General features: G+C 43.5%; 2 protein-coding genes across 5 annotated transcripts; both read left to right on the top strand.

Annotated features, from left to right (window-relative positions):
• The first annotated feature begins 602 nt into the window (after positions 1-602).
• LOC147109349 (glia maturation factor beta-like) lies at positions 603-15,295 on the top strand. 3 transcript variants are annotated; one of them, XM_086003212.1, is made up of 7 exons: positions 603-824; positions 1,178-1,274; positions 4,644-4,693; positions 5,093-5,144; positions 7,275-7,355; positions 9,749-9,822; positions 14,259-15,295. In XM_086003212.1, exons 1-7 carry the CDS (start codon positions 822-824, stop codon positions 14,328-14,330), a joined length of 429 nt encoding a protein of 142 aa, XP_085859338.1. In that variant the 5' UTR covers positions 603-821; the 3' UTR covers positions 14,331-15,295. The 3 variants fall into 3 exon arrangements, with proteins under 3 accessions (XP_085859338.1, XP_085859339.1, XP_085859340.1); XM_086003213.1 differs by lacking the exon at positions 603-824 and adding an exon at positions 893-1,066; XM_086003214.1 differs by lacking the exon at positions 603-824 and adding an exon at positions 1,701-1,719 and having other exon boundaries at positions 1,213-1,274.
• A 21,332-nt stretch (positions 15,296-36,627) lies between these two features.
• On the top strand, positions 36,628-58,805 carry cnih1 (cornichon family member 1). Of its 2 annotated transcripts, XM_086003209.1 has the most exons (6): positions 36,628-36,779; positions 37,400-37,468; positions 37,688-37,735; positions 47,689-47,801; positions 51,153-51,296; positions 57,526-58,805. In XM_086003209.1, exons 1-6 carry the CDS (start codon positions 36,699-36,701, stop codon positions 57,551-57,553), a joined length of 483 nt encoding a protein of 160 aa, XP_085859335.1. In that variant the 5' UTR covers positions 36,628-36,698; the 3' UTR covers positions 57,554-58,805. The 2 variants fall into 2 exon arrangements, with proteins under 2 accessions (XP_085859335.1, XP_085859336.1); XM_086003210.1 differs by lacking the exon at positions 37,688-37,735.
• Positions 58,806-71,764: the final 12,959 nt, after the last annotated feature.

Raw genomic sequence — 71,764 nt, 5'->3', positions numbered from 1 at the left:
TCCTGGGTTGCTTGCAGCTATATCCATCTTTAAATCCTGGAGACTCCAGGACAATCTTGGAGGGTTGGCAAACCTATCCCAGTGTTCTGATGACTCCCTCATAATGATTATGAGCATTCACAAACCTCTTTCCCCAGTCTCGTTCAGCACTATCATTTTAAATTCCACTCCATCTTAAGAATCACTGAATTTTAAAGTGCAGCAGGAGACCTGGCTGAGCTATCCATTTAGTCCCATCACAATACTGTTTGCATAATAACAACAGAAAATGCTGGAAACACTCAGCAGGTCAAGCAGGCAGGCAGCATCCGTGGAGAGAGGATCGGAGAGAAGATCAGAACTTCTTCAAGGTGGGCATTCCGGGAAGAGAAGCGGCAGTGAACCAAACACTAATACAACAGCAAAATACTGCAGATGCTGGAAATCTGAAATAACAACAGACAATGAAATAACAACAGACAATGCGAGAAACACTCAGCAGATCAGGCAGGGAAAGAGCATGCCTCTTCGGGAAAAAAATAGCCACTGAAAAGCTGTAATGGATTTTGCTTCCATTGCTGTTCCCGACAGGTACTGCGTGTTTTCCTCACAAGCCGCTGCTTGTTTTAAGGCAGGTAGTGAGTGAGCCCTGAACCCACTCCGTTTCCTGGACTGATCGCTCCCTGCCGCATCCCAGATCCCCCAGGCTCTTCCCGATGATGTCATTTGACTGAGGACGGACGGGTCCAGGTGCTGATTGGTGCTTGCCTGAATCACGAGACTGGAAAGAGCTGAAGGGAAAACAGGAGCCGGAGCTGAGAAGGTGGGGGAGAAATAACAAAATGGTAAGGACTGGCCTTGCAGTGTGTAATATCTCCGACGACCGTCAGAGCTGCCGTCTCGCTGGTGGCGGGGATACCGGGGGGGCTCCGGGGAAACCGTCCTTTGAGCTGTCGCCATATGCCCAAGGAATGGGGAGCGGTCGCCGGCACCGCCTAAAATTCCACAATTAGTATTATTTTTTGTTTTGTTTGCTCGTTTTCGGATTAGGCCGTGCTAGACGACGAAACCAGCCAATAAATCACCTGTAACTTGATTAAAATACAAATATTAGTCAACGGCGCTTTTAATTATTTTCTGTGCTTTCCGTTTTTTTAATGGATGTTTTTTCTTCTTCTCCCCATGCCGTTCATTTCAGAGCTGCCCAGTGAGTTTGTGCTGTGTCGACGAACAGCTGATGGAAAAGCTGAAAAAATTTCGCTTTCGCAAAGAAACCACGAATGCTGCTTTGATAAGTGAGTGAAACATCTCAACACGGTCAACTCATTGGTTCAGTGACACTCCCCGTCCGTTTAAAACGCCCACAGAAATAGGGAGGATAACATAATGGCCTGGATTTTGCGGTCGAGTACGCCGCCATACCGCCTTTGAAATCCACCGCAACTTTGAGATTTCTGCACGAAATCTGGAAACTTGCGGCCCGTCAACAGGTCATCCGCGCGGGCTACGAAAAAGCAATCGCTGGCGCAGAGCCGACTGGTCAGCAATTACACATGGAAATGTTACAGTTGATGTTACGTAAGGGGATACCTCCGGCATTAATTAAACATTTTCATATTGTAAATTGTATATGTACACTGTATCAAATGAGTTTCTGCAAATATTGGCCTGGATTACAGTTTTAATGATGTCTAAAATAATTATCTCAATTACATTTTTAGTGAGATTGGTGGAATGAAGGTAATTACGAATAAAATTCCAATTCTGTAAATTGTAATTAGATCAGATTTTGGGATTCAAGTAAAGTCAAATGCAGATGGCAAATGTTTAAAATTTGAAAAAATTGTAATTTTATAGAAAACTATTGAGGTTTTGTTTTCGAATAAAGCAAAATGTCTGATTAGCATCAACATTTTCTCTGCCTTTAATTCCACTTGCAATGTACATTTGGAGTTACGTGCCAGCATGATAGTTTTAATGAAAAATTAGCTTTTAATAATGCTTGTGAAATTTTCTCTAATCTTCTGTGATTAAACTGTTGCTAAAAGCAGTTTAAAAATGTTGATATTAGCCATTTTTCAGGCTCTGCAAGATTCTAATTTAAATCTGCACCAAAAGATAAGTATAATATTCTCCTCATAAAATAATTGGGGGATAATTTGAACCGAACCTGCCCAGTAGGAAACTGACGCTATCAACTTGACTGCCCGATTGTACTTTCCCATGAAGTCAATGGAAAGTAAAGTTGGGTGGCGTGTAAAAAGGGCGGCCTATCCGATCGCCTCAAGCGGTGTAAAAATTTACCCGCATATAATTTACACAATTCAGCCTATTGTGCCTGTGCAGATGCTAATTCTTCAATTGGAGCTAATTTGTCCTAATCCTGTTACCCTGTCCATTCCTTTTCAAATGTTTACCATGTTCTCTTAAAAATCATAGGATCTGCGTCAATAGCCACATGTGGTGCTTCATACAATGTACTAATAACCTGTGTGGTGGGAAATAAATCTTCTAACTTCCCCTTTTATTTTTCTGGTGATTATCCTAAGTATATGCCACTTGTTACTGATGTTTCTATTGGTTGGCAAAAATCTTTGACCAGCTTCTCAACCATTTCATAGTTTTGGAAATAGCTTAGATTCACCACCCTTAAGCTTTCTGTCTCTGTGAAATAAGCCTTTTCTACAGCTCTTAATATCCTTCCAATAAAGAGGTCACCAGAGGTGTATGCAGTATGGCTTTGGCCTAATCAACATCTTGTACAAATTCAACTTCACCTCTACTTTTGTATTCAATATTCCTTTTATATAAAACCAGAATTCTACGTCTTTTTTATAGCTTTTTCTGTCTGCAGTTTTACCCACCTTTTTAAGACCCATGTATCTGCCCATGTAGATCTCTCTGTTGCTCTACTCTTAAGAATCTTGTTGTTTAGGATGTACTTACTTTCACTATTTTTCCCAAAATGTATTAATTCACATTTCTTTGCATTGAATTACACCCTACCTTGAGGGGCAAACAAATAAAAAAATAAAAATAAAAAAAGGCACTTGTCTGCCTGCTCTTGTAACTTGTCTTCTGACCTGCAATCTCTTGCACTCTTTTTCAGTTTGACATGTCCCTAATTTGGTAGTGGCAAACTTTGGTATCATCCCTTTTGTGCCTATGTCCAAATCATTTTCAACAGATGGAAAACAGAGGTCCCAGTATAGATACACTGGGCACACCACTACCAGGTCCTGCCAATTTGAAAAACATTAATTTACTCCTACTCTCTGCATTCTATCTGTAGCTATTTCTCTGTCCATAAAGCTACATTCCCTTCACCACATGCCTCAATCTTCACAACAATGAATAATCAAGTACAACCTGTCCTTTACAAATCCATGCTGACTGTCTTTGATGTGTGTGTGTGCGTAAAAGTCATTTTCCATTTTGTCCCTTTCCGAAACAATGGTTATACCGTTTGGTACTCAATCCTTTGGCAAGCTACCCGCTTCTTAAGATTCTCAGAAATTGTAGCAAATGCCTTTGCTGTGTCCTCGCCAACATCCGAGTATTCTGCAAAGCATACCATTTGGGCCAGGGAATTTTTCTCCTTTCAGTACTATGAACCCAAGCAAAAATTCTGAAGATGTACTTTTAACCAGTTTTAGCATAAAACTATGAAATGGTATATTACCAAAAAATACTAAATTACCTTTTAAGGTCGCTCATTAGTTTACTGTGGCTAGTGCAGTGTCCTACATATGAAAGGCTATAATCCAGTCCATTCCCATAGCAATTAAAATTGGGGAAGTGAAACAATGGGTTGTAAGGCACCTGTATACAAAAATATAAAGGATCTTGAGTAATGAATTCAGTGGTCGTCTGTTGTTCAGAGGCAGCCCCAGGGTTGTTCTTTAAATGAAGAGGGGGTTCTGTGGAAATGCAAACTAGGTAGTGGATGTGCTGTCTAAAAGGATCTCTCTCAGTAATATTGGTGGGCTGTGCTCGAGGATTTCTTGAGTGAAGGCTTAGATATTCTGAATTGTGTGTGTGTGTTTTCCATTGGACATGCTTCAGGAGGGGTGAACTCAGGAGGGGTATAATTAATAAATGTAAATTGTTGAGCAATATCAACATAACTTCTATTTTGCTCTTCAGTTACCAAGTTATGTTCCTGTCATATCTTGTTTTTTAATTATACTTTGAGGGGCCACATTTTCTATTTCTGTGCTGCAGCAGACCTTCGTTAAGGGAATAAAGCTAATAAATCAACATAAATGGAACTGCATAAAAAGTGATTTTAAACTTGAGGCAAATGAAATTTGTAATACTCAAATAAGAACCCAAAGACTGATTATTTTAAGCTTGGAAAAATTCACTGGCATATTTATTCTGTACACTAAAGTAGGAGATGTATTTTGGCCACTGCTGTGAATTAAACAAACACTGATCTTTGTATCCAAAGGAACACTTTTCTATGATTCCATCACCTATGAGAGACTGCAAACTAATTTGGAGTATCCTTGATGGAAGAATAATAAAAAATAAACTGGTAGCTTATAGTATAGTATTTTGTTTTATAATTTCCAATATCTTTTTAGCTTGCCTCAGTTTTAACAGGTGCATGAATCTGTACTTTCAGAGAAAACACTTAATTTTTTTACTTTTTGTCACAGTGAAGATTGATCAGGAGCAACATATGGTGATTCTGGAAGAAGAGCATGAGGTTAGTCACATCTTTTTAACTTAAACATTTTTAGCCAGGTGGTGTTTTTTTTAATTCTTACAACATGTTTAATATTTTAACTTTGGGAAAAACTGACTCTAATGTTATTGGCTCCACAGCAAGTGTGGTTCTATGATTATTTTCATTAAGCAGGATTGCAGTTCTCTTATAGCTTCTGTGAGTTAGTCAGATTCATATGAAGATGAGTGCTCTGACCAAGGCTCCATCTGAGCCTGGACAGCTCTATCTTAAGATAGGAGAAGACAAGGGCTCTGTTTATAGATGAGAGGAAGGAAAATTGTAAAATGTGTGTACACAAGCTGTCAAAATTGTCTGCATATTACAGTAGACTAACCTATTGCTGGTGAAGTGTATATAATTGTGGTACTGTTAATTTAGGATATTTCCCCAGAAGAACTCAAGAATGAACTACCTGAACAGCAGCCCAGATATCCTTTTCTTGCTTTTAAGTTTTGAGAAATCTTATTTATCCGTATGATTTTTCCAGATCACTTGTCACAAAATAACATAAAATCATTTAAAATATAGATTTTCAATTATGAAATTTATGTAATGGAAAAAAGTAGGTGTTAAATTTGAAGCAGACTTTCTGTGTAGGGAGGGAAATGTTTGGTAATCATTTGCTACCATATGCCAATCTAAGTTGATTATAATTATTGGGTGGTCCAGTATTATTTTAGTAGGCCTGTTTAGTATGCAATAGTGGCACAAAATATTTTAACTAAATGCACATCAAACTATAGGAATGACTTCCAATGGCCAACCTTTGTGAATCACGGCATGCATCACAATTGGAATAAGGTATTTTTCATTTGACCAGAATTGTATATCTAAATGGATGTGTGGGTTTTTTAAAATAACCTTCCTACTTCTTCCTTAAATCAGTGGCTCATGCTGGGTTTGTTTTTTTGGGGGGGTCACTAGGAGCCCACCAGCATCTAGCCAGTGTGTTTATTCTTCATGAATGACCAAGGACGGTAAGAGTCAGTAGGCTATTCTACCAAGGAGTTTGGAAGTGACTACAGCTCACTCTGATAACTTGCTTGCCTGATGACCACGTGTTCTCTTTCCGGCAAAAGTCACTAAATATCAGCTAGGAATGACCAGCTGGCATTGACGTTCATGGTTTGTTTTCCCTCTCCACTCTCAAATGTATTGTCTGAGATCAGTCAATTCAACATTGACCAGGGGTTGAATTTGGGGTCCACACCAACAAGTAATCGAGAGCTTACTTATAGCATTTTATGCTAATGAGCCTTTTAAGTGTCCAATTAAATGTAGACCTTGTAGCTCAGGAAGCTTATATAAACATAGTTGTTTAACCAAAGAATGCAAAAGGTCACAGTAATTAAAAAGAGAGTCTGTGTAATTAAAGGAATTGTTGCATCACTTTTTTAAAAATTATAATTATACAGAGATGTACAAAATGCGAGGTTTCCCAGTTCCATCTATCTTCTGTGTTGCGTTAGCTAGACTCAGCTGGGCACTGCAATTGATTTCCAGTGTCTCCAGGCCAGAGGGCTCACTTCTAATTACTATCCTTGGGCCTCTGCTGGACCTTTGTGGGTGAAACATCAGGAAAGATTTATTTTGTAATTCTCTTGCCAGCAGAAATCACTAAATATGAGATGGGCTAGAAATAAAATTGACAGCTAGATCCACTTTGGAAAAAATAAATAGAACAGCATACTTGGCTGAAATTGCAACTTTTCAATGGTTGCTTTCTTGCGGGTTCTTTGACTTGTATTTCATTGAATTAGTATGCTTAAGTTGCTTATTTGAACCAATGAGAAATGTGTGAAACTTGTTTTTACTCCTTCTTTCGATAGTGTTATCCACACATATTTAATGTGTAATGCACTATACGCAAGACTGGCTTCCCACATTCCACCCTACGTAAACTTGAGGTCATCCAAAACTCGGCTGCCTGTGTCCTAACTGGCACCAAGTCCTGTTCGCCCATCTCCCCTGTGCTTGCTGACCTACATTGGCTCCCGGTTAAGCAATGCCTCGTTTTCAAAATTCTTATCCTTGTTTTCAAATCTCTCTATGGTCTCGCCCCTTCCTATCTCTGTAATCTTCTTCAGCCCCACAACCCTCCGAGATATCTGCGCTCCTCTAATTCTGCCCTCTTGAGCATCCCTGATTATAATCACTCAACCATTGGCTGTACTCTGTTACCTAGGCCCTAAGCTCTGGAATTCCCTGCCTAAACCTCTCCGCCTCGCTACCCCTCTTTCCTCCTTTAAGACGCTCCTTAAACCTACCTCTTTGACCGAGCTTTAGGTCACCTGCCCTAATTTATCCTTATGTGGCTTGGTGTCAAATTTTTTCGTCTTAAAATACTACTGTGCAGCACCTTGGGACGTTTTACTACATTAAAGGCGCTATAGAAATACAAGTTATAATTCCAGGATAATTATGGATAAGGAAGGCCATTTGACCCATCTTAAAATAGAAAGGACAGGTTCATTATCTCAAATTTTATAATGGTTTTTCCCTCAAACTGAAGTGTGGGTAATCAATTTAAAACTGCTGTCATTTTCTTAACTAACCACATTTGTAGTATACAGCTACAAATATACACATACTGATGGAAGGATCTCCTATCCGCTATGCTTTATATTCTTTAGTCCTTGTGGTAAGTGGTCAATTTCTCAAGTTCTTTTTCAATTTGTCTTCATGTCAACACATCACTTGTGTATGATTTTTGTCTCAAAAGAATAATGTGTGTGGTTCCTGCATGTTCTCTCTTCATACTTTAGCTTACCAAAGACGCTTCCTTTTTAAAAATTTGTTACCTTTTTCTTGTTTTGTGAATTTTCAGCAGATTATGAATTATTAAGCGATATTTCAAAATATTGCTTCTGAAGAGTTCTGTTTCCTATAATAGTGCTTGATGTAAGCATGATATGGACTGAGATAGGATCAGAATGTACCTTGATCTAATCACACCTTGTAAAGGGTCATAAATCTCCAATTTAAAACCAAAACTGCTTTTTTTTATTCCTTGTTTCTATGTCAGTTTATTGCTAAAGATATTCAGAATTATTCAAAGCAGTTTAGTTATTACATGCTGAAATGCTTTTATATTGAAAATCGATAATGAAGTTAGTATTCTATGTTGGTGGAGGATGAAAAGACTGCCTGGATGAATGCAGCTGTAACAACACTCAAGAAGCTCGACACCATCCAGGACAAAGCGGCCAGTTTGATTGGCACCCCATCCACCACCTTAAACATTCACTCTCTCCACCACCGGCATACCGTGGCTGCAGTGTGTACCATCTACAAGATGTACTGCAGCACCTCCCAAACCCGTGACCTCTTCCACCTAGAAGGACAAGGGCAGCAGGCGCATGGGAACACCACCACCTCCAAGTTTCCCTCCAAGTCACACACCATCCTGACTTAGAAGTATATTGTCGATCCTTCATCGTCGCTGGGTCAAAATCCTGGAACTCCCTCCCTAACAGCACTGTGGGAGTACCTTCACTACACGGACTGCAGTGGTTCAAGAAGGTGGCTCACCATCACCTTCTCGAGGGCAACTAGGGATGGGTAATAAATGCTGGCCTTGCCAGCAACGCCCACATCCCATAAGTGAATTTAAAAAAAACTGCAGACTAATGTGTACATAAGTAAAATCACGTACTCTTGGCATTAAAGTCATGGCAATACCATAGTGTAAGCAACTCTTGTGTTGCACTATCTATTGCTGCTCAAATTGCTTGCTTGAAATCGTGCCATATAATTCAACAAAAAATGAATGCACTGTTAGCATTACCAAATACATGAGAGTTTTTTTTTCTCCTTCATTGTATGGAAGATGTCTAGACTCGGATCGGGAATTCTGCAGCATGGGGAATCGGTCCTGTGTCCTAGCACACTGTGGGATAGCCTGTTAACATTGTAATGCATTGTGCCAGTTACCAAACCCTTTCTAAATACTTAGAAATTAATGTATATCAGCAATTCTGATGGTTATTTCTTACAAATGGAATAATCCACTGCTTTTCCTCTTCCACAAACAGAATATATTTGTTTCTTTTTAATGAGGCTTGATTTCTCATTCCTGCTGTGACTGGTTGCCATAGTAAAACTCCTTCCATTTGAGTTGAAATGTTAGTGTAATTACTTAGTATTTTGTTGAATATAAAAACACAGTAGCTAATCATAAATACTTTTGACTGCTGCAGCAAGATACAGCTTTTACCAGTTACGATTGAACAATTAATTAATAACCTGAAGTTTTTCTAGTATTTACTATGTGTTCCAGAAGAAATATTGGTTTTTTTTGTTGGAAATTTTACCTCTTTAGGTTTATTCAGGTTAAATAAGGCAAGTCTGTACCACTGCAAAACATACATAATCTACTGAAAGAAAATTGATATACTGTTGTAGGGATCTCAGTAAAATGCCTCAGTATAGCAAGTGCAGAATATCTGGATGTCGTGGTATTCAGTGTGATAAGCTATGTACAATAGCTTATCCCACATTACACCACTGGGATTCAATTCTGAATCAGTAGTTTAATGGTTCTGCTTTTAGCTGTTGAAGTGTCAGTGCAGTAGCTGACACAGCCACATGTTAAAACCATTACAGACAATAAAATCTCTTCAGGTTTGAATTATGAAGTGCAATATCTGCTTGGTCTCCATACCCGACAATATTTTTCTTTTTCAAGCAAGTATCTAATTCCATTTCAGAACACTTCCTGGAATCTGTTTCAAATATATAGTTTCTGGCAAAAAAATAACCCCTTTTAATTCCTTTTTTGATCATCTTAAAACTGTGCCCTTATGTAACATCATGCTGACATAATGAAAACAGTATCGCTCCTTATAAACCTTCACAATCGTAAAGACATCGGTATCGAGAGAATTTCGTACGACATGTAGACAAGTTCCTTATCCTGGATGGAAGTAGGATTGGCTGTGAAGGAATGCACAGGATGGTGCAAAACTACAATCTCTTCTGAATTTAAAAATCAGTTTCTAGTTTGTAATGGCTTTCTGTGGCTTTTGATTTTAGGTTGCAAGCCTGAACAGCAAATGATGTATGCTGGTAGCAAAATTGGATTGGTGGATATGGCAGAGTTTACCAAGGTGAGAGTTTATAATTTAATTATCAGCATGTTTTTTTACAGAACTTGTGTATACAGCTCTCATTTTTACAAGCTGATAACTATAATCTGCCTGTTTTATAATGGTTTCCACGTTAAAGTGAATATTTTGGGGGGGGGGGCAATTGGGTGAAAGTTAAAACAATTCCTCTATGCTAGAGGAATGACTCTAACAATTTCAGTCTACTGGTGCCATACTGTGCTGTTGCAAGCAGAATGCAAACCTTCATTGGGGTATTATAAGAAAGGGGAGAATGACTGACTGCAAGCTGTTTACATCACCTTTTCCCCTGGGCTATATGTTGTAGAATTGCTACCTGCAGTTGTTCTGTGTGGTTTATCTCCCAATGCTTTGAAATCATTGCAGCATGGAATTTAGTGCTTTTCGGAAATGAAGAAAGACTTGCATTTATATAGCGGCTTTCACGACCACCGGACGTCTCGAAGCGCTTTACAGCCAATGAAGTACTTTTGAAGTGGAGTCACTGTTGTAATGTGGGAAACAACTGCATAGTTATAGTGACTAACTTTCTGACCGCAGGCCGCCTTCAATGTTGAAAGTCCATACAAGAAAACCACACATAGCAGATTAAAAGTTTAACCTGCCTGAGGCCAGAAAAACTGCAGCATGTAGAGTATGTGATGGCACCTGGTAGCTACCAAAGGCATTATCATCACTGTGTTTAGTTTACAGTGCTGTCAAGTGGAGTTGCTGTTAATATAAATGATATTAGTTATTCCTGCATGGGCATGTGGCATCAAATTGTATGCTTTTAAATGCTTTTTATTCCTTCACTATGAGCTTGGAAACTGTGTTGCGTAAGTTCCTCTTTCTGTATTGAATAAATAACTAACTTTTTAGGATTGTGTGGATGGTACTTCAAATGCAAATGACCAAGAATGGTTACAAAGGCTTTGTTTTTTCCCCTCTATGGAAACACATTCTTGCTGGCTGTGATTCTTTGGGTGCCAGCAATCCTCCAGTACCCGGCACCAGTAGATAATGTGTGGGCTTAAGACATGTGCAAGCAATCTCGGCTGAAATAACCTTTTCAGACCCCTTGTCCGTGCATGAGCATTTTCCAGGAAGGATCAATGAGTAACAATCAGAAGTGGGAATTTCTTGCTGTTTGCTTTCCACTTTGTAGCGCATTGACCCTGAGACAAATTGTGGCTGTCCAACTGCTTCTCTGCCTACAATCAATTAATTTGGTACAGACTGGGATTTTTTAACTGAGCATCTTCTGGTCGGTGTGGCACATTGGGTGGTGACTTTACCTACTAGGGCATTGGGGAAACTTTTAAGGTACCAAATTACACTCCGTTTATGTTGCGTGCACTTGAACGGACTTCCTAGAGTGATGCTAGGAGCTGATAATTCATTAATGGTTTTATGATTTTTGCCACCTCAGTATGTCAGATGTCAAAATTTAGCATGGTGTTCGACCTCGAGCTCTACGTCGTGCACTCCATGATCAAGCCTGCTTTCTTCCATCTCCTGCAACATTGCCTAACACCGCACCAATCTTTTTTCTCCCATTCCAGCACTTAAACCTTAGTCCATGTCTTCCATCACCTTGAGGCTTGATATCTCCATGGCCTTGCCCGACTTTGTCTGTAATTCCCTTCAGTTTTGTTTCCCCACACGCACCCTTCTCTCTCAAACCAGGCTAATACATGTTTCCAGCACCTTCACGTTTCATTGCCACTCATTATGTTGATGCTCTCTGCTGTGTAACTCCTGCCTAGTTCCTTGCAATCTTTAGAAGCCTCTTCAAAGCCTGTCTTTAACCATGCCTTTGCCACCCTCCTTCTCGACATCCACTGTTTTCTCCTCCGTATAAATAACTTTGAAATGTCTCCCTGCATATGAGGAACTCTATGGAAATGCAAACTGTTTTTTCTCTACAATCTGAGTCTTATTTGCAATTGTATACTGGCCACCAGGCAGATTTGAACATCAGTTTAAGATATCAAAATACTGTGAATGCTGGAAATCTGAAATGGAAATCTGAAATAGAAACAGAACATGTTGGAAATACTCAGCAGGTCAGGCAGCATCTGTGGAGAGGGAAACAGAGTTAACGTTTCAGGTCGATGACCTTTCATCAGCATTGGAAAAAGTTAGAGCTGCAACAGATTTTAAGCAGGTGCAGAGGCAGGGAGAGGGGGGAGGAGAGGAAAGAACAAAAGGGAAGGTCTGTGATGGGGTGGAAGACAGGAGAGATTAAATGACACAAGGTATGATAGTAGAAAGCAAAAGGAGATGGTAATGGGACAAGTAAAGAAACAAAAGATGAGTCAAGAGGAGGTGTAAATGGGAATGGCAGAAACATCAACAGCTACCATGTGGAAAAAATAGGGGCAGAGGTTATGGTTGAACTCTATGTTGAATCCAGAAGGCTGTAAAGTGCCTAATCAAATGATGAGGTGCTGTTTCTCGAGCTTTTGTTGAGCTTCATTGGAACAGTGTAAGAAGCCGAGGTCAGAGTGGAAGTGGAGCGGAGAATTAAAGTGACAAGCAACCAGAAGCTCAAGGTCACACTTACGGACTGAACGGAGGTGTTCCGTAAAGCGGACACCCAGTCTGCATTTCAGATCCCAAATCACTGTACTATCCTTTCTTCCTTTGGAAACAAAACTGCTTTTGTATTCCTATATCTTGTATAATGTTCAGTTTGATTTACAGTTGGATCTTTGAATAGTGAAACTCTCTATTTAATAAGTCCCTTGGCAACCTGAATACTCTGTTGACTCATTCTGCAATTTAATCTCCTGAGCAACGGGAAATCACTCTCATAGTCTTCATCTTCTACTCTTGCATACAATTCTCCATGGGTTAGAAGAGGAAGAGATGAGGGTACCATTGTCTGAGACAGACGAATGGAGCTTCAGCTTGAAGGATGAATTATGGCAGGGGAGTTGCAGCTGGTCATGGTGGCGTAGAGGCTACTGTGTCAAAATGGAAGCAGAACCACTGCAAAGTAGAAGGAAGGTACAGTACAGTTGCCTCAAGGCATGGGTGTGTGCTGAAAAAGCAAAGCTGAATGTAGTATTGTGGTTCACACAACAAAAAAGGGATATATCCACTAGTAGTGCTATCCTAGAGAAAGCATTGGTTTCAAATGGATGTCCAGAATTCACAGCCAATTCAGGATGGCTGGATAGATGGAAAAGCTGTCATCTGACTTCAGCGCGTGAGTTCTGTAAAGGAAAAACCTAAAGAAAATTAAGAAAATCTATTCCCAGAACAAGTTTAATGCTGTGTATTATGGGTAGCATATGGTAGAATAGATCCAACAAGCTGCTTGTTGTGTATGCAGATGTGGCTGCAAGCATAGCAAGGACCATCTCAGTCCTTATATGTAGCAGCACATATAAATTACTGTTAGTGGTCTTCAGGAAACATGTCAAGCCTCACGTTTTCAAGAGGCTTAACTTCAACTCTGTCCTAGTCAGCCCAGTCTAATTCTTTGATAATTGTCAAGTTGTTCAGAATGGACATGGAGTACCTTTCTCCATCACCCCCAGCCCCATGCTAGTGTTGATGCAATCTATGGAGCAGGAGGCAAATTGAGGATCTGAGCTACAATTGCAAGCTGTTGTTATCTGTCTTCACTGGTGGAAAAAGAAGCAAACTGATGGTAGAAACTGAAAACCATCAAAGTGAGGCATCAGCATGGGACAGAATGCCTATGGCCACTCTCTGCACTTGTTGAGCCAATATCCACAATGGCATCACTGCTGATGAATTAAAGGTTGCAAGCACTTCCTGGCACAAAGAGGTAAATGAATGCTGAAGAGCACGTTCACCTCGAAACAGCTATTGAAACTGCTGCTAGGATGTAATTGGAAGATGATATTGGTCCAAATTATAATCTAGGACACGATCTGCTTTTGTACAAAATTATCATAGCTGCTGTCCAGGTTTTTTCAATTGTTTAATAACTATCTTTAAACATGTGAAACTATATTTTAAATAAACAGCATTGTCCAGTATCTTGCACTCTTCTGAGCCTGATCAGTTAGCATCAACATGTGTTCCAGTGGAGGTCATTTGATAGTCATTAGGGCACTGATTGTTCTGCCTTCTCTTTCTCTCCTTCCCCTGCTCCCTACAAGCCTGGGGACACTATTCATTGTTGAAGCTTAAAGTACAGTACAATGAGCGCTCCCCTTCTTGAAGAATAAGATTAAAATCTATCTTGATTAGTTTTTCTGAATTGCAGAAATTAATTTAGTCCGCAGCTAAACAGACAAAAATGTTAGCTTTGCTCATTAACTGATAGTGTGCTATGCTATTGGGTTGTCTCTCAAAATAAGCATTTATCAAGAATTCAGACTACAGTAATTTGTTGCAGTTCAGAGATAAAGGAGTCACTTGAATTAGTGTTTTAAGTATATATTTTTTTCTTTCAGGTGTTTGAAATTAGAAATACAGAAGACTTTACTGAAGAGTGGCTCTGCAAAAAACTGGGATTTTTCCGTTAGAATGTGACTTGACTTGCATTTTGCTTTGTATGAACTAATAAAACAAGCTTGAATATTGAATATTTACTTCACATAAACTGGAAAATTAAATGATTTTTGTACTGTGTTCCAAGCTGTAATGGATTTACACACTGAAAATGTTGAATGCAGTTTTCCAAGAAAATTAACTCTTCAAGCACTTCACCCTTTTTGTTCTTTTGTTCTTTGGTATGAGCCAGAAAAATAAGAAAAGACCAGGGTCTGCTGGCACACTTGGATAGAGCAGTCTTTTGACCTCTGATTCAAGTACAATACAAGCAGAGGACATCAAAATTCATTCTTCCTACTTGGTTGAAGGTCATAAATTAATGTTTTTAGCTTTAATCCCCAGTTCATTATCTAAAATTGGCCATAGTTTGATACTTAACATTAAAATGTTTTGCTCTTGAGTAGGAAAACTAAATTAAATCGTGGATGATAATTCCGTATGAAGTGGGTCTTTTGCATTGGTCTTGTCTGATACTGCAAATAATCCAGACTTTTCTGCTATTGCTTATAAAACTGAAAATGCTGTGTCCTAGCCTTGTTTCCCTGGCATGACTTTGTACATATCCTATTATTTTTATCTTGGAAATTTGTCTTGATTCTTAATTGTTTTTTAAATAAGCAATTTTGCATGCAAATTCCATAATAGCTGGTTTTCAATGTCTGGCTCCTTTAACTAAGCTTCAGTCAACATTTGAGAAGCCCAGTTTATCTGTATACTAACAATGACTTAAAATGACCAATTGGTTGATCAAATCTTGTTTATAGTTGTCTTTATTTTAAAAGGGTATTGTTAAGGATTTTTGTTTGAAAGTAAAATGTCCCTTTACAACAAGGATCTAATTCTAGATAACATATTTGAAAATGTAAGTTTGTTCAAATGATCCTGGACTAAAATGCATGCTGTCAGGAACAAGATTAAACAAATTTTCTCTCCTTGACAGTTTGGTCTACTTTTTGCTTGCACCTATGCAGATTATTTATATCTCAAGCCTATAATCACCTGCTCTCTGTTAATCCATTTTTAAAATGGTTTTTATTGCATTTTCATCCTTTTTATAATTTGTGACATTCTGCTTAATACTTGTGTAAGGAGCAAACTACTTCATAAACCCAAATCATAGTTTCCCAAAGAAAGAAGCAAACTACTTCATAAACCCAAATCATAGTTTCCCAAAGAAAGATCATGATTTTTGAAAATCCATTTAGTCACATGAACTACAGGTGTATAGGCTAATTCCAGATTTGACTTGCTTCAAATTCTTCTCCTCCCTGTATCCAAGGGAGCAGATGGCCTACTACTGTACTACTTCCAGTAGCAGTGCAGGAAGCATGGGAGAGTGCTCTTGTGCTTCCTCTTTCCTTCTGCCCCCCTGCCTCTGCTTGACTCCCCTTGTATAGTAGTAAGTATAAGTCAGAGTAGGGAACAAACCTGTTTCTTACTATATTCCTTTTCTTGCTATGGTCTTCAAATTAATCCACCTTTTATACCACTTGGAAGAAGGTGGTCTATATTGCGATTCTTCTTAAGAATTAATCTCTTGAATTTGAATTGGAAGCTAATAATCCAAATTGCATCTTAATTTGAATAGGATGGAATCAACCAAATGGACATTTGTTATGTACAAAAGAATGTAAATGCCATTTATTACATATAGTGGAAGTTAATGCATTCCGTGCTTGAAGAGTTAATTAGGCATGCAGTAGGTATTTGAAGTATTGCAATAAGTGATTGTTACAATGCCTATAGCATCCTTCCTATGGAAGCTGCGACTACGATTTCATTGGAGACTATTAGGAAACAATGTTCAAACTGTAATTTACTTGCATCTAAATATGTGCAAAGAATAGCTTTTGCACAATGGTCTCTTATTAACATACTACTTTTCTAATGAACATTCCAAAATGACTGCAATTGAAAAAATTGTTGTATGCTAGCTTGTGCTAAATTGATAGAGGTAGTTTAACACCAGCATTTGCCCAGTATGCTTTCTGCACAAATAACACAATTCTAACACACTTCAAATTTGAGTTTTTGTACACCAGTTGTATTTTGTCTGTTGCAAGCTAAATCCTCACCATTTGAAAACAGAATTCATATGACATTTTACAAGATGTACCTGTTTTCTAGGGCTGTTATATTAGAACTATTGCACAAAAGGTATTAATAAACATGTCTGCAATATTACTGTGATGGCCTTTTATAGTGCATCAGAATTACAGTTTAAGGTGAGCATTTTTGTGTTTTTAAGCTTTTAGCTTTAATGGTTTTAATAAACCCTCATCCATGCCTTCATGACCTCTCGACTTGACTATTCCAACGCTCTCCTGGCCAGCCTCCCATCTTCCACCCTCCATGAACTTGAGCTCACCCAAAACTCTGCTGCCCGGATCCTAACTTCCACCAAGTCTTGTCATCCATCACCCCTGTGCTCGCTAAGCTACATTGGCTCCCGGTCCAGTAACACCTTCATTTTAAAATTCTTATCCTTGTTTCCAAATCCTTCCATGGCCTCTCCCCACCCTATCGCTAACCTCCTCCAGCCTTGCAACCCTCCAAGATCTCTGCATCCCCTATTATAATCGCTCCGCCATTGCCGGCCATGCTTTCAGCTACCTAGGCCCTAAGCTCTGGAATTACCTCCCTAAAACTCCTTTTAAGACACCCTGTAAAACCTACCTCTTTGACCAAGCTTTTGGTCATCTGTCCCAATATCTCCTTATGTGGCTCGGTGTCAAAATTTGTTAACGCTGCTGTGAAGCGCCTTAGGCCGTTTTACTATGTTAAAGGCGCTATATAAATGCAAGTTGTTTTAAACACAAAAGCCGAGTTTTTGGGACTACAACTGCACAAAACAAGCTATGACAAATCCTTTACTTTTAAAGACATTTTCTGTTTAGTTTAACATTTGATGTTTTGTACTAAAAAGCTACATAATACTTGTGTGTTGAAATGCATGATGTTTGCAGTAAGTGTCAAGGTGAATTGTAACTGAACTAGATTGTATCTGTTCTGAATATTTTCAATTTTTTCCCTTTCTCGGATTTAGAATAAAGATTATAGGTGGGGAAAAAATGTAGTGGTTCTTTCTATGCTCACACACACACTTAACCGGTAAAACAAAGAGTTTGAGAAATGTTAACATGGGTATTTTAATGAATGACCCATGACTATATTACAGTATCTTCAAGAAGAAGAAAAATGTGCAATTGAGTTCCTCTCAGTTGACCCATCTAGCCCCTTCTCACATGGGATAGTTTTGAAGTGTGGTAATGACCAATGTGAGTAATACCATGAGAGAGGTGTTAGTTTTATATAGAAAATTCTGAAGTATACTACTGCATCATACTTTGGTAAATTGGCTGTACGTAGCCCCAAAAGTAGCTTGCGGTTGTTGAGGGCTTAATGTGTATCCGGGAGCAGAAGAGGCAATCCGGAGGTGGAGCAACAGATAGCTGTTTTAATGTGGAGCTAGGAAGAGCACTGCAATAAGCTAATTTTTTTTTTTTTAAACCCTTTTTAGTGGTGGCCTCCAGCAGTCTCTTTACACATGTTGACATGGTAATCCTGAACAGACTGGATGCCTGCTACGTTCAGGTCAAATCAATTTCTGGTTTGGGTCCCAAGACTGATGTTACCATATTCAAGGGGCCTAACATCTGTTTTGGGTGGCCTCCAGGCCCTCTGTACAGTGCTCGAACCAATATGGTGATGGACGTTTCTAGTGCTGCTCTTGCGTGGGATCTTAACCCTCTAAATTGTATCTCCGCACCAGTTTTCTACCCACAAAACTGGTGTAATGTGGACCAATTCTACCCCCAGTTTCACTATCCAATCCATTTACCCTTTTAAGCCCCAGTATCACTCTGGTGAATCTGTGCTGTACCCCCTGCAAAGCCAATATAACTTTGCTGAGGTGCTGTGCCTAAAACTGAATGCAGTACTCCAGATAGGGGTCTGACCAAGGTGCTCTACAACTGAAGTATAACCTCTTCACTTTTGTATTCCAGCCCCCTTCAGATAAGACCAACATTCCATTAGCCTTTTGATAACTTTTTTGTACCTGTGCACTAGCTTTTAGTGATTTGTGAACATAGACACACAAATCCCGTTGCTCCTACGCAGCTCCTAGTCTCCCCAATAACATTTTTTGATTTGTCTTTCTTTGATCCAAAGTGAGTGATCTCACTTCCCCACATTGAACTCCATCTGCCACCATTTTGCCCATTCATTTGGTCTATAAGAACATAACAATTAGGAACAGGAGTACGCCACACCGCCCCGCGAGCATGTTCCGCCATTCAATAAGATCATGGCTGGATCTTTGACCTCGACTCCACTTTCCTGCCTGATCTCCATATCCCTCGATTTCCCCTAGAGTCCAAAAATCAATCTATATCTCAGCCTTGAATATACTTGACGATTCAGCATCCACGGCCCTTTTGGGTAAAGAATTCCAGAGATTTACAACACTCTGAATGAAGAAATTCTTTCTCATCTCTGTCTTAAATGGCTGACCCCTTATCCTGAGCCTATGCCCCCTAGTTCCAGACTCTCCAGCCAGGGGAGACAACCTCTCAGCATCTATCCTGTCAATCCCCCTCAGAATCTTATATATTTCAATGAGATCACCTCTCATTCTTCTAAACTTGAGAGTGTAGGCTCAATCTCTCCTCATAGGACATCCCCCTCATCCCAGGAATAAATCTAGTGAACCTATGTTCCTTTGTAACTACCTGCTCCCATCTATGCAACTTACTGTTGCTGCAAACTTGGATATGCAAGTCTTACCTGCATTTGCTGTTAATGGGCCCACATTCCCCTTCACCACACTCTATTAATATATATTTAAATATAAAAACTTGATGTTAGCTTTAATATCCCTTACGAGTTTTTTCCCACTTCTTTCTTTATCACTTTGTTGTTTTTTCTAACTCTCCCAGACTGCTGGATTTCCACTGTTCCATGCATTGATGTAGGCCTTTTCTTTGTTTGATACTGCCTCGTATTTGTTTGTTGGCTATGGTTGCTTAACTGTACAAGTGGAGCCTTTGTCTTTTGGGAGCACGCATTGGTTTTGTATTGTACCAAATACTTCTTTGAATACTTCCCACTGTTTGTCTGTTTACCCAGTAACAGTTCAGCCCAATTTACTGTAGTCAAATTTATTTCTCATCCCTTCAAAGTTTGCCTCACTTAAATTTAAGGTCTTGATTTGAGACTCTTTTCTCCTCAAACCAAATTCAATCATATTATGGTTACTATTTGCAAGTTGTTAACTAATTCTGGTTTGTTATGCAAACACAAAGTCCTGTATGAACTGTACCCTTGTCTGTTCTAAAATGTATTGTTCTAGAAAACTGTCCTGACTACATTCCAAAAATTAATTGCCTTTACTACTCAAACTGTTCTGCTTCTCAGTCTTTAAAAAAAAAAATATTTTATTCATTCATGGGATGTGGGTGTCGCTGACAAGGCCAGCATTTATAGCCCATCCCTAATTGCCCTTGAGAAGGTGGCGGTGAGCCGCCGATTCAGTCGGTGTGGTGAAGGTATTCCCATAGTATTGTTAGGGAGGGAGTTCCAGGATTTTGACCCAGCGACGATGAAGGAATGGCGATATATTTCCAAGTCAGGATGGTGTGTGACATGGAGAGGAACTTGGAGGTAATGATGTTCCCATGCACCAGCTGCCCTTGTCCTTCTAGACAATGGCGGTAGAGGTCAAGGGTTTGGGAGGTGCTGTTGAAGATGCCTTGGTGAGTTGCTGCAGTGCATCTTGTAGATGGTACATACTGCAGCCACGGTACACCAATGGAGGAGGGAGTGAATATTTAAGGTGGTGGATGGGGTGCCAATCAAGCGGGTTGCTTTGTCCTGGATGGTGTTTCTATCCTTGAGTGTTGTTGGGAGTGCACTCATCCAGGTAAGTGCAGAGTATTCCATCACACTCCTAACTTGTGCCTTGTAGATGGTGGAAAGGCTTTGGGGAGTTAGCAGGTGAGTCACTTGCTGCAAAATACCCAGCCTCTGACCTGTTCTTGTAGCCACAGTACTTAGGTGGCTGGTCCAGTTAAGTTTCTGGTCAATGATGATTCCCTCAGGATGTTGATAGTGGGGGATTCGGCGATGGTAATGCTGTTGAATGTCAGGGGGCGTTGGTTAGACTCTCTCTTGTTGGAGATAGTCATTGCCTGGCACTTGTGTGGCACAAATGTTACTTGCCACTTATCAGCCCAAGCTTGAATGTCATCCAGGTCTTACTGCATGTGGACATGGACTGCTTCATTATCTGAGGAGTTGTGAATGGAACTGAACATTGTGCAATCATCAGCAAACATCCCCACTTCTGACCTTATGATGGAAGGTAAGTCATTGATGAAGCAGCTGAAGATGGTTGGGCCTAGGACACTGCCCTGAGGAACTCCTGCAGTGACGTCCTGAGGCTGAGATGATTGGCCTCCAACTACCACAATCATTTTCCTTAGTGCTAGGTATGACGCCAGCCAGTGGAGAGTTTTCTCTCTGATTCCCATTGACTTCAATTTTGCTGGGGCTCCTTGATGCCACACTCGGTCAAATGCTGCCTTGATGTCAAGGGCAGTCACTCTCACCTCACCTCTGGAATTCAACTCTTCTGTCCATGTTTGGACCAAGGCCGTAATGAGGTCTGGAGCTGAGTGGTCCTGGCGGAACCCAAACTGAGCACCAGTGAGCAGGTTATTGGTGAGTAAGTGCTGCTTGATAGCACTGTCGATGATATCTTCCATCACTTTGCTGATGATTGAGAGTAAACTGATGGGGCAGTAACTGGCTGGATTGGATTTGTCCTGCTTTTTGTGGACAGGACATACCTGAGCAATTTTCCACATTGTCGGTAGATGCCAGTGTTTTGGTGTACTGCAACAGCTTGGCCAGAGGCACTGCTAGTTTTGGAGCACAAGTCTTCAGCCGGAATGTTGTAGGTGCCCATAGCCTCTGCTGTATCCAGTGCACTCGGCCGTTTCCTGATCTCACATGAAAATTAAAATCTCCCATTATAACCACATTGTTTTTGCTACATGCTTCCCTGCTCTCCGTCTTCATACATTCTGCCCCTCCCAATCTATCACTATCATCAGAAGGTCTGTAGACAATGCCTACCAGGGCATCCTTTGCTGTTCCTTAGCTCTACACATAGTGTTTCCACTGCGTGATCACCCTTACTGAAAACCCTTCTTTCTACTTGATGCGCTATCAATTACTCATAAAAGACTGAGAGTTAGAAGAGTAACTAAAGGCTTTTATTAACAACAGAATGGAGGTCTGCCTCGAGTGGTCGACCGGTCCAGGATACAAAGGGCTGGGGAGCAGTCACCTTTATACTAGGACCTGTGGGAGGAGTCAGCCGAGGCATGTCCAGGCATGTACACAGTGGAATACAAACAGGACAAACAGGAATACAAACAGTGGTTTACCACATTCACCCCTTGTTTAAAATTGAGTCTGGCGGGGTGAAGTGTATTAAAAGTTAGTGTATTGGAGTCTCTCCGGAGGTCTTGTCTGCCGCTGTGATCGGCGTGGCGACGGCAGGGGTAGTGAAGCTTCCGGCGTCGAGTCCAGCGTAGGCTGTGGCACAGGCGTGTCGTCCTCGTAGATGTCGAGCGGGTCGCAGGGCCCAGGCCTGCCGTCTGCTGGGGCTGGATATCGGATCGTGGGGGGGGGTGGTAGTGGGTAGTGGGTTACTGCGGCCCCCGAGGGTGCAAGGTCTCTTATGGAGACTGTGTCCTCCCGCCCGTCCGGGTATGCGATGTAAGCATACTGGGGGTTGGCGTGGAGGAGGTCGACCCTCTCGACCAGGGGGTCCACCCTCTCGACCAGGGGGTCCGTTTTATGGGTCCTCACGTGTCTTCTCAGTAGGACCGGCCCTGGGGACGTCAGCCATGGCGGTAGCGATGTCCCCGATGTGGACTTCCTTGGGAAGACAAACATTTTCTCATGAGGGGTGGCGTTAGTGGCAGTGCAGAGCAGTGACCGAATAGAGTGGAGCGCATCGGGGAGCACATCCTGCCAGCGGGAGGTTGGAAGGCCCCTAGACTTTAAGGCTAGCAGGACGGCCTTCCAAACTGTCGCATTTTCTCTTTCCACCTGTCCGTTCCCCCGGGGGTTGTAACTGGTGGTCCTGCTTGTGGCAATACCCCTAGTTAGCAGGTACTGACGGAGTTCGTCGCTCATAAACGATGAGCCCCGGTCGCTATGGATATAGCTGGGGAAGCCGAACAGGGTGAAGAGGTTGTTCAGACATTTAATGACCGTGGCACTGGTCATGTCCGGGCAGGGGAAGGCGAACGGGAAACGGGAGTACTCATCAATAATATTGAGGAAGTACACATTGCGGTCGGAGGAGGGGAGAGGCCCTTTAAAATCAACGCTCAGGCGCTCGAAGGGGCGAGTGGCTTTTATCAGGTTGGCCCTGTCTGGTCTATAAAAGTGCGGTTTGCACTCAGCGCAGACTTGGCAGTTCCTGGTCATGGACCTGACCTCCTCAATAGAGTAAGGCAGGTTGCGGGCCTTGATGAGGTGGAAGAACCTGGTGACCCCCGGGTGGCAGAGGTCATTGTGGAGGGCCCGTAGTCTATCGATCTGCGCGCTGGCGCAGGTGCCACGCGATAGCGCATCCGGGGGTTCATTGAGCTTCCCGGGCCGGTACAAGATCTCGTAGTTGTAGGTGGAAAGTTCAATTCTCCACCTCAAGATCTTGTCATTTTTGATTTTGCCCCTCTGCTTGTTGTTAAACATAAAAGCAACTGAACGCTGGTCAGTGAGCAGGGTAAATCGTTTTCCGGCCAGGTAGTGCCTCCAATGACGCACAGCCTCCACAATCGCCTGGGCCTCCTTCTCAACAGCGGAGTGTCTGGTCTCCGGGCCTTGGAGGGTTCATGAAAAGAAGGCCACGGGTCTCCCCGCCTGATTGAGGGTAGCGGCCAGGGCAAAGTCGGACGCGTCGCTTTCCACCTGGAAGGGGATGGATTCGTCCACTGCGTGCATGGTGGCTTTGGCAATGTCCTCCTTGATACGGTGGAAGGCTAAGCGGGCCTCTGCCGTCAAGGGAAAAGAGGTGGACTTGATCAGCGGACGGGCCTTGTCCGCATAGTAGGGGACCCACTGGGCGTAATAGGAGAAAAACCCTAGGCACCTCTTCAGGGCCTTGAGGCAGTGGGGCAGTGGAAGTTCCATAAGGGGACGCATCCGGTCGGGGTCGGGGCCGATGACTCCGTGTTCCACAACACAGCCAAGGATGGCGAGGCGGTTTGTGCGGAATATGCACTTCTCCTTGTTATATGTCAGGTTTAGGAGTTGGGCGGTGCGGAGGAATTTTTCGAGGTTTGCGTCATGGTCCTGCAAGTCACGGCCGCAGATGGTCACATTGTCCAGATATGGGAAAGTGGCCTGCAACGCATTTTGATCTACCATCCGGTCCATCTCCCTTTGGAAGACGGAGACCCCGTTGGTGACGCCAAAGGGAACCCTAAGGAAGTGATAGAGGCGGCCGTTTGCCTCAAAGGCAGTGTACTGGCGGTCCTCAGGGCGGATGGGGAGCTGGTGGTATGCTGATTTCAGGTCAATGGTCGAGAAGACGCGGTACTGCGCGATCTGGTTGACCATATCAGCTATACGGGGGAGTGGGTAGGCGTCCAGCAGGGTGTAGCGATTTATTGTCTGGCTGTAGTCGATGACCAGGCTCTGCTTCTCACCGGTCTTAACGACCACAACCTGGGCTCGCCAGGGGCTGGTGCTGCCCTCAATAATCCTTTCTTTCAGGAGCCGCTCCACTTCAGTTTTAATGAAAACCCTGTCCCCGGCACTGTATTGCCTGCTCTTTGTGGCGATGGGCTTACAGTCGGGGGTGAGGTTAGCAAACAGTGGTGGGGGGGTGACTCTGAGTGTGGAGAGGTTGCACCTGGTGCGCGGCGGGCAATTTGGAAGCTGCTGGCTGCGGACTGTGAGTGGGGGTAGGGATCCACCGTACGCCATCGTAACACTTTTAAGGTGGCACTGAAAATCTAACCCCAGCAGGACGGCAGCGCAGAGGTCAGGCAGGACCAGAAGTTTAAAATGATCGTACACGGTCCCGTCTACTACGAGTGTCACCACGCAGTAGCCGCCGATGTCCGCCGACTGGGACTCGGAGGCCATAGAAATCCGCTGTTGCGCAGGCAGGACTGGGAGAGAGCAACGCCGCACCGTGTCGGGGTGGATGAAGCTCTCCGTGCTCCCAGAGTCAAAAAGGCAGATTGTATCGTGACCATTTACCTTAATGTCCATTGTGGAACTGGCCAGTTGGTGCGGTCTCGCTTGGTCCAGTGTAACGGATGCCAGCGTAGGGGTCAGTGTGTCGCTGCGGGTATCGGATGAGGCGGTGTCGGGGGCCTGCTGCGTCCCGGCTGTCGTCCAAGATGGCGGCGTCCATGATCCCCATGTGGCTGGAGGCGTCCAAAATGGCTGCTGTACCGGTGATTCACACATGGCCGGGGAGGTCCAAGATGGCGGCCCGCATGGCCCACACGCGGCGCTGCTGGGGTTCGGGGTGGCTTTGGCCCTGCAGACGCTAACGTAGTGTCCCTTCTTCCCGCAGCCCGAGCAGATCGCGTTTTTCGCCGGGCAGCGCGCTCTGGGGTGTTTTGCCTGGCCACAGAAGTAGCATTTCTGGCCTTGGGGCACTGCTGTCTGGCCTTGGGACACTGCTGCGGTAGTTGGGCCGTTGTTGGGGTGTGGCTGGGGTGGCACGGCGCTATGAGGCGGTCCTACCGTGTCCCAGGCTGTCATTCCCCGCGGCGTCCACGGTGCAGAGGAGTAGGCATCCATGCCCTGGTAGGCTGCATCCAACGATAGTGCGAGTTCAGAGGCCTTGTTGAGGTCGAGGTTACTCTGCTCCAACAGTCGCTATCGGGTGTAATTGGATCTGTGGCCCGCTACAAAAGCGTCCCGGATAAGTTCCTCTGTGTACACGGCGGCCTTTACATCCTTACAACCACAGGCCCGGCCAAGCACAGACAGTGCCTGAAGGTATTCCACGGTCGATTCCCCAGGTTGTTGTTTACGAATCCCCAGAAGGTGCCTGGCGTACACTTCGTTCACTGGGCGCGTGTACTGGTCCTTGAGGAGCTTGATAGCGTCCGCGTATGAGGTCGCATCTTGGATGACCGAGTACACTCGGTGGTTCACTTTGGAGGTCAGGACATCCAGTTTGTCCTCGTCCGATTTGATTGCTTCGGAGGCGGTCAGGAATTTTTCGAAACACTTAAGCCAGTGAGTAAACTTGGTGGATGAGTCCGCCTCCCAATGATCTAAGTCCAGGCATGCTGGTGTGAGGATCTTCTCCATTATAAAAATGTTGTTAATAAAATTGATGCGCTATCAATTACTCATAAAAGACTGAGAGTTAGAAGAGTAACTAAAGGCTTTTATTAACAACAGAATGGAGGTCTGCCTCGAGTGGTCGACCGGTCCAGGATACAAAGGGCTGGGGAGCAGTCACCTTTATACTAGGACCTGTGGGAGGAGTCAGCCGAGGCATGTCCAGGCATGTACACAGTGGAATACAAACAGGACAAACAGGAATACAAACAGTGGTTTACCACACTACTGCTGTAATGGTGTCTTTTTATCAATATTGCAACTTCCCTTCCTTTCCCAATTTCTCTGTCCTTTCTAAAGATCCTATAGCCTGGAAATTTTAGCTCCCAATCAAACCAAGCATGTAGCTAGTTCTTTGTAATGACTATTACATCCTACCCTTTAAGCTGAATTTATGAGTGAAGAAATTTCTTCTCATCTCAGTCCTAAATGGCTGACCCCTTATCCTGAGAGTATAACCCCTAGTTCTAGGCTCTCCAGCCAGGGGAAACAGCCTCACAGCATCTACTCTGTCAAGCCCTCTAAGAATTTTATACCTCTCATTTTTCTAAACTCCAGAGAATTTAGGCCCATTTTACGCAATGTCTCTTCATAGAACAGCCCTCTCATCTCAGGAATCAATCTAGTGAACATTCGTTGCACCGCCTCTAAGGAAAGTTTTTTAAAATTTGTTCATGGGATGTGGGCGTCGCTGGCAAGGCCAGCATTTATTGCCCATCCCTAATATCCTTCCCTAGGTAAGGAGACCAAAACTGTACACAATACTCCAGGTGTGATGTCACCAAAGCCCCATATAATTGCGGCATGACTTTCTTACTCTTATTCTCCAATCCCCTTGCAATAAAGGCCAACATACCATTTGCCTTCCTAATTGCTTGCTGTACCTGCAGGTTAACTTTCTGTGATTTGTGTACAAGGATTCCCAAATCCCTCTGAATACCGACATTTACTAGTCTCTCACCTTTTAAAAAATATTCTGTTTTTTGCCCAATCACGTAACTGGTCTATATCCCTTTGCAGCCTCTTTGTGTCCTCCTCGCAGCTTACTTTCCCATCTAGCTTTGTATTGCCAGCAAACTTGGATATATTGCACTTGGCCCCCTCATCTAAGTCATTGATATAGATTGTAAATAGCTGAAGCCCAAGCACTGATTCTTGCGGCACTCCACTAGTTACACCCTGCCATCCCTAAAATGACCCATTTATTCCTACTCTCTGTTTTCTTTCGGTTAACCAATCCTCCTTCCATGCCAATCCCATGAGCCCTAACCTTGTGTAACAACCTCTTGCGTGGCACCTTATCGAATGCCTTCTGAAAATCCAAATATACTACACCACTGGTTCTACCTTATCTACCTTGCTAGTTACACCCTCAAAAAACTCTTAATAGATTTGTTAAACACGATTTCCCTTTTATAAAACCGTGTTGACTCTGCCTAATCACATTGTGATTTTCCAAGTGCCCTGTTACCATATCCTTAATAATAGATTCTAGCAATTTACCTACTACTGATGTCAGGCTAACTGACGTATAGTTCTCTGTTTTCTCTCTCCCTCCTTTCTTGAACAGTGGGGTTACATCTGCTACCATCCAATCCTCAGGGTCTGTTCTAGAATCTTGGGAATTCTGGAAGATCAAGACCAATGCATCCACTGCAGCCACCTCTTTAAAACCATAGGGTGTAGCCCATTATGTCCGGTGGAGTTTTTATTCCTCAAGGGCATGTGTATTCATTGAGAATTATGAATTATTTCTTTAAATGTTTGCCATTGCTTATCTACCATTATATCTTTTAATCTAATTTCCCAACCTACCTAAGTCAACTCGCCCCTCATACCTCTGTAATTGGCTTTGTTTAAATTTAAGATCCTAGTTGCGGACTTAATCACATCACTCTCAAACTTAATATGAAATTGTATCATATTTTGATCACTATTCCCCAGAGGATCCTTTACTATAAGATTACTAATTAACCCTGTCTCATTGCACAATACTAGATCTAATAGTTGGTTCGTTGACATATTGTTCCAGAAAACTGTCTCGAATGCATTACATGAACTCGTCTTACAAGCTACTTTTGCCAATTTGGTTTGCCCAGTCTATATGAAGATTAAAATCCCCCAGGATTATTGCATTACCCTTGTTACATGCTACTCTAATTTCCTGATTTATACTCTGTCCAACATTATGCTTACTGTTATGGGGCCTATAAACTACTCCCACCAGTGTTTTCTGCCCTTTGTTATTTCTTAACTCCACCCATACTGGTTCTATGTCCCGATTTTCTGGGCTAAGATCATTTCTCCCTACTGCCTTTATCTCATTCTTTATTATCAGGGCTACCCAACCTCCTTTTCCATTTTGCCTACTGTAAGATCTTAATGATCTCTGAGTTCTTGGACAAGACACCAATAGGCAGCAGCCAGTATGTTTGAGCAATATATCAAGATTTATTAAGCTTACAGCGTAATATACTTAACATTAGGCGATAGTTTTAATGAGTAGCTCGCAGCCCTTGGTCTCTGGAACCTCTCGGACACAGATAACGTTGTCTTAAGTCTGTTCCTTTGTTCTCGCAGTAAGTCTGTGTAAAGTTGTTCTTTGAGTATCAAGGTTTTAATCCTTTTCTTATCAAATATTAGTTTGGCCAGTGTCCATATATGGTCTTTAAAAAATCACCTTTTTTAATTGGTTCTAATGTTCAAAATACCATTGTCACTCACACTAAGGTAGCACCCCGCCTTTCCAGTACTTTTCTAAAAGTCACACCCCCTCGATTATTTAGTTCCCAACCTTGGTCACCCTGCAACCATGTCTCTGTAATGGCTACTAGATCAATTTCATTTATCTCTATTTGTGCCATTAATTCATCTATCATGTTACAAATCCTTCGTGCATCCAGATAGCGCCTTTAATTTTAACTTTTTACTATTTTTCCCTGATGTGGCCTTAGTCGCTAATGCCCTATTACCGTTGTTAAACTCTCTGTTCCTTCCTGACAATCTGTTTTTTTTACCCAAAATCGCTACCCTGCTCTACAGCCTTGACTTTTCTCTTCAGACTTATAAATTCACCCTTATCGGAACCCTCCCTTCCCCTTATTAGTTTAAAGCCATATCTACTGCCCTAGTTATTCGATTCACCAGGACACTGATCCCAGCCTAGTTTAAGTGGAGTCCGTCCCAATGGAACAGCTCCCTCTTTCCGCAGAAGTAAACTTCTATGGATCTCATAGAAGATAGGAGCAGGAGTAAGCCATTCGGCCCCTCGGCCTTCTCCCCATATCCCTTGATCCCTTTAGCCTTAAGAAATATATCTAACTCCTTCTTGAATATATTTAATGAATTGGTCTCCACTGCCTTCTTTGGCAGTGTGAGGCGGAGCTTATAACCGGCAGCGAGGAGCGAGGCACACCAACTCAGCAGCAGGGGAGAGAGGTAAAAAGTAATCAAAGTGTGACGTCAGCAGGAAGCAGGCAAGTGATTGGTTGGTGAGTATTTCTCTCTTTTTTAAACTTTAACTCTGGTTTATAGTTTCTAAGGTCTCTCTGGTGTAGCGGGCACTGTTGGTAAACTATTTAACTGTAGTGTAATTAGTGGGATTGATTGATTTAATTTAAATTCAATTAATTAAAGGGTAAATCATGGCAGGACAGCCCGGCCCTGTGATCTGCTCCTCCTGCGATATGTGGGAACTCAGGGACACTTCCTGTGTCCCTGACAACTACGTGTGCAGGAAGTGCACCCAGCTGCAGCTTACTGACAGACCGCATTGCGGCGCTGGAGCTGCGATTGGATGCAGACTGGAGCGTTCATGATGCTCGGGACATCGTGAATAGCACGTTTAGGGAGTTGGACACACCACAGGTAGAGGTTGGACAGGAAGAAAGGGAACGGGTGACCAACAGGCAGAGTACTAGGTGCAGGCAGGTAGTGCAGTGGTCCCCTGTGGCCATCCCCCTCTCCAACAGATACACCACTTTGAGTACTGTTGGGGGGGATGGCTTATCAGAGGAAGGCAGCAGCAGCCAACTTCCTGGCACCAGGGGTGGCTCTGCTGCACAGAATGGGAGGAAAAAGAGTGGTAGAGCTATAGTAATAGGGGATTCAATTGTAAGGGGAATAGATAGGCGTTTCTGCGGCTGCAAACGAGACTCCAGGATGGTGTGTTGCCTCCCTGGTGCAAGGGTCAAGGATGTCTCCGAGCGGCTGCAGAACATTTTGGAAGGGGAGGGTGAACAGCCAGTTGTCGTGGTGCATATAGGCACCAACGATGTAGGTAAAAAGTGGGATGAGGTCCTAAAAGCGGAATATAGGGAGTTAGGAGGTAAATTAAAAAACAGGACCTCAAAGGTAGTAATCTCAGGATTGCTACCAGTGCCACGTGCTAGTCAGAGTAGAAATACAAGGATACTTCAGATGAATACGTGGCTAGAGGAATGGTGCCAGGGGGAGGGATTCAAGTTCCTGGGACATTGGAACCGGTTCTGGGGGAGGTGGGACCAGTTCAAACCGGACGGTCTGCACCTGGGCAGGGCTGGAATCGATGTCCTAGGGGGTTTGTTTGCTAGTGCTGTGGGGGAGGGTTTAAACTAAAATGGAAGGGGGTTGGGAACCTGAGCAGGGAGACAGAGGAAAGGGAAACAAGGATAAAAGCAAAAGATAAGAAGGAGAAAAACAAAAGTGGCAGTCAGAGAAATCAAGGGTTTAAATCAAACGTGGCCACAGTAAATAATAATTCTAAAAGGGCTAAGAGCGTTAAAAAAACAAGCCTGAAGGCTTTGTGTCTTAATGCGAGGAGCATTTGTAATAAGGTGGATGAATTGGCTGCACAAATAGAGGTAAACGAATATGATTGTCCTCCTTTGCTGAATCCTAAACTGCTCCCAATCCTCAGGTTTACTGCTTTTTCTGGCCAATTTATATGTCCTTTCCTTGGATCTTATGCTATCCCTAATTTCCCTTGTTAGTCACGGTTGAGTCACCTTTTATATTTTATTTTTATGCCAAACAGGGATGAACAAATTCTGTAGTTCATCCATGCGATCTTTGAATGTTTGCCATTGCCTATCCACCGTCAACCCTTTGAGTAACATTCCCCAATCAATCCTACCCAACTCATGCCTCATACCATCGTAGTTTCCTTTATTTAAATTCAGGACCCTAGTCTCTGAGTCAACTACTTCATTCTCCATCTTAATGAAGAATTCTATCATATTATGATCGCTCCGACCCAAGGGGCCTTGCACAAAAAGATTGCTAATTAATCCTTTCTCATTATATAATACCCAGTCTAAGATGGCCTGATCTCTAGTTGGTTCCTTGACATATTGGTACAGGAAACCATCCCGTATACACTCCAGGAATTCCTCCTCCACAGTATTGTTACTAATTTGGTTAGCTCAATCTATATGTAGATTAAAGTCACCCATGATAACTACAGTGCCCTTATTGCACGCGTCTCTAATTTCCCGTTTAATGCCATCCCCAACCTCCGCATTACTGTTTGGAGGTCTGTATACCACTCCCATTAACGTTTTCTGCCCCTTGGTATTTCTCAATTCTACCCATACAGATTCCACATCATCAGAGCTAATATCCTTCCTTTCAATCTATATTGAAAGCTTCAACTACATTGCTTTAAGGTGTTAGATGGATCTCTGGAAAACGACATGATCATGGTATATGGTAGGTAACAGTTAATAATTTTGGGACATGAAGATTGGTCACTTTTGAATTACTGAATTATTTTTGGCACTTTGGAATTGTACTGAAGCAGCAGGTGGCACCTTCAGGAAGGAAGAGAAAAAAAACAATGTTTCGTGAGGCAACCTAATGAATCGCTGTTATTATTCCACGATCCAACTGTGAAAAAGTTTTTAAAAATTAAACTTTGTTGTGTCTCCTTGTGTTCTTATTACTATGTAATACAGACACTTTTAACTCATTTAGTTTACGACTTTCACTCAGTTGTATTCTTGCTTTTATGTTGCTGCCACATGGTGCGGAGTGATACAAGATGTCCGACCTTGCACTGCCTTTCACAGTGTGCCACATAGCAATATAAATACACTAACCAAAGTAGTTCCATATAACGATGTAACAAGTAGTTCCATTTAACGATGTAATAATATAACGATGTAACTTCCCTCTTTCTCAAAAAACGAAAACATGAAATTTAATTAAATTAAAAAAAATATATCTAAACTATTATTATCAAATACAAAGAATCGTGAGTTTTCTTTTCTTATTCGCGATATCGCTCAGGTGGTTGGATATTGTCCCTCCATCTTGTGGATTTGGTGTGACCACTCCTCTCTGTGGTGTTTTGGTGTGTTCTACTCTTGTTGTTGTTGTTGCTGTCGCACTTGGAGTTGGAGTGTGCATGCTCATGGTTGTTTGATTTGTGGCGCTTGTTTCTGGCATTGTACTGCTTGTGGTAACTGGTGTTGTCAATGTTGCTGATGTTGTCTGCTGCTTAACCAGTTCAGGTGAAGGTCTGATGTGGAGTGTGTTCCAACTGTATTGGTTACCAGGTTCAGTCTCTATGAAGTAGGATCTTGGAGTATCAGCTTTTCCAATGACCTTGGCTGGATTCCAGGTTTTCAACACCAGGTCTTGCACATGCACTGATTGCCCATTCAGCAATTCTGGTAGCATCTTTGCATGTTTGTCGTAATGTTTGCTCCCTACGACTTGTGCTTCTGCCAGCTTCTGTCTGAAGTCCTCCTGGTCCTGGGGAGGATATATTTTTGCTGGTTGGGTAGTCTTAAACTTCCTCCCATTCAGCAATTCCGCAGGTGATTTCATGTCTGCTTTCAGTGGTGTTGATCTAAGTGATAGGAGGGCAAGGTCTTGGTCTTCCCCCATCTCACTACTTTTGATGAGTTCTCTTGACAGTCTGGATCTGTCTTTCAATGAACCCGTGTCCCCTTGGGAAATGTGGGGATGAGGTTACTATTTTGAACCCATACTTTTCTGCCAGAGCTCTGAATTCACTCGATGTGGACTGGGTTCCATTGTCACAGATGACCTTTTCCGGGATTCCTTGTTCAGCAAACAAGCTCTTTGCAATTCTGGTGGTAGTTGTGGCTCTCAGATCTTTCATCCTTCTCACAAAAGGAAACTTGGAATAGTAATCTGTCACTATGAGATACCATTCTTGATTGCACATGAAGAGATCTGCCCCAACAGTGTGCCATGGTCTTGACGGTATTTCACTAGGTATCATCTCCTCTTTCTGTTGTGCATTTCTGTATTTCTGGCATATACCACATGCAGAAACCATCTGTTCGATATTTTTGTACATGCCTATCCACTATACAGCTGATCTGGCTCTCAGCTTGCATTTCTCCATTCCCATGTGGCCTTCATGTATGAGATGGAGAAGTTCTGTCTGCATCATCTTTGGCACGATGATCCTCGATCCAGCAAGGAGAATAATGTCTTCTATTGCGATGTCGTCTCTAATCGTCCAGTATTGACTAATTGTCGCCTGTACCTGCTGGATTCTCTCCGGCCACCCCTGTATCACTTGTTGTGTGAGTAGTTGCAATTCCTCATCTTTGCTAGTCTCATCTCTGATTTGACTGAGCTTTGTAGGGGTAACACTCACCAGGTGGTGGATTTTTACTGTTAGACCCTCCACCTCGTGTTTCTCATATGGTGACAATTGAGACAACGCATCTGCTAGCACCATTTCCTTTCCTGGCTTATATTTAAGCGTGAAGTCGTAGCTTTGGAGCCTTAGAAGTAGTCTTTGCAGTCTTGTAGGTGCTTTGCACAGATTCTTCTTGTAGATCTGTTCTAGTGGACGATGGTCACTCTCTATTGTAAATCGCCTGCCATATAGGTATGTATGGAATTTCTCGCATCCATACACTACTGCTAATAGTTCTCTTTCTATGTTGGCGTATCTCGTCTCGGCTGATGTCAAGGCCTTTGATGCGAAAGCTATTGGCTTTCCTTCCTGCACAAGAGCTGCCCCTAGTCCTCTGGTAGAAGCGTCTACTTGTAGAGTGACTGGTTTTCTTCTGTCATAATATGACAGACTTGTTTCTTTGCACAACAATTCTTTAAATTGTTTGAAATTCCTTTCATGTGATTCAGACCACTGGTATTCGGTGTCTTCTTTCATTAGCTCTCTGAGATTTGTTGTATGTTCCGACATGTTTGAGATGAAAGAACTCATGTATTGGACCAAGCCGAGGTAACTCCTCAGCTCTTTCTTATCTTTGGGTGGTTTCATTTCAGCAATCACCGCAATCTTCTCTGGACTTGGCTTGACTCCCTCTGGTGTGTAAATCATACCGAAAAATTGGCATTCCTTAACTTTAACTATGCACTTATCAGCATTTAACTTGATGCCAGCCTTCCTGGTATGCTCCATGGCCTCATGTAGGTGCATGTCATGGTCTCTTTCATCTGCTCAATAGATCTGAATATCATCAGCTATTCCTATAGCTCCTCCACAGCCTCTGTATGTCTCGTCTACTTTCTGTTGAAAGATATCTTGACTGACCTTTAACCTGAATGGTAGCCACAGGAATTTGTAACGCCCAAATGGTGTGTTGAATGTTGTCAGTGTTGTTGATTCCTCATCCAACTTCACGTTCCAATATCCATTTCCGGCATCCAATTTTGAGAAAACCTTGGCTCCTGCCAGTGATGGCGTAATCTCCTCTAGCGTTGGGGTGGGATAGTGGTCCCTCTTTATCACCTGGTTTAGATCTTTGGGGTCCAAACATATTCTGAGACGCCCGTTTAGCTTTTCTCGTATCACAATTGAGTTTACCCAGTCTGTGGGTTCAGTGACCTTTACGATCACTCCCTTTTCTTCCATCTCCTTTAGCTCTCTTTCAAGCTTTGTCTTCAGCTCAATGGGTACTTTTCATGGAGCATGGATAACGGGCTTTACCTCTGGATTGATGGTGATGTGGTATTGGAAATTTCGAAACATCCCACTGTATCATCGAAACATTCCGGATACATGTCTATCAAGTCTTTTTTACTCTTGATTTGTGGGCGATTCTCCAGCGGGGTGTTGCTGTCTATCCTCAGTGACATTTCCGTCAGCTCGTGATTCACTGAGATCAATCTCAACTTCTCGCAGCTGTTTAATCCCAGGATCGCTGGCCCCTCAGTGTCGGTGACATAGAACATGCAGTTGATGTTCTTTCTTTTATGTGTCCCTTTGACAAAGGATATTCCGAGTTGTTTAATCTCACTCCCCCCGTATGCTGTCAGCGTGACATTACTTGCCTTTAAACAACCCTTTTTCGGGTAGCCATTTTCTCTCAAGTTTTCGGGAAAGATCTGCTGGTACAGTCTCAATGGGAGAATGTTGCTCTGAGCCCCTGTGTCTAGTTTCAACTTGAAGTTGATGGTTGTGGGCTGACCTTTGACCCTCTTTTCGATTTGGATGATGGTGTGCAATTCTCTCTTCGGAGTATTTTCCGCTCTGGACATCTCGTGAAGCTGTACCTTTATGGTTTCGATGTTTAGTGTATTGTCATGACCATAATCATCATCATCCTGTTCATCCATGGCATGGATATTGTGTTTCTTTCTCTGGTTCTGCTGTCCGCCTTTGTTTTTGATGTATGTTCCTTCTTTCTTCGTTCTACACCTCTTTTCCCAGTGGTTTAGTTTGCCACATGCATTGCAGCTTGTTCCATATACGTTTCCTCCTGTCTGTATAATCGTGCGGTCTTCCACAGTTTCTGCACGTTTCTCCCGTTGTCATGTGAATGTCTTTTGTGTGTTGTACTTTTCTCTCACTGTATCCACTCTGTTGTCCGTCTCAGAAGCAGTCAGCCGTTTGAGAAATCAGCGTTCTCATTTGCTGCTTCATGAGCTCTCGCAGTATCTATAGCCTCTGTTATTTCGAGCTTTTCTTTCCCTATCAGGGCTTTTTGTACCTCTGCATGCGCTGACCCCCATATCAGCTGGTCCACAAGCCTTGCCTCCATTTCCTTAAATTTACACTTGCTGGCTTCATTTCTCAGCCTTGTCAGGAAATTGTCAGCTGTTTCACCAGATTCCTGTCTTAGACTCTGAAATTTGTATCTGTGTATACGGTGATTGGATTTAGGCTCTAGATGGTTGCTGAATTTCTCAAAGATTGTCGCAGGGTTTTCCTTTTCCTCTTCAGTCAATTGCGCAGTCAGTGCAGCGGCAGCCGCCATCTTAGTTGCCCGTACGATTCATGCTCAATCACCACAGACACCGGCACTCACGATCAGCTCATATATTCACTTTTCGTCTTATTCGTAGTTCGTATGGCACAAGTTGTACTCACTTATACCGCTGCCACCATGTTGTGTCTCCTTGTGTTCTTATTACTATGTAATACAGACACTTTTAACTCATTTAGTTTACGACTTTCACTCAGTTGTATTCTTGCTTTTATGATGTTGCTGCCACATGGTGCGGAGTGATACAAGATGTCCGACCTTGCACTGCGCACTGCCTTTCACAGTGTGCCACATAGCAATATAAATACACTAACCAAAGTAGTTCTATATAACGATGTAACAAGTAGTTCCATTTAACGATGTAATAATATAACGATGTAACAAACTTCTATAAGGTTTTTACATATTTTTCTCAATTTCTCTTTTTTTTTTGTGGACCTTTCCCTGACCTCTGCCAGTTGCTATGGGTAACATTAACTTGAAACCTACCTGCGTTAAATAAATAAAATGACCACTAGTGGCATTTTTATTTACTGCAATTGTTTTTTTTGTTGTCTCATTATAAGGGCAAATACGCAGTGACAGTGCAACCATACCACTTTGCTGGTTACTGGGAGCCTGTCAAGACGGCGAGCCACGTGACTAGGCGACGCGCTGACGTCAGTAGCCCGGTGAGTAAGCGACGTGCCGACGTCAGTGGCCCGGTGAGTGAGCCCGGTCGGCGGCGCCGCCTATTCGCCCTGATCCAAGATGGCGTTTACATTCGCGGCCTTTTGTTACATGTTGGCTTTGCTCCTCACTGCCGCCCTCATATTTTTTGCCATTTGGCATGTGAGTATCAGATTATTCCCCTTTTACATCTGCGCCGTTTTTATGGACCTTTTGTTTTTGCAAACGTGATTTCTCCTGAGCAAATGTGGAGGGGAGAGAAGATTCTCTTGGTAGATCTGCCGGTTGGTCCTGTCGGTTTGCGGCTGTCGTCAGGCCCGAGGGGAGGGACGTCCCACAGATTCCCAAACTAAAGCACTGATTTTCCACTTTCTCAGTAAATTTCGGAAATATATTCTCATTCAGACCATTTTGTTTAAAACGGTCTTAGTTTCTGGCGGGATCACTCTCCTTGAATGGAGCTGAGTGCACACACAGAATTGAATGAATCGATCAGGTATTGTTGTTGCCACAGTCTATGCAAATTGGCTTCAACATCCCGATTAATTCAGTACCGTATTGTCAGCTTTGCTAAATGTAAGGCTAGTTACATGCATGCATGCAAAGGAGATGCGATTTATATTTTTGTATTTAAAAGCCTTATTAAGAAGAGCTGTGTACAGTATACATTTAAATTGAATTCCCCTTTATTTGGTTGAATAGTCTAGATGAACCAACGGTTTGTGAAATTGCAAATATGAGGGAAGACGTAATTATGTTGTACCGTTGATGCTCTTTTCCAGATTATAGCATTTGATGAATTGAAGACTGACTACAAGAATCCTATAGACCAATGTAATACACTCAATCCCGTAAGTTAATGTGGGGTGATTTTGAATATTTATGACCAGTTTATTTTGCTTTTGATCTAAACGTTCCGTTTACTCTGCCTGGAGAACTGTTTTTCTTTGAGTCTATTGATTCACGCTTGCTTCACCTTCGTATTCTGACTGTTGTTAATCTACAGTGATCTTGTCAGCTGTCGTACTAACATTCTTTCAATCTGCTTTTGTTATTTTTTCGGCACAAAGACAGTTGTAAAGGTCAAAAAGATTAAAAGAGTCAAAATGGCATTAAAGGTTTGTACTAATTTCTAGTTAAAATGCCTTTCATTTTAAAACCTTTTTCTTGGGGTCATATGTGAACGTCTTTCAGGTCATAATTCACAATCTGCAGGAGTAAAATCAAACAATTTGTTCACTTTATTTGCAATAAAAATGTATTACTGTAATGAAGTGAATGCCTGCAGTACAGGGGGTATTACAATTAAAAATTTAACTTGTATGCTGTGCCTACTTGGGCTGATTGTACATGAGTGAATAATTTGGAACTATAACCTGCATACATTTTGAAATTGATAAATGCAGTATGTTAAACTTATCAAATGAACTTTTAAGTTACAAGTACAATTGTAAGTTTTAACAGTAAAACAAATTCAATAGATTACTAAAGAGGCATAAATTAAAATACTGAGGAGACCACTTAACTGAAAGACTATTGTAAATGACCCAGCTGGCATCATCAAACATAACCCATTTTTGTGCATACAGTGGAACATTTAATTATTGGTAATAAATATGCATCTTAATGAGATTCTGGTGGAGAGTCTTTCAAGAAATGAACAGATATTTTCAGAAGGCACATTAGTTATTTATGGAACTGCCATACATGTATTTGTTTTAACCATATGGACTAGCAAAATGTCAATCTTTTAATTTGTGGTTTATTGGCTGAAACTCTTGTTTACAAGATCAGAAGGTAATTATGGATGACCGCGACCAATTGGCAAATCTTCATTCATCAAGCCTGAAAGATCATCAAGTTCCCAACCCCAACTCCAACGGCAGCATCCAATTGTTTCTTAAATGATTCATGTGTTTTCATCTTCCCTGCTCTATCTGGAGGTTCATTCCATCTATTCCACGTCCTAAATTTGCCTTTTACTAGTTTGAGCCCATGTCCCTTCACCCTACTCTTGCAGTTTAGTTTTGAATAATTTTCCAGATAAACTTTCTCCGTACCAATATCTTGCATACCTCTAGGAGATTACCGTTGCACCACCTTTCAAAGTGGAAAAATGCAAGTTTCTCCAGTCTTTCTTCATAATTCAGACCTCTAGTACTAAGAATCGGCATCATGGCTCTTCTCTGCACTGCCTCTAGTGCTTGAATGTCTACCTTGTGTCTCGGTGTCCAGAACTGGAAACTGTACTCTGGGTGTGGTGTAATCAGTGCACTACAGAGTTTAAGCATGACTTCCTCTGGCTTGTGCTTTATCATTCTAACAATATAATTCAGCATTCTATTAGCTTTGTTGATTGCTGCATTGGTTGGACATATTGACCGTTGAGTCTACTAAGTCACCTCTATCAACCTTATCCTTTCCTATTTTACCATCATCCATGGAGTATGTGTGTCACCCATTTTTCCTTCCTATGTGCAGTAAAATAAATAAGACTTGCATTTATACACTTGTCTGCATTAAATTTCATTTGTCATTGTTCTACCTAGTTATATATTTTGTCCAACACATTTTGTAATTTCTGAGCTCCCTCATCCAAATCCACTGCCCTCTTAGTTTAATATATGCAAATTTGACCAATTTGTAATGAGTTTCTGAATCTAAATCATTGATGTAGATTAGAAATGGAATTTTTCAATAGCATACTTTTTAAAATTTAATTTTAAATTTGTCGCAGTACCTGTCATGAGATTTTACGGTGACATGAGCAACCGTATGTTAGATTAAGGGGAAAAAAATTGGAATTTTAGAGACTGGCTTATATATCACCGAATGGTGAACACATAACTGTCTAATTGTCTCAAACTATTTCACTGGATCATTTGCTAATGGAATGAATGGCTACACTGCTGCACATGGTTGCACGTCTTCGAGCAGAATCTTATTGCTGTAAATATGTTTCAAACATTTTTTAAAACACTTTAATTGAGGTATGTATCCAGTGCAGCTATTTAACATTTCAGGATTGCACATTTGAGTAATTCTTTTTGGAGTACCTTCTAGCTTTTTAAAAAAAAGTTAGATTTTCCATCACCATTTTTGTTGTGTATGTACCTTTAAGAGAATAACTGGTCTCAGACTGCAGTACCGGCAGTGACCACCCCTGTATAAAAGGCGCTAGTGAGCCTCTGTTGTTTTCAGTTTCACTATTGACTTCCAGCAGTAAAGACTTGTTTTGTTCAACTCCTGCTGTCCGTGTCTCAATCATTCACGGACGTAATACTGGCGACGAGCAGATACGAACCTACCTACAGTCTGCACCACCTCCTGGGATCCATTCCTACAGCGAAGTGAGCAGAGGTCGAGGCCAGAAAGAAAAAGAAAAAAAAGTAAGAAGCAGTAGAAACGGGCGTCGACCGTGGGCATCCGCCCCTGTGTTAGCGGAGTTGAAGATTGCTGGAGAAGCTGTCGGAAGCGGGGCCTGGTTCCTGTCGACGGTGCTTCAGCTAATCGGGCTGGTGGCAGGTAGTGCACTGATCCTTCCTGGGCTGCGGCGGTCGCGAACTCGAGCGGGTGGTTTGCAACGGGGCCGAGCAGCGTTGTCGGGAAGAAGAGAGAGAGAGGGTGGAGCACACAGGGCGCGGCCGGTGCTACGAAGCCGGGCTGCGTATAGACCCGAGAAGAGGGAGGCAAGAGTCCCACAGGGTTGTTCCACGACAGGAAAATAATAAAAAAAGAAAAAACGCGCAAGAAACCGTGAGGAGCTGCAGGTTGCAACGGGAACCGCGGAAAGCAGCGCTAGCAACAGCGGGGAAGAAGGCAAAGCGCGGGAGGCGCCATTTTGTTAAATCGGGGAAGAAGGCAAAGCGCGGGAGGCACCATTTTAGATTTGCAAGATGCCGAAGACTGGCTGTATCACTGCTTTTGATAATACAATAGAGGACTGGACCACGTATGTGGAAAGAGTCGTATATTTCGAGGCAAACTAAATAGCTGAGGAGAAAAAGGCATCGATATTGCTAAATTTAATGGGCGCTAGAACGTACGGCCTATTGCGGGACCTGATTACTCCAGCCAAACCGAAGGCGAAGAGTTTTAACGAAATTGTTGCTGTCCTACAGGAACACCTAAACCCTGCACCGCTGTTGATAGCAGAAAGATTTAAATTCCACAGGAGAACTCAGCATAAAGATGAAAGCAATGCTGAGTACCTTACGGAACTACGCAAGCTATCAAAGCACTGCCAGTTTGGAGAAGGACTGGCAGATACCCTACGGGACAAATTTGTTTGTGGACTCCTGAGTGAAGGAACACAGAAGAAGTTACTATCAGAGAAAGAGCTGATGCTAGATAAGGCTTTTAGCGTGGCAGTATCGTATGAAGCAGCAGCCAGGGGAGCTGCAGAAATTCAACAAAAGCCACAGGAATACGGCACCCACGAAATGACACGGGGATTTGCTAAATGTTATCGCTGCGGCAGAACTAACCATGACCAGGAGGACTGCTGGTCCAAAGACAAAATATGCAGGCAATGCGGGAAGATGGGACACATTGCACGAGTTTGCAGGTCTGGGAAGAAGACCAGCGACAACAAAAAGGCTACTAAGGAACCGTACAAGAAAGTACAAAAGATGACGGACAGTAGTTCCAAAGACCAGATGAGCGATAGTGAATCCGGGAACAGGAGACTAAGCTGTCTCAAACTTCACAATGTAATCGCAAAAGAGGATCACCGAACCATTTGGGTCACCCTCACGATAGCAGGGTCCCAAGTTAAAATGGAATTGGATACAGGATCAGCGCTAACCGTCATGAATCGACGAGACTACGAGCGGCTATTTTCACACATACCCTTGAGAGAGACATCCATCGTCTTGACGACGTATACGGGGCAAAAAGTATACCCCAGAGGAAAAATAAGGGTGCCTGTCGAATACAACGGCAAGAAAATACGGAAATTGTATCTCTACATACTGCCAAATGGTGGACCACCGTTATTGGGACGGGAATGGATCAGGAAGATAAACTTAGATTGGCACTCCATGCAATGACGGTGGACGGTAAAAAAGATGAAGACGTCACTCCTGGACGATTGTCAACAATCTTAGCTAACGCCAAAGAGGTATTTCAACAAGAACTGGGCACGCTTAAAGGCGTAACCGCCTCGATAAAAATAGAAGAGAATGCAGTTCCCAAGTTTTTCAAAGTAAGACCGGTACCATATGCAATTCGCCCAGCCGTCGAGGCAGAGCTGGAGAATCTGGAGAAGGCAGGCGTGTTGTCTAAGGTCGACTGGAGCGAGTGGGCGACACCCATCGTTCCTGTCATGAAGAAAACGTTAAGCAATAAGTCCGGGGAGCCAAGGAAGATTTGCATCTGTGGGGATTTCAAGGTGACGGTGAACCCAGTCCTTCACACAGTACAATATCCTCTTCCAAGGATAGAAGACATCTTCGCCTCACTGTCTGGAGGGAAGCGTTTTACAAAAATTGACCTAGCACAAGCATATTTGTAGATGGAGGTTGAAGAGTCCTCTAGGAAGTATCTCACGATAAACACTCACAAAGGTCTTTACCAGTATCATCGATTGGTATTCGGAGTAGCATCGGCTCCGGTGATATGGCAAAGAGCGATGGAACAAGTCCTGCAAGGGATTCCGGGGACTCCGTGTTACTTGGACGACATCCTTGTGACAGGTGAAGATGACAGTGAACACCTTAACAACCTAGAACAGGTGCTCACTAGACTACGGGAACATGGGCTGCGAGCCAACTGCCCCAAGTGCGAATTTTTTAAGAAACAGATATCGTATTGTGGCCACGTGATTGATGAAGAGGGGTTACATAAGTCCCATGACAAAATTGAAGCGGTTGTTAAGGCCCCAGCGCCTGAAAATGTGTCGCAACTGAGGTCATTCCTCGGATTGGTGAATTACTACCATAAGTTTTTGCCGAATTTGTCGACAATTCTGCACCCACTGAACGCCCTGCTATGAACGGGGGTAGCATGGAAATGGAGCGATGATTGTAAGCGGGCCTTTCAGAAGAGTAAGGACTTAATCACTTCAAGGGAAGCATTGGCTCACTACAACCCAGCACTGCCGATCAGACTGGCGTGTGATGCGTCTCCCTACGGCATTGGGGCGGTACTGTCACATAAATTCCTTGATGGCTTAGAGAGGCCGATAGCTTTTGCGTCACGCTCGTTAACTTCTGCCGAGCGTAACTACGCCCAGATTGACAGAGGGGCCCTCAGCCTAGTGTGGGGGGTGAAGAAGTTCAATCACTTCCTGCACGGTCAAAAATTTACTCTACTAACCGATCATCAACCTCTTGTCTCCATTTTCAACCCTCAGAAGGGCATACCGATAATGACAGCACAACGGCTGCAGAGGTGGTCCCTTTTCCTAGGGGCACACCAATATGACATCGAGTACAAAGGAACTAAACAGCATGGAAATGCTGATGGATTGTCACGCCTACCGTTGCCGACGGTGGAAGAAGACCTTGCAGTGGATCCAATGGAGTTATTCCACTTGACCATAGTCGAATGTCTCCCTGTGACGAATGCAAACATAGAAAAGGAAACACGGAATGACCCGACACTATCACGGGTCTATGATTTAATGGTGAAAGGATGGCCAGCACATGGCGAACTACTGCTGCCAGCATTCTTGCCGAGAAGAGAACAGCTGTCAGTGTGCAGAGGAACCTTGATGTGTGGATCCACAGTAGTAATTCCACCTAAGTTGACGGATAGAGTGCTCAATGAGCTTCATGAGGGTCATCTGGGTGGGGTAAAAATGAAGAACTTAGCCAGAGCGTTTGTGTGGTGGCCGGGAATCGATAGAGAAATTGAAGAGATGACCAAGAGCTGTGCAGGATGCCAGAAGGTCCAAAACGCCCCACCACAAGCTCCTCTACATCCATGGGAGTGGCCCTCATCTCCATGGCAAAGGGTGCACATTGATTTTGCTGGTCCCTTCATGGACTCGATGTTTTTAATTGCGGTGGATGCACATTCAAAGTGGCCAGAGGTAATAAAAATGTCCTCAACCACCACGGAAAAAACTATCTCAGTTTTACGAACCATATTCGCCAGGAATGGGCTGCCTGAACAGATTTGCTCTGACAATGGACCACAGTTTGTGTCTGAAGAGTTCCGGAGGTTCTTAAAGAACAATGGTGTTAAGCATTACACATCTGCCCCATATCATCCAGCCACTAATGGATTGGCCGAGAGGTTTGTCCAAACATTCAAGAAGGCTATCAAGGCAATGTGTAATGAAGATATACCCCTACAACACAAGGTGGACAACTTCTTGTTTGCCTACCGGAATGTGACACATGCGGTTACCAACCAAACTCCAGCCATGATGTTCTTCAATCGAAGACTACAATGCCGCTTGGATTTGGTTAAGCCAAATGTCCGAAGAGATGTGGAGAACAGGCAGTTTCAGAATATGAATGAAAGGCCGACCAGGAGTTTTAAGATAGGTCAACCAGTTTTGGCCCGGGACTACCGCACTGAGAAATGGCAGCCAGGAACGATTTGTATACGGCAAGGACCTCTCATGTATACCGTGGACGTTGGGGAGAGCATTGTAAGACGCCACGCTGACCAGATTCTAGAGTCACTGGAAAACGTCAACTCCACACCACGATCTGATACACCTGGTAATGAAATCGACGTTCCAATTGCAGCTACCGCAGAACCGGTAATATTGGAAGCAGATGAACCAAACAACGACATTGATCCCGACTCCACATTGCCAGAAGAACCTGATACCCCAAAGAGGCGTTATCCAGACAGAATCAGGAAGCCTCCTCAAAGACTGAACTTATAATTGCTTAAACTTAACCAATGTATCTAGCAACCGTAATTGTGATTGTAATTAGTTATCATTTAGTTGTTAAATGAATGTTATGTACTGTTTATCTAAAAGGGGAGGAATTGTGTATGTACCTTTAAGAGAATAACTGGTCTCAGACTGCAGTACCGGCAGTGACCGCCCCTGTATAAAAGGCGCTAGTGAGCCTCTGTTGTTTTCAGTTTCACTATTGACTTCCAGCAGTAAAGACTTGTTTTCAACTCCTGCTGTCCGTGTCTCAATCATTCACGGAAGTAATAATTTTCCTTTAATCAAAGTTAAACCTCAACTTGCATTTATGTTGCTCATCGAGCCAAGAAGGGTATTCAGTTCAACCTGTGGACATCACTATGGATACACAATGCTTGAATAATTGGGAAAGGGATCTTTTGATGGTGAGCTTTCTCCCAGAAGTAGCTTGGCTGCGAGGATCACCTATGATCAGTTCAAGCTGGGATTTTGAATTAGAGTCCAGTAGTGTTTATAATTGCTGCGCTATTTGTGAGTTCAAATCTCACCATTACACTTTGAGAACTTGTATTCAGGTTGAAAAACATTTGTGAATAAAAAGCTGGTATCACCTAAAAGTGACCATGAAGCTGCCAGAATGTCATAAACATCCAACTGGTTCACTGCTGTCTTTACCCAGTCTGGCCTATATGTGGCTCCAGTCCCACACCAATATGGTTGTCTCTCAACTGCCCTCTGAAGTGCCTAAGCAAGCCACTCGTATCAAACTGCTAGCTCAAGGCAACTAGGGATGGGCAATAAATACTGCACTTGCCAGCGACATCCACATCCTGAAAATGAATTTTTAAAAATGCTGTCTCCATCACCTTGGAGAAATGTACAGGACTGATATCTTGTCCAGATGGTGGTATTCTATTTTTTCCTCCAGTTTTTTTTCTTTACTATTTCCCTTTCTGAAGAAAGTGACTGAGTTTCCGTTTCATGGTTGGAGGTAGTTCATTTCAGTACCTCGTCCAAGCAGTTATTCATGAGTGCTTACAATCAGCATTTGGGTTTGACAGTTGAGGTCGTCACAGCTGAGCCTGATCCAGCCTTCATATGGTGTTTTTCCTGAACTTCCAGGATGGTTTGTGTTTACTGTTTTATTGGGGAGGGGGTGGGGGGGGGAGGGGGAGAAGTAAACATACATATTTACGAAAAAGGACTGGAAAAAAACAACTGGTCCATCTAGATTGTCTCATCCAGACGTGGTGCAGACCACATGCACCATCGATCCAGTCCTCAGTCATGTCCCCCACATCCCCAAAATAAATGAAGACTTTACTAATTTATGTTCTGTGTCCTGAAACTAAACTTTCACTGTTTGAAATATTAAAGAAAGTTATTTGTCCTTGCGCTCTGCTTTCCATGCAATGGAACCAATATTATCTGCCAATTTCCATTATTCTGGTTTGGGGGCGTCCCTTCCATTATGGCATGTAATCAAAGTTCCACTATGCCATGCTCTCCCTCAAACCAAATTTAGAAAAATGGGATGGAGTGTTTGGAAGTAACCATTTCATTCTGGCAAATTGTAACCTTGTGTAAAATGACTTGTAGTACAGACTATCATGAAAACTAAAGACTGCTCTGTGATTGCACTGCAAGATTACAGAGCATTCTCATGTGTTCTGTATTGTGATGCTGAGGCAGTTCCTAGTGGATGTGATCCCATCACAAAAAAACTTCCTTAAATTGGCAATTTCACTCTAGTACTCCAATAAAGGTGACTGATGTGAAAAGTGGAATGATTATCACAGGTGCATTAAGGGTGCCATTCTGGGTAGAGGCTAAAGTATACTGTTGGGTAGAGTAAAGGGAACTTTCTCTTTAGCTGGTCCAATGTATCTGACTTAGGAATGCTTGATACTGAAATTGGTGACAAAATTGCAGAAATATTCCACTGAGATCCTTCATGTTGATGTGTACAAAATTCACCTCCAAATATTTGAAAGAAAAAGTATTCTTTAAATTTTAAAAAAATTCTAAAAACTTCTCTTTTCCTGTGTTCTCTTTTCCATCCCCTCTTTTTATATTAGCTTTTACTTTAGAACTTTTTCTGTTTTTAAAACAAAACTTGAAATGCTTGAACATTATTCCCAAGCCCTCAAATCCTGCCAATTGAGGCTCGGAAGTTTGAAGATTGACATGATTGCAGGCCAGTCAGCTCTTGACGTGGTTTTTTTCTAGTGTCAAATTTAAAGTGGGATCACTCAATGATTATTTTGTTTGCATCACAGTTGTGCCTGGGTGAAATCTTCTTGGCAATCTAAGGATTAAAGTCCATTAAGAACAAGCTACAATATTCAAGACAACATACGTCTTAACTATTTTAGAAAATAGCAACAGAATTACCAGTTTCCATAACCTTGCATGTTGTATGGATGCTCCATGTCTTGCTTTACTCCAAACTGCTGTTCCTGTTTGTGCTTTGTAACAACTCCATAATTTGAATGAGATTTTGTTAGAATTATTCTGCGCCATGTGCTGCTCCCATTGTTGTGACATGCCTGCCTCTCATCAGATGTACAATTTGGACAGGACATGTAAATGTTTCTTCAGAATATTTGAGTTAATTTTTACATTTTTAGTTGAAAGAGCCGCTTTTGTTTATTTTCCTTAGACAAAAAAACTGCATGGAATCTATCAGATGTGATCTAATCTGTTTTCCCAAATTGTAAGCAGCGCTGGGAAATGATACATTTTACATGGAACTTTTAGATTGGGATAGGTGCAGAGTAAAGTACCTCCACTTCCCAACACAGCTATTACTGTGATTTTTTTCAAACTGCCAATTTGGTGCTGATTAGTGCTGGATGATGGTTAGTATTATGGACTTGCATCCATTCGGAACTGAACTGAGACTGTTGAAATGTTTATTTGGAACTCTTGGGGCCAGCAGACAAAGGAAACGAGTTCTCTTAGACTGGCTGGATTTGAACCCCCGGTCTCCAGAGGTAAAAGAGCAGTGTTTTAATATGCTGTGTTAGAGTACCAGATGTGGAACTTTTGAGAATTTATCCTTTTGTACTCAAAATAAACCCTGTTGAAAATGCCTATTGCTTTGGTGAGACTGAAACATTGGGATACCTATTGATTTTTTTTAAAACAACATAAAAATTTTTTTGCCCTGGTTTAAAAGTGAAAGCATGTATAGTAAAAAATGCTAATTTAAAATGTCTTTTTCCCCAGCTGGTCCTTCCCGAGTACCTTATCCATGCCTTCTTCTGTGTCATGTTCCTCTGTGCTGCAGAATGGCTTACACTGGGTCTCAATATGCCATTGCTGGGCTACCATATCTGGAGGTAAGTTGCCATTGTCTGCCATTTTCTATCTATCTTTTCAGTTTTATCTTGAATAGATAATTGAATTTATCATCATGCTAAATATACACGAGCTGTCTTGTAGTTTATTTGCATCTTTCATTGTACCTTATGTTCTGCCTCTAGATTCTGTGTTTTCCTCAAGCCTAGCACAATATCTCTTCTATTTATAAGCACATTCGAATACTGAAATTCTGAAAACTTGGATGTGAGAGAGAGACACCAGTGTGAATAAAGTTTGCTTTATGAAGATTTAATAATTGAGCTTATTCTGCTTTTAATACCAAATGATTTTGAATTTGAATCCAATCTTGCTTTCATTCTTGGCAAATCTATCACTAAAATTGCTGTGAATATGCAAAACCTGTTGGGAAAGTACATCATTAACACCATCACCAGTTAAGATTGTTTCAAATTGAACATTCCTAATTAGCGCACCTGGCATATTTAACATCACTGAAATGTTCAATTGGGCTGCAAAGTCACAGACTTGTTATGTCAGTGATACCCAGAACAGAAATGGAAACATAATCTGAATAATATATTTATTTGAAGCAACAATATAATGCACTAAACATAATGAAGAGGACAGCTAATTCCACAACTTAAGTAACTGTTTGTACTTTCTGGCTTCAGCACAGCAGGTCCAGTATGCAATGTTATTTGTCTATAGAAAATTACAGTTCAAACCTGATCAGATTTGGTTCTTGGTTTATTAAAATGCACCTTCGTAATTGAGTCTTCTACTTATTTGTGAGGCCTGAAGCAATTAGCTGAAGGCTCTGGTCTTATTATTCTAATGAATAATAGATATTGCAGCCTACGAAATCTAGAATTATCAGTAACTTTTTCAAAATCTGTCTTTTCTAAGTGGAATCATCAGAAATACATAGCAGAAACTGATGTTGCACAAGTCCTGGAACAAATGCTCACTAAGGCAGTAAATGCAGACCCATATTTTCATATCAGAAATTTATAGCTGCTTTTAAATTTACACATTCATTGCCACAAATTTTCATAATTTTAAAGGTGTTCTAGCAAGGAAACTTAAATTTTATAGCACACTATTTCATCTCAAGTATCCCAAAACACTTCAGAAAAAGCAAATGTGTAGTTACTGTTGTTATGCAGGGAAACATTGCAGCCAATTTGTGTACACAGTCCCATAAACAGCAACGAGATGAATGAAGAGTTGATTTATTTTTGGTGATGTTGGTTGAGAAATGATTGGCTAGGATAGCAGGAAAACTCACGGCTCTTCAGAGTGCAATGGAATCTGTACCGTCCATGTGAACTGACACAGATGTTTACAGTCTCATCTGAACGACTCCTTTAGCACTACAGTAAAGTGCTGGCCTAGATTATGTGCTCATTTGGGGGTAGAATTACTGATACCAATCCTGTGCCTAATTGTGCACTTCTAACTTTCAATATACAGTATCTGTTGCACTCCAGATGTTGTACTTTATTCAGTTGTGATTTATTAGTGTTTTATGACATTTTCAAAAAATACAGGAAAAAAAGAAAAAAAACCTGATCATCTCTTGCTGTTTTAGCTAGTCTTGAGATAATCTAGAGAGGTTTTTTTGTGATAACAAGGGGAGCCAAGTAGATACCAATCTAGAGATACTTCTAACAATAATAAGCCTCTAAATTTACTGCAGGACCAATTTAGACCACTTCCCAAGCAGGGATACCTGACCCATGGCTTTTAAGAAGATTGGCCAGTTTGGCATCTAAAATTATAACTATGCTTCAGACCCCAGACTACCCATGAGCAATACCATAAGAGTTCAGTTAGCATAACTGCCTCCCCTTGCCTCCCTTTGCCTTGCCTTCTGTGGAGTTTAAAGAAACTTGCTTGGTTCTCTTTAAATCTGTGGTAGGCATACGTGGAGGAATTAAGCAACATAAATGACACAAAGTGGGAATTTAGTGCTTAAAAAATTGAATTAATTAGAGAATTTGAACTACAAGGAGTAGATTCTTTTTGTTCTATTTTTCTACTTGTCTCTAAATCCTTCCCTGCCCACTACTCTACAGCATGGTGGGAGGAATGAGAGAGATTAATTATTTGGAAGAGACTGGCTCAAAATTCTGATTGCTGCGAGTCAAATAACCTGTTCTTGGTTTCCTTACATGTGCTTCTCCGCATCTTGGATATCGGAACCATGACACACACAATCCAATGTAAACGAGCTCGGCCTTGTGAATTTCTCCTCCTAGTTTATATAAAACCAAAGTCCAGGAGTCCTCTTTGGTCTCCCCTGAACCCTCTCATCATTTGATGCATCACGATTCATCAATGTCAGCAACAACTTGCACTTTTAATGTAAGAAAGGCCCCAAAGCACTTTGCAAATGGGTGCCTTTGAAAATGGACCACAGGAAGATGATTGGGTCATTCAGCCCCCTGAGCCTATTCTGCCATTCAATTAGATAACGGCTGATCTATCCCTTCACTCCATTTACCCGCCTTTGATCCATATCCTGTGATTCCTTGCCTAATAAAAATCTGTCAATCTCAGTCTCTCAAATTTCAATTAACTAACATCCACAGCCTTTTGGTGGGGGGGGGGTGGAATTCCACATTTCCACTGCCCTTTGTGTGAAAAAAGTGCTTCCTGCTTTTTCAATTCTGAATGGTCTAGCTCTAATTTCAACATGTGCCCCCTTGATTCTCCCACCAGAGGAGATCGATTCTCTGTATCTACTCTATTGATTTATACAATGTATATGGCTACGTCAGCGAATACTCAGAAGTGGACATCTTTCCATTAAGTGATGAAGATGAGCAAGTGTTCTGGTCCCTTTGTTTATTCCAGACTATGAAGAAGGCCAAATACAGTAAAACTCGAACAGCCTGACTGGTTTTTGAAAACGTGTGATCTGAGGCACTGTCTAGAAAAGGCGCTATTATGTGTGTGTTTAATAGTTTTCTAAAAAAAAGTGAAAATAATTATTTTAATTCCATTATTGTCTGAATAGTTGTACATCAGTTTTGCATTGAGAGTCACAAAACTAATTTACATAAATATTTGTTTTCAATTTTGTTGAATTTACCCATCAAGTGGCTTTAAATTATTAAATTAACTAGTGTAACGAAATGACAAATTTGATATGTGGTCCACAAAGTTAATTTTATGGCTAGTGATGTTCCTTTATTTTATACTGAGCCTGTGTTTTATAAATGATGATCTGTAAACCGTCTGTGCTCCATTTTTAGCTTATTCATATGTTGTTCACTTTTGCATTTAATAGTAGAAATTGTGACTACTTTTCATGTTATTTGACAACGCATCCCTCTTTAATCGAAAACCTTTTTTATTCGCAGGTACATGACTAGACCAGTAATGAGCGTCCCAGGTCTCTATGATCCAACCACTATTATGAATGCTGATATACTAGCATACTGTCAGAAGGAAGGGTGGTGCAAACTAGCATTTTACCTGTTGTCTTTTTTTTACTACCTATATGGGTAAGTTGATACAAAGGTGAATTATATTTTTATGAATATTTTCTCAATTTTACCACTGAGATTTGTATACCACTAAATTTAGAATGACTTGGATGTTTGAAATATTGAACTAAAGATGTCAGGTTTCTTGTTCTCAAACAAGACAATATTTTTCCATTGAGAAACTTGGGTGAAGAACTAAAACTGTCGCTGCAGATTAAAAAGAGTAGGAGGTGATGAGGTAAAATGAGAAATAGTGGTTGGGTAATGTAAGCTTGGGTTTTAAAACCCTGTGGAAGGAGGAAGAGAAAGCAGAGGAAGTTAATAGAGGTCCTTAGTTTTGAGGTCCCAGGAAACGATGAGCTGAAGTAGAAGACTATGCAATTAATCAATTTTAAGACTCTGAATCTACAGAGGAGATGGAAAGTGTACAGGACAACATATTTGGAATTAAGGAACAAGAGGAGAAAGTTAGAGGGGTAATGACCATAGTAATATTAATAAAATAGTGACAAAAAGATTGTATTGAAGAGAGAATGGTTAGAAACAGCAAGAGAGAGAAAGATCACCAATCAGATTTCTTGTATCGCATCCAGAAGCATTGAAAAAATAGAAGAGCCTTTTTAAAATATTGGGATGTGGGTGACACTAGCAAGGCTGCATTTAGTGCTCCTTAAACCACTGTAGTCCTTGTGATGATGCTCCCACAAGGGTGTTGGGTCAGGATTCTGACCCAACGATGAAGTTGGGGTGGTGTGTGACTGAGGAGAATTTGATGATGATGGTGTCCATCAACATTGCTGCTCTCGTTTCTTGCGGTAGACGTCACTGGGGAACGTGCTGTCGAAGTAACCTTGGTGAGTTGCTGTGGTGCCTCTTGTAGATTGTACATAATGCAGCCACAGTGCGTTAGTGGTAGATATTGAGTCCAGTGCTTTGTTGTGGCTATACCCATCCAGGCGAGTTTTTTTTATTCGTTCATGGGATGTGGGCGTCACTGGCAAGGCCAGCATTTATTGCCCATCCCTAATTGCCCTTGAGAAGGTGGTGGTGAGCCACCGCATTGAAACGCTGCAGTCTGTGTGGCGAAGGTACTCCCACAATGCTGTTAGGGATGGAGTTCCAGGATTTTGACCCAGCGACGATATATTTCCAAGTCAGGATGGTGTGTGACTTGGAGGTGGTGGTGTTCCCAGGCGCCTGTTGCCCTTGTCCTTCTAGGTGGAAGAGGTCGAGGGTTTGGGAGGTGCTGCCAAAGAAGCCTTGGCGAGTTGCTGCAGTGCATCTTGTAGATGGTACATACTGCAGCCACGGTACGCCGGTGGTGGAGGGAGTGAATGTTTTAAGGTGGTGGATGTGGTGCCAATCAAGCAGGCTGCTTTGTCCTGGATGGTGTTGAGCTTCTTGTGTTGTTGGAGCTGCACTTGTCCAGGCAAGTGGAGAATATTCCATCACACTCCCGACTTGTGCCTTGTAGATGGTGGAAAGGTTTTGGGGAGTCAGGAGGTGAGACACTCGCCGCAGAATATCTAGCCTCTGACCTGCTCTTGTTACCACAGTATTTATGTGGCTGGTCCAGTTAAGTTTCTGGTCAATGGTGACCCCTAGGACGTTGATGGTGGGGGATTCGGTGATGATAATGCCATTGAATGTCGAGGGGCAGTGGTTAGACTCTCACTTGTTGGAGATAGTCATTGCCCGCCACTTGTGTGGTGCAAATGTTGCCTGCCACAAGTTACCTGGCAAGTATTCCATCACATTCCTGACTTGAGCCTTGTAGATGATGGAGAGACTTTTGAGGGGAGTCATACCTGATGCAAAATATGATGTTTGTGGTTTGATATGAACCACTCATTGCAGAGTACCCAGCCTCTGTCCTGCTCTTGTAGTCACTATACTGATGTGGCTCGTCCAGTTCAGTGTCTGAAAAATGGTGACTCCCAGGATGCTTATGGTGGAGGAACTCGGCACTGGTGGTACCATTGAAGGTCATGAGGAGGCTTTCTCTTGTTCAAGATGGGCATAACCTGGCACTTAAATGGTGGGGAATGCTACCTGCCACTTGTCAGCCTAAGTTTGGATGTTAACCAAGTTCTATTGTAGGCGCTGTGTGCTGCTTCATTATCAGAGGAGTTGTGAATGACGAGCACTGTAATTGTCAGCGAACAGCCACACTCCTGGCCTTATGATAGAGGAAAGGTCATTGCTGAAACAGTTGAAGATGGTTGGGCTGAGGACACTTCCCTGAGGAACTCCTGCAGTGATATCCTGGGTCTGTGATGACTGGCCTCTTGACAACCACAACCACCATCTTTTGCATCAGGTATGGCTCCAGCCATTGGAGGGTGTTCCCCATGACCCCCATTGACTTCAGCTTTGCTTGGGCTCTTCGGTGCTATATTCAGTCAAATGCTGCCTTAATGTTGCAGGGAGCTACTCTTTTTTTGTTCTCTGCTCTGGTATTCAGTTCTTGTGTTTTTGCCTGGATCAAGGCTGTCATGTAGTCTGACGCTGAGTGGTTCTGGTGGGACAGTGAGCAGGTTATTAAGTAGGTATTGCATGATGGCATTATTGATGACTCCTACTTTACTGATGATTAGGAGGAAGCTGATATAGGTTGGTAAATGGCTGGTTTAGATTTGTCCTGTTTTTTGTGGTCGGACATATCTGGGTAATTTTGCACATTCAGGAAGATGCCAGTGACATAACTCTACTGGAACAGCTTGGCCAGGGAGACTGTTCACTCTGGTGTACAGGTTTTCAGTACTACACTGTTCTTCTTAGGCAGTCCCTCGGAACCAAAGATGACTTGCTTCCACATTAAAAATGAGTTCGCAGGTGACTGATGAGTCCAATGCAGGACCTACAGTCTCTGTCACAGGTGGGGCAGACGGTGGTTGAAGGGGTGGGTGGGTGGGGTGCTTGGGTTGACGTGCGCTCCTTCCGCTGTTTGCGCTTGGCTTCCGCTTGCTCCCGGCGAAGAGACTCGAGGTATTCGCCGCCTTCCCGGATGCTTCTCCTCCACTTTGTACGGTCTTGGGCCAGGGATTCCCAGGTGTCGGTGGGGATGTTGCACTTTTTCAAGGAGCCTTTGAGGGTGTCCTGGAAACGTTTCCTCTGCCCACCTGGGGCTCTCTTGCCGTGTCGGAGCTCCGAGTAGAGCGCTTGTTTTGGGAGTCTCGTATCGGGCATGCGGACGATGTGACCCGTCCATCGGAGCTGATTGAGCATGGTCAAAGCTTCGATTCTGGGGATGTTGGCCTGAGCGAGAACACTGACGTTGGTGCGCCTATCCTGCCAATGGATTTGCAGGATCTTGCGGAGGCAGCGTTGGTGGTACCTCTCCAGTGCTTTGAGGTGCCTGCTGTACATGGTCCATGTCTCTGAGGCACACAGGAGGGCGGGTATTACTGCTGCTCTGTAGACCATGAGCTTGGTGCCGGGTTTGAGGTCCTGGTCTTCAAACACTCTCTTCCTAAGGCGACCGAAGGCTGCACTGGCACACTGAAGGCGGTGTTGGACTTCGTCATCGACGTCTGCCCTTGTTGACAGTAGGCTCCCGATGTATAGAAAGTGGTCCACGTTGTCCAAGGCCTTGTCGTGGATTTTGATAATCGGGGGGCAGTACTGTGTGGCGGGGGCAGGTTGGTAGAGGACCTTTGTCTTACAGATGTTTAGTGTAAGGCCCATGCTCTCGTATGCTTCGGTGAAGGTGTTAACGATGGTTTGGAGTTCGACCTCCGAGTGTGTGTAGACGCAAGCGTCGTCTGCATACTGTAATTCGACGACAGGGACGACCTTGGATCTGGACTGGAGGCGACGGAGGTTGAACAGTTTCCCATTTGTTCTGTAAATTAGCTCCACTCCAGCGGGGAGCTTACTGAGCTGGAATGCTGTTGGGGCCTATAGCCTTTGCTGTCTCCCTTGCACTCAGCTGCTTCTTACTGTCCGGTGGTGTGAACAGAATTGGATGGAGACTAGTATTTATGATGGGGACCTCTGCAGAAGGATGAGTCGGATCATCCAGTCAACACTTCTTGCTGAAGGCGCTTGCAAAAACTTCAATCTCATCACTTGCACTCATGGTTGAGACCACATATGGGGCAGCATTCAAGTTTTGGACAAGTTAGGGTTTTATCAACAATGAGGAGTTGTTGAGGGAAAAAATGTTTGGCATGAATCATAGAATGGTTACAGCACAGAAGTAGGCCATTTGGCCCTTTGAGCCTGTGCCAGCTCTCTGCAAGAGCACTTCAGCTAGTCCCACTCTTCCCTCCCACCCACCCCCCTTTCCCTGTAGCCCTACAATTTTTTTTCCTTCAGGTACTTGTCCAATTCGCTTTTAAAAGCCATGATTGAATCTGCCTCCCCCATCCTTTCAGGCAGTGCATTCCGGATCTCAACCACTCTATCTACTCTCTCTAGATCCATCATGATTTTGAACACCTATCAGATCTCCTCTCAAACTTCTCTGCTCCATGGAGAACAACCCCAGCTTCTGTTATCTATCCACGTAACTGAAGTTCCTCATCTCTGGAACCATTCTCGTAAATCTTTTCTGTACCCTCTCTAAGGCCTTCACATCCTTCCTAAAGTGCGGTGCTCAGAATTGGACATAATACTCCAGTTGATGCCGAACCATTGTTTTATAAAGATTCATCATAACTTCCTTGCTTTTGTACTCTATGCCTCTAGTTATGAAGCCTAGGATCCCATATGCTTTTTTAACTGCTTTCTCAACCTGTCCTGCCACCGTCAATGATTTGTGTACATATACCCCCAGGTCTCTGTTCATGCACCCACTTTAGGATTGTACCACTTAGTTTATATTGCCTCTCCTTGTTCTTCCTACCAAAATGCATCATTTTGCACTTTTCTGCATTAAATTTCATCTGTCACGTGTTCGCCCATTCCATGAGTCTGTCTTGAAGTCTATCACTATCCTCCTCACTGTTCACTATACTTCCAAGTTTTGTGTCATCTGCAACTTTTGAAATTGTGCCCTGTACAGCCAAGTCATTAATATATATGAAGAAAAGCAGTGGTCCTACTACCGCCCCCTGGGGGACACCACTGTATACCTTCCTCCAGTCCGAAATGCAACCATGCTGCCACTGTCACTTTTATGTGGCACTCAAACGCCTTCTGGAAGTCCATGTACACCATGTCAACTGAATTGCCCTCATCAACCCTCTGTTCCCTCATCAAAAAACTCGCTCAAGCTAGTGAATGAACGAGGAATCCAAGCTGCTTAAAGGTATTTTTAGTAGTGGAAGAGATCTGAGTGTGTTATTTGAGATTGAAGGAGATAGTGAGTCTGAATAAGATGAGGGACTAAGAGTGAGGCCATCAAAGGTAAAGTAGCTATTGGAAGGATTTGTAAGAGATGGTGGTAAGCTGTTTGAAGAATTGAAAGAAACAATTATTTTATTACCCTAGCGAAAGGCGAGAAAAAGATCAAACCATTGCACTGAGGAATGAAGATTGAGTGTACTGAAGAAGAGCAATCTGAAATAATTTAATGAATAGAGTGGATAAGGTTGGATAGTGAGTGGAGGAAGTCATTGCTATGGAGAAAGAACAGAGTTGGTGAGGGTGCAAAGCCCCAGGCTGCTCCTGAGTTGATGGAAATAGAGGATGTACCATTAAGTACAGCACAGGCAGAGCATTGTTGGTCAAATTAGATATCCATGAACATAACTCGTGGAAGACTCATATGGTTGGTTGTTTAGAAGTGCACAGTTTCAGGCTCATCAAAGGTCTTGGAAATGTCATGATAAATGTACAAGAGTAAAGTTGCAGAGATAAATAACATAGACAAAAATATCACCATTAGAACCTGATAGAGATGTGGAAAACTATACTGGCATTCTGGGTTAGGCTACAACTTTCAAGATGATAGATCAGTTTCCATAACTTTAGACAGTGCATTTATAAGGATAATGGGTCTGTAGATGGAAGGGTTATAGGGGTTGCCTTTCTTATGAATACTGGCAAATTTCCAAGAAAGGGAAGGATGGACTGCAAATAAACGACTGGAGACCGCATAAGTCAAGGGTAAGTTCAGAGCTTTTGAGGACAATAGGAGGGATACCATCAGTACTGGAGTCCAGAGAGCAGAGGTTATTGAATCTACCCACAGCTGTTGGTTTGGTTATTGTTAATACTGTACTCTTGTAAATGGAATCAGTATTAGTTTTTATTTCATTTTGACAAGTTTAAAGATTTTATCAACAATTTTGTTTTGCAGAATGATCTATGTGCTGGTGAGTTCTTAAAATAACAGTTGTAAGATCCAGTGAAGTCGTTTACTCCATGCAAGAAACACAAGGATGATGGTGGTTTTTCAAGAACTTGTGTTCATCTACAGAACTTGTAGATCACCAGATATGACCTGCTTATATGTATACAAATTAAATGCTTTCCCTCACTCTTTTCATGGACATTTTGCCTCCAGAGTTTATTGTTTTCTGCCTGTATAAGATGATTTCTGTGATTTGCCTTGACCCAAAACTCAGAAGAATTACGTTTGTACTTTAGGTATGAAAATCAATAATTACAGATTAAGTTTTAAACATAAAATTGAAGTTGCACTCCTATTTGATGCTATTTACAATAACTTACAGGTATATTATGTAAAAGAAATTGTATAACTCGGCCCAAATGTGTTAAAACGTGTCCAGTTCAGACAAATGACCAGAGGATGAATCCAGATATTCTGTTTGCACACCTATCATTGGATACCAGTTTACGTTTTTAGTCAATTTAACTTTTACAGTTTTTCACATTGTGGAAAGAGAATTTATTTTAAAACAGCTTGATATTGTACTCACGGGAGAAATGATGGATATAACCAGTGGCAGTCATACTTTGCATGGGAGAGGGAGCCATTTGTTTAAAATAACCTCAATTTGCATATTCTGCAAAGTGACATTTATTTTAAGTAAACCTTTTGTTTTTGTTTGGAAACATTTGTTTGTGAAGACTATTTTAGCTCTGGTGATGGTGCCAAAGTACTCCATGTTGATTTGACCTATATATTTATATAGTAAAAGCTGAAGTATAGTAGAACCTTAAAACAAACTTGGTTATCTTGAGCCTCATTTATAACATTTTTTCTCTGATTATGTTTGAGGTTCAAACAACATAAACCCCCTTTTCAGAATCGTTTTGTTAATCTGGTTTGTAATAATGAGGTTCACTAGTATCACTAGATGTGGTGCACTACGGCTGTATTATTTTTCTGTACAAAATCCTGCAAATAAAATGCTTGAATATAAATTAACAAATGTTAAAATGTGTGCTGAAGAATGCAAAATTATATATTTAGGTGAACCACAGGCAATAATACTGACACGTAAATGACTTGGGTAATATACAAGGGGCTTGGCGTTGTGTTTTGTACTATATTGCAAATATCCCTGTTAGCAAATTGAGACTTACACTTTGTTTAAGGATGGACTACATAACATTTTGATGCAAAGGTACAACTGTAAATGGAAAAACTGATTAAAGACTGTTTGCCAACCAGTTTCTGTATGCCATAGTACTGTATATTTTGTAAGGATAGGGTTAAATATTAATGGGCTCTAATTTTATACTTAAAGACTATTCTATTCAAAACATTCAGAATTCATAACTCAGTTGTACTTTGTACTTGATGTTCCTATGGTTGCCCTGTTTTCTCACTTGTGAATTTTATGGCAAAGTTGTGAAGTTTTGTGCAATGAAAATGATCTTGCAAGTGTGATGACAATGGGCCAGTAATTCCTGTCCCAATGCGTGAGTACAGACGGGGTACTCACGCGTGGGCCCGGAGGAATTGCCGGTTTTCAGCAAGCACAGTGCATGCGGGGAAAACCGGCATTTCCTCTCCTCTGACCCAAGGGGTTAAGAGGCGGAACGCGTGCGAGGCTTCAGGTAGCGCGTGCGCGCTGAACTTTTTGAAGAGTTGCCCGTGGGGAAAAGACTCCGGTTTTTACGCGTGAAAAAAGCAGCCGTAAGTACTTACTTTTAACAGGTAAGTGGTCTATTAAGTAAAATTAGAAAATTTTTCCACAAGTTCATTATTTTTGAAGACTTTACAGTAAGGTAAGTATTTTTAGCCCCGATTTTTAAATATTTTTTTCAAAATTTAAAATGATTGTTTAAAAGTTTTTTACAGTTATTTATAGTTCTTTTAAGTAGTGCGATGTTTTTTAAAATTTTCTTTCAAGTTTAAGTAGTGTTTTGGGGCCAGGAGTTTTCATGAGTTTGACAGTTCTTACTATCAAACTCATGAATGAACTTTTGCAACCTCCCATTGGTTGCCCAGTGCTCACGTGATCCCAGCCGGCTCATCGCACTAAGTACGCCGCTGGGTCACGCACGCACAGTGCGGCAGGACCTGAAGCGGGCCAGTGACAGGAAATGCAATGCGGGCCAGGATTGAAATGTCAGCGTGCCGGGTAAATGCACATCGGGGGCTTGCACGCGTGGCAAGCCCCCGAACCTAATTTCTGGGCCATTGAGTCTTGTGAATATACTGGCATACATTATATCACTGGGTAATATCAAGTACTGTTCCTCATTCTGAAGTTACCACCCAATTAAAAATCAAACCAAAATACCAAGGAAAAATCTCTTGTGCATTGAAAGCACGTCCATTTCTCAGCACTTTAGTTGACTAAATAGGTCCTGACAAAGATTCCAAGTATGATACCATACATTTGGATATAATGTCCTAGCAACTGTTTATTTCCTGGGATAGGATTCTCTTACAAGTGGATCATTCATGATGGGTAGAGTAATACCAATTGAAATACAAGCTTTTTCATTGCTATGATATTCTAATGGCTATGTTTAGCCTATGAGCTACAAATGTTGCCCATATGTGGACATAATTGATTGCTCTCAACATCATGTTCCCATCAGTCATTGCCTGAAACAGATGATCTGGTCATTTATTTTGTTCCCATTGTGGAATCATCTTGTGCAAATTGGCTGCTGCATTTCTTATATTAAAACTGACTACATTTCAACATACTTTATTGGTTGTAAAGTGCTTTGGGATGTCCTGAAAGGTACAATATAAATGTAAGCTCTTTAGTGTTGCAATACAAAGCCACACCAGTGAACAAGAGCCCTAAACTAATATATTAAAATGGTCTCTGTGCTCCTGTATCTCAGTTGTGTTTTCAAAAGTGAAAGGTCAGCTTCCATAATTCACTGGGCTGCATTTTATCAATGTTAATGTTTTCTCATTTGGAACTCAACCTAGATTTATGAAGAGATATATCCAGGTGAAACTAAATTACTATCTGATTCAATACCTCACAATCATTTATAAAATTCATTCTTGGGAAGTAGGTGGCACTGGCAAGGCTGCTTGTTGTCCTTGAGAAGGTGGTGGCAAAGGGCCCTTTTTGAACTGCTGCAGTGTGGTGAAAGTGCTCCTTCAATGCTGGTAGGTAGGGAGTGCCAGGATTTTGACTCTGACAATGAAGGAATGGCAATATATGTCCAAGTGAGGATGGTGTGTAACTTGGAGGGGATGGTGTTCCTATGCAGTTGCTGCCTCTGTTGCAGATTTGGGAGGTACTGCAGTGCATCCTGTAGAAGTTATACTAAACCTTTATAAATCACTGGTTTGGCCTTAGCTGGAATATTGTCCAATTCTGGACACGAGAGATATTTTAGAATGGTATCAGGAATAAGGGACTTCAGTTATGTGGAGAGACATTGCTAAGGATTGTTCTCCTGTAGGGGGGCATCCTTTACCTGGTTTACGGTAATTTACCTGGTCAGGCAGCCTTTTGCCACTGCACTGTGACCAATTCCAATCAGTGGTTTCGAATCGCTAAACCCTCCTTCCAGTTCTGACTGGAGGAACTTATAATTAATATATTAAAATGGACAAATGGTCTGGATGCACGAAAGTCAAATTTTATTAAAACTAAAGAAACTACACCACGATCAAAGTAATCACGGTAAAATTGCTTAACGGGAAGGCAGACGGCAAAAATGAGGGATAAATGGCTACAATGTTAATCTTACAATCTTAGCAACATTTCCCTTAAATTACCACCCCTTTACTTCTCACTAGATTGTCTTGCTAGTGGGTCAGAAGCCTTGCTCACCTGCAGTCCAAAGAGTAAAAGAGAAGAGAGAGATGCTTCTGGGAAGCTATCTTTTATAATACTTTTTTTGGGGCCCGCCCAGATCTGATGTTTCTGGGCTAAAACAAAAGAGATCCAAACTGTCCACTTGTCTGGGATGGGTTTGGATAAAGTTGCAGTTTAAATGTGTCCATTGTCTGTGATGGCTTTCGAATAAAGCTGCAGTGGTTCGAATGTGTTCTCCCATTCATTTAAATGGTTCCTCCTCAGTTTGGATGTGTCCACTTGATATACAAACAAATGCTAATAGCATTCAATTGCTTTGTAAACAAAGCATTGTCCTGTGGTCATCTGGAACCGCAATTGATTGACAGTCTTGAGTGCTTAGCAAACAAAGTCCCTTTGTTCATGCTGGCAGTTTCAAGCACTTGATCTTAGTCAATTTCAGTGAATGGATGTGTGTAAACAACCCAGTGTGCTTGTTGTCTGATGATTGGCTGATTCAAACGGGCTACTCCCCAGTGTAAACAAACAGCTTGCAGGTTACTGGACCCGCCCAATACCACAGGGTGACTGACAGCTCGGGCTCCATTCAAACCCACTACAGGGCAGCGCTGAGCTTTTCATATGCTAACAGCCTGTCTGTCCTTTTAAATTCTGTTTCCATGAGGTCTGTTCAGCCATTTTTAACAGTCCAAAACTCAAGAGTACATCTTTTAATAAAATGTACAATCTTAAAGTGTGCAATTTTCACAAAGTTCTTTGATTCCAGTGTCCAAGTGCTGCCCAGCTTACGAGCTTTTTAACACCGCCTTTTGCGGTTGTGGGTATGTTTTAAAACATTGTCCAACCCAGAGACAATTTAAATCACACAGGTCTTCGTCCACTATGTGGATTAATATTTCCCGATCTTCGGGGGCTGAGGGGATTTTACGACCCCTACATTCCCCCCTTGGATACTTCCAACTTGCTTGTAGTATCCTCTTGAAGTGAGCAAAATTTTCTGACCCCCCCCCCCCCCCCCCCCCCCCCACCATCATCCCCTGTATTTACCCCGACCCGTCTATTCCCCTCAAATCTGAGAAAAACCGTGGTACGGTAGGTATCTACAGATACATCAATTACAAAATGTTACAATAGGGGGTCTCGTACCCCTGCACTGCTTGTTACATTATAACATATTACAAAATGTTGCAAACTTGGTTATACAATGTAATCAAAATTATCCCAAGCACGGAGAGGGTCCTACACCTCTGCACTGCTTGGAACTGCAAAACAAAATACAAAAATCTTCATTAAATATTTGAAACAAAATGCTGAAACATTTGAAACAAATGCTGAAATAAACCCCGACCATCACGTGCCAATGATGGGTCGTGAAATTCGAGTGGGTATTGCTCCTCCCACCCAGGCAGTGAATGTTCCTTCCACCCCCCCTTTAATGGTCTTGAACCTTTAAAACATAGAATGGATTTTACAGAACAGTCTGATCTGCCAACCCCAACCCATTCCCTTGTCCCTTTGTGGAGGCAGGGTACCCTTCATGTTTCACAGACCGAGACTGGGGAGTATGGGATCGCGACTCCCAGTCCCTCCCCCTCCTGTCTTCCCTCGACTGGCTGCAGAAAATGATGGGTGCCTGTGTGGCGGCTCTCACTGGCCCCACACTCAAACTTGGATCCCAGATCTGGCCACCCACTCATCCTTCCCAGCCACACTTACACTCTAACTTTGCCCGTGGACCCTGGCTGTGTTCCTCCCTTCCCTGAACGCACCCACGCGACTCTTGGGTCTCCCCCTCCCCTTTACAATCTTTCCCGGGCCATCACCACCCACTCCCGGGGAACGCGTCCCTACCTGACAAGGCGCCCGTGCTTCCCCATCATGACTCCTCAATAGCGAGGTCTCCTGCAAGTGAAATTCGGTCAGGATAGTGCTCGGTTGGGGCCATGCCCCACCAAGCTGGGGCCATCTCTTCCACGTAGGATGAGTAGGCAGGTTCCTCCGGACCCTGTCCGGTTTCTCCCGAAGGTCACTGCGGGGTCTCCTCCTGGATTTGTCCAGTGGTGAGGTGATCCCCAACATTCTGTATAACCATATCTTCATTTGATGCCCAGCTCGGGCTGGGCGAACAGGGCTGCTCCTTTGCCCACTCTCCTGCAAAAGGACATGCAGCCAGGTCTCTCACTGACCTGCTGCCTTAAGTGGAGACATGGTCGGGTCCCTCGACCTCTGACCAAACTACAAGCATTTGGCACACTTTTATAAACTTAAACCTTAAACTTAAACTCAAAACTACTAGTTACATTCTAAACTTAAAATTTAAACACCTTAAAAGCAAGCTATAAACATTGGTAACTTAACACAAAGCTATAATACAAATGCCACCTGTTTCCGGACGGCCAGGCTAATCTCTGGTGTCATTGTCGCAGATTACTGCTGCCTGCAGTGAAGCTGGACTGCCTCCTGCTTCTGGTCCCTGGCAGCTTATGGCTGCTAGCTGGGGACCTCTGTGATCTGTTTCCTCCCAGGCTCGGGAGATTGCTCTTTGTGGCGGGTACTCTGGTGACCATCTTCTCTTGGGCTTGCGGACCCGCTGAGACCTTCTGAGGGCGTCTCTGTGAGGGAAACTTTGGCTGACGGACCCTGAGCCTGGGTCACTGCCCTAGCTGGCTGGGAACCTTCTCCCCCTGATGCAAACAGCCCGCACTGTTTAATATACCTGGCAGCCTGCCAGTAATCTGGGTTTGTCTCCTTTTCCCTACCCACTCCTGTACTGGGGGCAGGTATCCCCTCACCACCCGCTGCTGGTGGCTGAAAATCTTCCTCTCCAGGTCCATAACCTGGTACCGGCTCCTTCCATATGTCCCCTGTAATAGGAATTGCTATCCCTTCCTCCCCAGAGTCCCACACCATAGGGGGAACCACACTAGAAGCAGGCTGGGAAGCTTGTCCCTTTAAACGGGCGACTGCACCTGCATGAACCTCCTCCCTGGAGTCCCACGGCAGAGGCTGTGAAACCTCTGTATTCAAACAGGCGACTGCCCCTGCGCAAACAGACTGTTCAAAAGACTGGGGAAGTCCTGTCTCCAGACCAGCGACTACGCATGCACGGGCAGTCTCTTCACAGGGCGGCTCCTCCCTGGGGCCCCACCACCCCCCCCCCAGCGATTTTCTGTGAATGAACTCGCAGCAGCCTGCAGATTTCTACTCTCAGGCTACGGTTTCTCTGTTTCTGAACGAAATAACTGGTTCAAATTTAAACTTTGGCCAAAGCTTAGGTCCCACTGGGGTGGGGAAGTGTCCCAAGTGGTGGGCCGGACAACTTTTCCCTTGAAACAAGCCACAGTGCCTGTCTTTTCAGCCTGTGAACTTGAACTTGTATGGTCAGATTTATACAATTTACATTGGTTGGCGTGGAACCACTTTGTGCACCGGGGTAGTTTTACTGCATAGGGCCAGCCCCATGGTCTATCAACTATACTATAGGGTCCCATGTAGAGTGGCTCTAAACTTCCCACCCGGGCATAGTTTCTTACCATCACTAGGTCTCCTATCTCCCACTGGTGGCTCTTGTTAGGCTCGAGCAGCAGCCGGTTATTCCAATGCTGCTTCCCCATGCTGTCTGCTGCCTGCCCATAAATTCATTTGAGGTGTTCTAGGAGGGTTCGGGCGAATTTATCACGGTTTATTTAATGCAGTTGTCCTTAAGTGAGGGCTGGGGCAAGGACATGAGTGGGGGTCCTCATAACTCTGCCGGTCATGAGCTCATGTGGTGAATGCCCTGTACTTTTGGACTGGCTGGCCCGGATCCCCATGAGGATCAGAGGTAGGGTCTCTGCCCATTTTTGGGGTGACCCTACAGCCTCTTTCCTCAATCTTTCTTTAAGGGTACAGTTCATACGCTCCACAATCCCTGAGGACCGCGGGTTGTAGGCTACGTGCCACTTCCCTTTGATACCGAGCAGCATGAGGGTGTTCTGCATGACTTGGCCAGTGAAGTGGCTTCCCTGGTCGGACTCCACGAACTGGGGCAGTCCCCACTGCGAGAACACCTCCTTCACCAAGATCTTTGCAGTCCCCATTGCTGTGGCCGTCCTGCAGGGGAAGGCTTCCACCCACTTGGAAAACACATCCACCAGGACGAGGCAATATTTGTAGCCTCCCTGGGTGGTGGGCAAGGGCCCTATATTGTCGATCTGGATTGACTGCCATGGTCCCTCCACCCTCCTAATGTGTCCCATGGGCACCTTCCTTTTGTGGGGATCGGGATTATTTGCTAGCACAGAACTCGCGGATATCATCCCGGAGTCCTGGCCACCATCCCGCCTGTTCCACCCGTTGCCAGGTGGTCTCAGGCCTGGGGTGTCCAGCTCCCGGCCCCTCATGCGCCAGCTGAAGGAACTCCCTCTGGTGTTGCTGGGGTACTACCCACTGTTCTGCCTTGAACAGCATGCCCTCCCTTATGGTGAGAGGGGCTGTGCTATAGGGGCCCTCTATCCTTTTGCCCTCCATCACTGCGCTAATTATTGCCTTTAGGAAGGGGTCCTGTGCCTGGACCGTTTTAAGGTCTGGGGCCAACACTATTCCTGATTTTCCCTGTGTCCCATCCCTGCCTGTAATCGCTGCCACTGGCCTGGACTCATATGGGTCCCAGAAAGTGCCTGCACGTGCACCCTCCTTGGCCAGCATATCGGCTTGCTGGTTACCCTGGCTGCGGGGTTCTGTGGAGGAATGGGCTTTCACCTTATGGATGAAAACTGCACCTTCCTCCCCTACAGCTGCCAGGATTTTCTCCAGCAGGGGCTTTACTGTCAAGGGCTTCCCGTCGGCGGAGGTATACCCATGACGGGACCAGATGGCCAGGTACTCCGTACACGAGTTGCAAGTGAATATACTGTCAGAGCAAATCGTATACGGGGTAGGGAAGATGTCGGGGTGTGTAACCACGTACATCACCGCGGACAGTTCAGCCTGCTGGACACTCATGGTGTTAGGGAGCTTGATTGCCAAGGCAATGTCTGCCGTTGGGTCAAAGATCCCGCAACCAGTGAGTCGTACTCCAGCGGATACCATGCTGGAACCGTCTACATAGATCTCGTGGCCCGTGGGATGTATCCTGGCCCGTAAATCTATGTTCACTTCCCATACCCCATCTATGGAACATCGATGGGCTGTTCCAGGGTATACCATATTGGCCGCAAGCTTTGGCTCGCAAAGGCCCTTTACCTTCAGATCCATCTGTGAGAGAAGGGTCCAGCGCGCAATGCGGATGCTGCTGACTGTCCCATCTTTAATCCTCCCATCCAAAAGTATCTGAGTGGGTGTGTGGTGTGTGAGGAGGGTGATGGGAGAGGTGCCTGCGAAGATCCGGGATTTCTTCACAGCCCATATGTGGCTAAAAGGTGCCTTTCACATATTGAGTAGCTCTTCTCTACATCGGTGAGTATTCTGGAGGAATAGACCACGGGTCTCAGCCTACCGTGCCGCTCTTGGAGCAGCACAGCACTCAGGCTATCCCCACTGGCTGCTACCTCCAGGAAAAAACTCCCTTTTCCCATCTATCGCTCCTAGGGCTGGTGCGGTCTGCAGGTCTCCCTTTAACTTAACAAATGCCGCCTGGCATCCCTCATCCCAGGACCACTCCACTCCCTTGTGTAGGAGACGGAGCAGAGGGGCCGCTGTGGCTGCATAGTCCTCTATAAAATCTCTGCAGTACCCCGTCAATCCCAGGAACGACCTCACCCCTCTTACTGAATTGGGAATTGGTAACTCTTGGACCGCTTCCCTCCTTGCCTTATCTATGGCCCTCTCTCCTGTGCGGACAGTCAGACCCAGGAATTTAACCTCTTGCTGACTGATCTGCGCCTTCTTGGGGTTGACTTTAAACCCCTTTCTCTGCAGCAGTTCCAGCAGCTCAGCCAATAGTGGGCCATGCTCCCTGACCGAGTCGGTAAATAAGAGCAGGTCATCCACATACTGCAGTAACTGAGTGGGCTGACTGAACTCTTTTTAAACTATCCTTCATGCATTGGTGGAAGATACTGGGGCTGTTGTGGAAACCCTGTGGCAGACAGTTCCAGGTATACTGCTGTCCCTTAAAGGTGAAGGCAAACTTATATTGGTCCTCCCATTTTAAAGGGATGGACCAGAACCCATTCGAAATGTCCAGCACCGTGAATGTGTTCGCGGATGCTGGAATACTGCTAATAAGATTAGCCACTGCTTCTACTGTGGGGGCACATGCGGGGATATTGCTGTTAATCACCCAATAGTCCACCGTGGCTCTCTGTGAATTGTCCGGTTTCCTAACCGGCCAGAGTGGAGAATTAACATGAGTGGCTATGGGCCTCAACACTCCCTGTTTAACTAAGGAGGTGATGGCTGCCTTCATGTCGGGTTCTGCCTCCTTGGGGAAATTGTACTGCTTCTGTGGTCGGGCCATGGGGTCCCCGCCTATTTTAACCTCAAACCCTGTGATCCTCCCGCAGTCGTGTTTATGGGTGGCAAACGCTGTGAGGTTTGCCTGCATGACTGCCTGCAGTGCCTCCGGGACACCATTTACCATGAGCCTGAGGTCGTAACCTTCTTTGGGCTTCACAGTACACAAGGTTCCCTTACCCTCCTTGCCCGGGATGACCACTACACCTTCTTCCCTGTCTGTGCTAGCCCCCCAAAGTCAATGGTTGCGGAGATCCACGAGGGTCCCATGGCTCACCATGAAGTCGGCCCCTAGGATCCCCTTTCCTTCCTCCTTATTCCACTTTGCCAGGATGCACGTCCACTTAGTTTGGAGCATGCCCAGACGGACTGAGAGGTGTCTGGAGTATACCCCCGCCTGCTCCTGACCGGTGAATCCCGATAGTATGTTTGGAACCCCGTTAGACAGAGGTGAGGTGGTGGGATTATCCGTATGGGTCACGGTGCATGATGCCCCTGTATCCAATAGATAAGTCCCTGTAACCTTCTCTACCTCCATCTGTACGAGCGGTCTCTTCCATTCATCGTACTGGAGATTACACAGGTAGACAGGCTGCGCGGGCTCCAGTCATTGTGGGGAGGCGGAGGTGGGCGAGGGGGCTGCAGCACCACTGATGGCTGCTACCTTTCCCTGATTGGCCCTGAAGAAAGATTTTATCGACTCCATGACGGACTCGACTGTATCGGGAGGAGTTTCTTTCTCTGCCTTCGGAGTTGGGGCTGCGGGGGTCCTGGCTTTATTGTCTCTCCCAGGCTTTTTACAATCCCTGCGCCAGTGGCCATCCTCCCCACACCTGTAACAAGTGACCTTGTTCTGGGAGGGATGGCTCCCCTCCTGGTGCCACTCTTTCTTGTACTGAGCCCCAGGTTTAACCTCATGGACCTTACCCTTTTGCTGGGGGGTCCCACTATTCCTACCGTTCCTATATGCTACCGTGAGCTGCCGGATTACAGTCTCTTTGGTTGCTAGGGGGTCTCGGTGGTCAAACCAAGTATCAGCCTTTGCTTTTATCTGGGGCAGGCAATTGGACACCAGGCAACGAAACCATTGGGTCCGCTGCCGCTGGTTCAGGTGTGCCCTATCTTGTCCCCCTGTACACGCGCTGTTGTAGACTGGCCACAGCCTGTCTGCAAATGCCTGTGGGGTCTCCCCTTCCTTCTGCAGTGTTTTCCCTATGCGATCGAACGGACTGCCGTCGTTCGCACCCATGGCTTCCAGTATTTCCTCCTTTAGGTCCTCAAAACCCTTCTGCCCTCTCTTAGCCTCATCTGAAAGGGTCTGATAGAGCTTACTATCTACAGAGAAAAGCAACATTTTGGCTTTCTCTTAGTCATCACAGCCGTTAACACAGGCTGCCTGTTCTATCTCTTGGAAGTGCGTTGAGGGGTCTCCCTTTTCGGAGAGCAGGGGAATATGTCTCACCAGGCCCCTGAGCTGTTGGGTATCATAGGGTACCAGATAGGTATGCTGAACAGCCCCATGGTCATTATTGTTCACGGACGGACCGTACCTCCGTTATCGGAGGGAATACACTGGTCCTGGTCCCCGCCTGCCTAGCGGGACCTGCTGGCGTTCTCCTACCACCCCATTGTCCACCCCTTCTTGCTGCCAGAGCTCCTCAAAACTCGGAGCTGTGTGCTGCGGTCTTGGGATCTCTAATTCCCTAGCCAGCTGTGTTCTGGGTGCTGCCTGTGGGGCAGTTTGATTTGGGCTGCTGGTACTGTCCGACGGACTTCCCTTCGGACTTATGAGACATACCATCCCTTTAGTCCTTAATAACTCCACACCCAAACTCTCTATCTTTCTGTTACATGGGGTATGATCTGCTCCACTAAACCTTTGGTCGCAGGCCAGCTTATAAGCTGCCTTTACCTCCCTAACCATTTCCTCCTGCTCTGTTACTTCTAAGGTGAGGTGGGCATTCTCTTCCCGCAGTCTCATCTCATTACTCTTTGCTTCTGTAATTTGGCACTTTAGGAACTCTATCTTGTGCCTCGCGTGGCTTTTGCCCTCACTAGATTCTTGAGTGAGGTGTGCGTTTTCCTCCTGTAGCCTCATTTCACTGTCCCTAGGCTCTGTGACTTCCTGCACAAGGCGCTCTATCGCTGCCTGGCATTTCGTGACCTCTAGTGTGAGGCGTGCATTTTCTTCCCGCACCCTCATCCCACTATCTCTGGCCTCATTCACCTCACTTATGAGGCGTTCTACCTCCGCCTGGCATTTTTCAAACTCTGACTCCCGATTCTTGGCCTCTGTAACCTCTTCCCACACCCTCATCTCACCCTTCTTAACCCAGCCACCTATACCATAATAGGTCAGCTTACACACTGCCGCTGACTTCTGCAGGGCTACCCACAGACTGAGAGCAAGAAAAGCAAGAGTTGATGCTTTCTCCAGATCCAGACCACTTATCATATCAAAAACTGCCTCCAGTCCCTTCATGGTCGCCAATTTGTAGGGGGGCATCCTTTACCTGGTTTATGGTAATTTACCTGGTCAGGCAGCCTTTTGCCACTGCACTGTGACCAATTCCAATCAGCGGTTTCGAATCGCTAAACCCTCCTTCCAGTTCTGACTGGAGGAACTTATAATTAATGATATATTAAAATGGACAAATGGTCTGGATGCAAGAAAGTCAAATTTTATTAAAACTAAAGAAACTACACCACACAATCAAAGTAATCACGGTAAAATTGCTTAATGCGGAAGGCAGATGGCAAAAACGAGGGATAAATGGCTACAACGTTAATCTTACAATCTTAGCAACATTTCCCTTAAATTACCACCCCTTTACTTCTCACTAGATTGTCTTGCTAGTGGGTCAGAAGCCTTGCTCACCTGCAGTCCAAAGAGTAAAAGAGAAGAGATGCTTCTGGGAAGCTATCTTTTATACCCCTATTTTTGGGGCCTGCCCAGATCTGATGTTTCTGGGCTAAAACAAAAGAGATCCAAACTGTCCACTTGTCTGGGATGGGTTTGGATAAAGTTGCAGTTTAAATGTGTCCATTGTCTGTGATGGCTTTCGAATAAAGCTGCAGTGGTTCGAATGCGTTCTCCCATTCATTTAAACGGTTCCTTCTCAGGTTGGATGTGTACACTTGATATACAAACAAATGCTAATAGCATTCAATTGCTTTGTAAACAAAGCATTGTCCTGTGGTCATCTGGAACCGCAATTGATTGACAGTCTTGAGTGCTTAGCAAACAAAGTCCCTTTGTTCATGCTGGCAGATTCAAGTACTTGATCTTAGAGTCAATTTCAGTGAATGGATGTGTGTAAACAACCCAGTGTGCTTGCTGTCCAATGATTGGCTGATTCAAACGGGCTACTCCCCAGTGTAAACAAACAGCTTGCAGGTTACTGGACCCGCCCAATACCACAGGGTGACTGACAGCTCGGGCTCCATTCAAACCCACTACAGGGCAGCGCTGAGCTTTTTCATATGCTAACAGCCTGTCTGTCCTTTTAAATTCTGTTTCCATGAGGTCTGTTCAGCCATTTTTAACAGTCCAAAACTCAAGAGTACATCTTTTAATAAAATGTACAATCTTAAAGTGTGCAATTTTCACAAAGTTCTTTGATTCCAGTGTCCAAGTGCTGCCCAGCTTACGAACTTTTTAACGCAGCCTTTTGCGGTTCTGGGTATGTTTTAAAACATTGTCCAACCCAGAGACAATTTAAATCACACAGGTCTTCGTCCACTATGTGGATTAATATTTCCCGATCTTCGGGGGCTGAGGGGATTTTGCGACCCCTACACTCCTTAAAGGTTAAGGAGAGATTTAAGAGATGTTCAAAATTGAGGGGTTTTGATACAGTAAATAGGGATAAACTGCTTCCACTGGCAAGACAGTCAGTAACCATAGGACACCAATTTAAAGTAATTGGCAAAAGAACCAGAGAAGAGAAG

This window comes from Somniosus microcephalus, chromosome 12 (assembly GCF_052327205.1).
Source record: "Somniosus microcephalus isolate GS21.2 chromosome 12, FLI_Smic_1.0, whole genome shotgun sequence".
In the NCBI taxonomy this organism is placed as follows: Eukaryota; Metazoa; Chordata; class Chondrichthyes; order Squaliformes; family Somniosidae; genus Somniosus; species Somniosus microcephalus.
This window is presented reverse-complemented; position numbering and strand designations above follow the sequence as displayed.

Coding starts and splice junctions, on each gene's coding strand:
- LOC147109349 (XM_086003212.1), top strand. Junction 1,275..4,643: donor CACGAATGCTGCTTTGATAA/GTGAGTGAAACA, acceptor TTTTTGTCACAG/TGAAGATTGATCAGGAGCAA. Junction 5,145..7,274: donor ACCTGAACAGCAGCCCAGAT/ATCCTTTTCTTG, acceptor AACTAACCACAT/TTGTAGTATACAGCTACAAA.
- cnih1 (XM_086003209.1), top strand. CDS start 36,699: ATGGCGTTTACATTCGCGGCCTTTTGTTACATGTTGGCTTTGCTCCTC. Junction 36,780..37,399: donor TATTTTTTGCCATTTGGCAT/GTGAGTATCAGA, acceptor GCTCTTTTCCAG/ATTATAGCATTTGATGAATT. Junction 51,297..57,525: donor TTTTTTTACTACCTATATGG/GTAAGTTGATAC, acceptor TTTGTTTTGCAG/AATGATCTATGTGCTGGTGA.